General features: G+C 38.2%; 1 protein-coding gene across 1 annotated transcript; it reads left to right on the plus strand.

Annotated features, from left to right (window-relative positions):
* The first annotated feature begins 20,602 nt into the window (after positions 1-20,602).
* cdh10a (cadherin 10, type 2a (T2-cadherin)) lies at positions 20,603-40,480 on the plus strand. Its single transcript, XM_026362939.1, has 11 exons — positions 20,603-20,812; positions 27,899-28,193; positions 30,056-30,175; positions 31,341-31,508; positions 31,657-31,838; positions 32,437-32,690; positions 33,698-33,834; positions 33,957-34,078; positions 35,086-35,194; positions 35,569-35,820; positions 39,292-40,480. Exons 1-11 carry the CDS (start codon positions 20,603-20,605, stop codon positions 39,780-39,782), a joined length of 2,340 nt encoding a protein of 779 aa, XP_026218724.1. The 3' UTR covers positions 39,783-40,480.
* Positions 40,481-72,089: the final 31,609 nt, after the last annotated feature.

The following is a 72,089-nucleotide window of genomic DNA, read 5'->3' on the forward strand; positions in this document are numbered from 1 at the left end:
CTATCAATACAGATTTATCTGTTTCAGGGTAAAGAATCTAAATAATGAGTCACCTTCACCTAACATTATCATAATGTCATACAGCCGAGTGGTTTTGTAAAGTGTCTAGTGGTACCGGAACTCTTTGTCCTTCCAACATCAAATTTTCCAAATTTTCTGCTGCTTACGGACTGCTTTGAACTTGTGAAATGCACTTATTATTGAATATTTATGTACAAATAAAAGTATGTTCTGCTTTGTGTTGAACAATCTAGTAAAACAGAGGTATAAAAAGGACACACCCAGTGCAACATAGTGTAATGGAATGCATACATATTACACATGAATGTGCACACGTGGGAACTATTGTACTCTAAAAGTGAGTAAACCTACTTCATTGAGACTGTGTTGTTTGTTGAACAGGAGCAAAGATCCCCCAACAAGCAGCGAAGTATATTTCTAAACTCCATCTGCAAAATGTTCCATTTACCCAGTCTCCATGTCCTATATAATAGACACTCAGCAGCTCACTCCATAATGGTCACTAAATTGAGGTTTCAGACATTTCCCTGTGTTGCATGATCACTAACAAGCTTGATTCCACATGACCGTCATTTTCACATCTACTGTGTCACACTGAATAGTGAGACAGTAAGCAACATACTTGGCATACGACAGACATGTATTTACAGATATAATGTTTCACTGTGGAAACTATACCACATGTACGCTAGATATTCAGAACACACAATACAAGCAAACAGGACCATCCCTTATTTAATCAAAATGATCAGATAAAGGCAACAGCTTTAATTAGTTTGGGATCAAATGACACATATTTGCAACCATTTAGTCAGTTTTCACTTTTTTTTTTTTTTATTTGTTCAATCCGAACATGAAGTGCTGACACCCCAGTTAATTAAACCTAGGTGAAACGTATCTGTATCAGATGTCTAATGATACGTTTTCTATTTGTGCCCAATTTTGCCACCAGTGGCTCTTTTTTGGCACTCTTTTTCACATCAAATGTAAATAACTGTCAGTCTGCTTTTTTGCCCCTCACTTTTTCTGATGTGTTACATTTCTCCCTTTTTAATCAGGGTTCTCGAGGGTTTCCTTTTAACTCCACATTATAATGAAATGAATACATTTTCGAAAATAACTTCCCCAGACTGTGCATCATTATGATGAACTGTGCTAACACACCAGGCACAATATCACCACCAAATTGCCCTTGAGAATTAACTGCTCTGTAATAGAACTAAAAATGAAAAAAAGTAAGTTGTATAACACAGACTTATACCCCTTATATCAAGAATACCTACTTGAGGAATACCCCCGAGCCAAGAAAGAATATGGTGGATCAGTTACAGTAAATCCATCCAGCAGCCGCTGTCAGTGCAGGTCCCGTTGGGCCATGTAGAAGCCAATGATAGATATGCACACCTTTAAAGCATCTGGGTACTTCCTGTCCATCATAAATTCACCCGCAATGACAAAATACTATTTCTTTCTGAGAACATTAGCGTATAAACACGAGTAGTTGAGTCAGAAAAATGAAGACTCTGCCTAATGAGATGGTATGTTGATGAAAAGATATCAGTATCAGCAAATATGTATTTGAATTCTATTAAAAATGCAAATTTGCAGTGCTACAGTAACTGTATAGTGAATCAATGGGTTGGAGCAATATGCTGAGTCAATGTTATTGTTCACATTTAGTTCCTAATTCAATTCTTTTTTCTTGAACACATCCATTAACGCCATTGCTTGGTGCCATCAGTATTCTTTGAACTTTTGTTTGAACAATTGTTCATGGGAACAATTTGTTTTTATTAAAATTCTTGCATTTCCACGTCAAATGTATTATCTTATGGCTTCAATCTCTTTGAAAATAATAGGGAAAAACAACAACAACAACAAAAACTGTTCAGTGTTTCCCCGGTTTGGCATATTTTAAAACTTTTATGAGCAATGGTCATAAATCTAACAGCAGTATAGCAGATTGAATATATTTTTACACCTGAGCAGTCACTCGAATGATCCTTTTTACTTTGCTAGATAACAGCCAGCTACCAGAAGTAACAGTACACCATACCAGAAATCCAAAGTTGTCTCCAGCGTTGTCAGGAAAGCCACTATGTGAGAACAATCCTGTTCGATACGTCATGATTTGATTTCTCTGAGTATGGCAAGTTTCAAAGAGAAAGACTAAGACTGTTGGCAGCCTGGAGCGGAGAAATGTGAAACCTCCTCCTTAATGGGGGAGGAAAGATCGACAGTTACTGTGTCACCACTTGTCAGAAAGAGGAGTGGAGGTATAGTGTGGAGCTTGAGTTGTTCTGAAAGTAGTTTTACATGGTTCCTTCTTCCAGCTGTTGGAGGAATGCTTGGGGAAAGCGGAGGTTTGATAAAGGATGTAGACTGTTGGCCACAGCAGCTGATAAAGTGAGAGAACTGAGCTGCGGTGGGGTGTCAAACCAAAATTAATTATTACTCAGCAGCACTTACAGTACAAATTATGAACCACAACTTTTTTTTTTTTTTTTTTTACTTTGGTTCCTTTTTTAGGTGAGGAGCCTTTGTCACAGTGTCCTAAAACTGACAAAAATCTGCCTATTTTGTGAATTCAGTTACAATTTCAGTCATTTTTCAAGACTTTCAGATTTCCAACATTTCCTGGTTTCAGATGATCAAACGTGAGCATATGTTGTTTTTCTTTGTCATAACAAAGATGTATCTCTGGGTTTAAGAATTTAAGTTGGTGGAAACCAGCCTTCTGAAGATGCCTCTTTGGGCTTTTTAAACAAACAAGGTGCATTTTCTAGTTTCCGACATCTTAGATTAAGTAATAATTTAATTACTAGTCACAGGCCTACAGAGTAGTTAGTCTTACAGCATCTAAAAAAAAATGTGTGGTTACATGTGCAGAGCCTGTATGAAATTGTGAACCAGTAACTCAACAGCATGATAATCTGTTTAAATATGAACACGTATCTGTTCATGGGCTCCGTTTTACACTTTTTTTTGTATTATGTCCAGATGCAGCAAGTTCTCTATGCAATCCGGTCAAATATGCATGCAGAACAATTTGCCGCACCCCAAGCAGAAATTGCTGAACAAAAGGAAGCTCTTTTCTTTTTTTGTAATGGAATTTTGTATCTTGTAAGTTTAAAGGCAATGCATATTTCACAATTTATTTATAATGTATTTTTATATTTGCAGTGCTCGTGAAGGAAAAAAAAAATACAGTTCAGATAGCCTAAGGGAATGTGACTGGGAGTGCTTTATATTATAAAATCAAAAAACATTTTTTCATTGGTGAAATTTCTGTAGTACTCTACAATGAAAACATCTTAAATTATTGTAGTTATTGTAGTGCTAGATAACTCTCACTGGCAACACACCCAAATTGTCACAGGAAGGGTCACAATCAAAATGCACCCTAGCCCTGCATCTACAAATACTGTGTTTTTGAAAAGATAATTTGTTTTTTTTCTGTCAACATTTAAGTTCTAAAGATAATATATCTACATAAAGTCAAGCTTCATGAGGTGTATTTGTGCACAATGTAACAACATAAACTAGCAAATCATCTGTTTTTATTCAATACATCACTTTTATCTTTCAAATATGATGAGAAATTTACCACAGGATCTAAATGCAAATTGACAATACATAGATAATTGGTTATGGAACCAATAAAAAATTGGTTACAGAATTGGTCCCAGTTATAGGGGCAATTCTGAAACAACGGTTTTTAAGTGGTGGATGTGTTAGTGTTTTTTTGTTTTGAAGGTACTGCATTCAATACTAGTGTCAGAGTTACTACTGAAGAGGTACTTGTTCTCTTGTTCTGCCACTCTTTTTAAGTACCTGTTGTCAAGTGCTATAGTTAACGATAGGGTCAGATGTGAGCCTCTTATTAAAAGAACTTCCTTCAAGCATGGTTTAATTTTTTTTCCCACACACGTCTGCTTTGTGGATTGTGATACTAAGATCACTGATTGTTCCAGTAATGCTTTCCTTGGTTGCATTGTTAAATTTTGCTTTTCGGAAGCATGCTCCAATTCTTTCAGTATGATGTTAAACTTTGAACTAGTCCATGGAAACTCTTCACTGCAGCATTGTTTGTTAGAGGTATAAAGGTATATTAATATAGATAGATAGATAGATAGATAGATAGATAGATAGATAGATAGATAGATAGATAGATAGATTACTATTAGTGCAACTGCACAAATAGGTGGCATAGATTCATTTGCACAAAAGAAGCATCTTCAATTTTCCTCTTCTCAGAAATTTGTCTTAATAAGGACGACTCTTGTAGGCACCAATGCCTTGTATTTGATAGCTCTTTTTTACCAGGTACCACAGATGTTCACAAGTAAATTGCATCTTATCAAGTGATATGTAACAATGTACAAAAACACAATCTTTTACCAGTGCAAGCAACCTTCATTGCTGTGTGGTCATTAATCAGCAGTTGTGTTGATAATAGTGCGACTTGCCTATGCGTGTTTTCTTATCGAGCCTATCCTGACAAAGGTCAAGGTTGCCAAAGAAGAGAAATGGAGTTTTTGAGTGGCTGCATATAAGATCGTCCTCATCCAAATGCCTTGAGCTATTACTCTGGTGCCCTTGAGTAATGTTACAACAGGTTATGAAGCTTTATTCTTTAGTTAAAATGCTTATGTCCTTCAGACAATGTGCCTGTGAATACAGCTTTGTAAAAATTGGGGTTTACTTTGTAAATAATTACTTGTACATTTAGATCGACAAACATGAATAAGGCCAAATACAGAATAGATTTTACACAAATGTGTGTGTGACAAATGAACAAACACAAATGTACATGTCCATATTTCAGCCGAAAATTCCTTGGTGGCGAAATAAGATACGCTATTGCTTCTTTGAACTCTATGCATTTCTTTGTTTTCCACACAAAATGCCAAACAAATAAGCGAATAAGCGAACAATCCATAATCATTTCATTTCATGCCTTGTAACCTCTGCAAATTGTGCAACGGCGCCACTGTTTCCATGTGATCCTCAAGGGGAAAAACATGTCATTAAAAATAAATAAAAACAAGCTGGATGGACAATAATGTCAGGTTCTTTTCAGAATGTCATCGTGGATGTGTAGTGACTGAATGTGTATGTGAATGTGCAGCCCCTCGTATTACTGTGTGTGATTGTTGGGTAATTGTCAGTTGTGGAGAATTAAAGAATTAATTAGACAATTAATGACCTGGAGAGAAAAAAATGTCTGTGGTATGTCAATGTCAAAGTCTGGCTTTAGACAAAAGGAAACAGCTACATGGATGATGTCAAACCCACAGAGTGACACGCGCTGACTTTTGTAACACAAAAAATAATTGTTTGCCAAAAAAATAGATGAATGGTGTTATTTATAATAACCTCCCACTACATATGCCAGTGAAGCTTGTCCATGCTTACAGTACAAGTTTCCAAAAAAAGAAGTTACATAACCTAAAATCCACTAGATGAATAATATTAGAGGGAAGAAAATCCAATGTTCTCCATTTTAGACATGAAGAAGCTAATAAAAACACATATAATCTCTCTGTCATAAATATGATTTAACTGTCCTTTCAGATTCCAGGTTGAGACAACAATTACTGCAAATTAACTATGTTTAAGGTATCATTGAGGTTAGAGCACTAAATACTTTAAAGCTGGAGAAACATTTATATTCATATTTACTTACAAACATTAACTGCAGGTCTGTGGAAGTACACCGACTTCTCCATAGATGTCTGACTCATAATGCACATACTAAATACTGTGAAATGAGGAATTATCTAATATGAATCTAATGTATTTATAAAATGTATAAAACTATTCATAGAATAATGATAATGGACTATGACTTGGGTGTACAATCAAACTGAGGATCAATGTAATAAATTAATGTGTATTATAGAATTGAAGAATTGCACAGTGTTAAATTTTTGGTGAAATGAGATGAAGAGCTATTGAACTTCACACAATCTAGAGCTTATTCAAGACTGCGCTGTCTCTTCTCCCCAGTCACATGCTCCTCTAGTCCTTCTTGTAGATCCTAGTGGATTTCCGAACTAGATGGGATATGCAATAAATCCATTTAGCGTGTCCTGGGCATTTGCCACCATCTTTTACTCATTTGGGCACTCAGAATATCCACCACAAGAAGAAGTCCCAATCAGAACTTTTTGAGCTATCTCACCTGGTTGATCCAAAGCAAAGGCGAATCAGTTTTACTCTGTGCCTTTTAAGTGTGACTTTATTTTTGTACATGAATGTATTTTATTTGTTCTGTGGTTTTAGTTGCTCTCATATCACATAATTAGTACTTGATTCCTATTATATTAGATACACTGTACAGTGAAAGTTTTGGACATAACAGGCTTTGCGATGCTTACATGGTTTGATTTAACATGAGTGAAATAATTTACAGTAGTACAAATTAGATGTCATAATCAATTGAAACCCATAATGTGGAAAGTGCCAAAATTGGCAATGCCATTTCCCACTGTAACTCAATTTAACAGTTACATTTAGGGCACGGGGAATAATTGGTCAAAACAAGGTAAAATTAGCTAAAAATGTTTTCAACTCATTGAACCACAAATGTTGTTCTAATGCTTATTCTGGAGTTCAAAATACCAACTGAAAACACATTTACTGGCACATTGGAGCGCCCCTGTACTCCAGTAAACATATATGATATACGCATGAACTGTAGGGCGATCCCTACATTATGCTGAAGGTTACCATATGCCTAACAGCTCTTGGCATGTTATTCATGGTTGAGGAGTGTGGGAGAGAGGAAGGCATCCATGGCGACGCCTCCAGGGAACATAAAGGTGTCAGTTTGTAACAGTGACTCAAAAGTGCCATGTACAGATGCTCACATAATGCATTGCAACATTAGTCACCCTATGTACCACTAAATGATTGGTGATAAAGACCTTTAGGGACACTTGGGGCTCTCCGCTGGGATAGTTGCTGTATTTTTTTCTGTGTCTCCAGTTAGCCTGCATGTTTACTACAATCGCTACCATTAAATTACATAGGCATACGTAAATTCCATGTTTTCTGAGCCACATGCTGCCAACCAATCCAACTACATTACAAGTGAATGTAAAAGTACATACTGTCATTTATTTCATCGTTATCTTTTACCAGATTGAGTTTTATATGTGGTCATGCTTTCTAAAAATTGCCTTTCTTTTATGAATGCAATTGCAGAATTGGGGTGGGTCTTAAAGGAAAAACATATTGCCCCGGGATTACGACAACAATATTTGTTGTATAAAATGTGGTACACAGGAGAGTTATGTAACAAGTTTTAATTTTGATGTTGTTTAGATCACCAGAGATGACATGTCTGCAAATTGCTGCTCTTCATACTGAGTAGCAACGTGAATAAACAGCAGCTCAGTCATATAAAAAAAAAAAAAAACATGACACAAAGACATGGAGGCAATTTTACTTGTAGTCTAAATAGGGCCTGGGTCGTTAGGCTGTATTTTCAAGAATCACTGGTCTGCACGTTGCAGCTCTGACTGCAGTCAAGTGGTGTGTGCTGTAACAGAAGCACAGTTGGAAACGGAGAGGAGAAATACATTAAAGTAGGTGTTGTAAAAGCTTATATCAGTCATGACCAATCAAATCGCCTCTTTTCTAGGCTTTTAAAAGCTGTAGTTAGGACTCTAACAATGTGAGTCAATTTTGGTGGAGAGTGCTTTGCCACAAAGGCGTCTTACAAGATGAAAATACTGCTCATGGTGGGAGGTGTAAAATCACAAGAATGATGACAGAGCACATTAAATTAAATTTCTTTGGCAAAGCATAACACATTTGTTTACCATTGATCCCAAGATAGCCACTACCCAATGCACAGAACAATTCAATATTGAATTAGGAGCCACGATAGACTATATCTGGGGAGACTTTACATACAGTTTGGCTGGAGGAAGGTGGGCATCCGTCAGCATTCGTCACCATTCACTCGCACCTATTTAGGACGCAACAGCCTCCTTTGTCCACACTAGGTATCATGACGCACATTCACATTGCCAAGCCAAAATTAACCAACACAAACACACGGTAGACTGAGCACCTTTGAGAATGACAGAGCAAGTTTGAGCACTTTTAGGCACTATGAGGCTATGAAGATATCAACATGCTGGAATAGAAAATGAGGTTAAACTGTGGACGACAATCATGATTCCTAACTAAAACATATCTATTATTGTAGCCATGTCAGTAATAGTTCTGTTACTTGGTTTAAAACAAACTGTGATCTATTTTACTAACCCTAACTATCTTGATTTTGTGGCTTAACCTTTTGGCCATTGCTAGCACTAGTCAAATCCCCATTAGCGACTTTCCAACCTGTTTGGCCTGTTGACTTGTAAAATTCTAGAGAGTTATTTCTTCTCACAAAGGTGCACAACATACATACTAGTTGGCAGCTGGTCGTAGTCTTTACTGTGTGTTTCACTGGCACATTTTGGCCTTTGTCGTTGCTAGTTATATGATGTCAGCTTGTTGTCTCTTGCTTTTATGTGTGTTGGAGGTTGAAGGACTGACCTTGCACACTGTGGTGCAAAGTATGTTGTTTGGCAAAAGATGCCGCAGTAGCCTGAAGAACACAGTGTGGGATATATTTGTAGTTACAGGTATGTAACCACATTTCTCTATAATTATTGTACTTGTCTTTGTTTTTTTTTTTCTTTTTTTCTTGTGATATGCCAACGTTACACATGAGAAGTGATACAAAAAAGCAGAGCCGACTGCCAGTGAATTGTTTCTTCATTTGATTGTGTTATCTTTATCCATGTTCTTCTCAGAAACACAAGTGACTGAAAATGCATTAAAACAAAGATTTTAGTCAAACAGACTCTCAGCATAGTTTTTTAGCTAGGGAAATAAATGAATTTTTTTTCCCCAGCTGAGCTGAGCTGCACTACGAAATCCAGTAAATGCCCATGAGGAGGGAGTGGACTGTGAAATTTTTATGATAGTGGCAATTTAGGTAATAAAAGCAGATGTATTGCCTGCTGAGCACTTCCATAAGTAAGTGTTCACAGACTGAGTGAAGTGTCATCACTTTGGCTGGGACAGGAGCATCCTCAGGGCTTTTCTTGTGAAGCCATCATCCAGCACCTTCTTCCTACACACCACCTGACTCCACATAAATATCACTGTACATTAATGGGGATTTGTGCCCACCAGTGATGAAAGTTTAAGCCAAAAGTAACATGTAACACTTTCTGTGAACTAAAAATCAATCAGTGGGAGTAGTAAGTTGCAATAAATAGTATATTTACTCCACATCTGTCGAGTTAATGCCTGCAAACACATCTGTAACTGATCTGATCAGTATCTCGATTTAGTGACTTAGATCACGCACGCCTGAAATGTGTCCATTGGCTATTTGATATTAGAAAGTTTTGGCCACCGTGTGACATTTTGCTGAGTTATGTTTGTTGTTTTCAATTGCAATTCCTGGGGTATGGTTACTGTCACTCAGATTGTGGACACTTTTCTGACAAATGTGGCTTGATGAGTGGTAGGAGTTACGCGCAAATTTATCACGGCACCAAACAGAAAAGTCGTTGGCTGTTGTGTAGCTAACAACTACACAATAAATACCAACAAGACACTGTAGATTCTTATAAAGACAACAGGGTAAAGAACTTGATCGTCCACAAGGAGGGAGAAAGTGTTCAAACTTGTCTATTTCCCCATTTATTTCTAGTACATCAAAGTCTTGCTCCCAAATATCCATGAGAATGTACATGAACAACGCTTGTGCCAGTATAACACTCATGCCACTCATATCACCATTCAAACTGTTCACAATGTTTCGCAGATCTACTGGCACAAGAGTCATTCCATCAAAACACAGAACAAAAACAAATTCTAAATACCTTTGGTTAGTCCCAGCACTGAGAAGGTTACAGATTCAGTCACTTAAGTCCATATGTTAGGTAATGTGTCCATGAGATGTCAAAGTGTCCTTTAGCAAAAACCTGAACCTTTAAAGTACCCTCTCAGACGGTATTAGTTGCTCCGGGAGAGAGCTTCAGCTGCGGTAAATGTATGAAATATATGTAAATGAAACTCATTGTGAGTTAGACTCTGACCAATTCATCCTTTCTGTGATTGTCATTATGAAGCATCATTTCCAGAGACCTGTAAAAGTACTGACTGAAGCCTTTTACCTTTGGTGTTGACACTGATACAGGCATCACTTTATAATTGCAGATCAAGATGAGATATGCTTGATTCCTAAGCCAAATATAACGTGCAAGCCGTGCTCAATTATTGTGAACATGCGACTCACTACTTTGGATCATAACTGTTCATCCAGACTGCTGAGAAAATCTGTTTGGAACCAATGAGGAACCACTATACTGGTATTGTGCAGGAATTGTGTGCTCCACAGTTTACAACCAGTTAAGTTGTTCTGACATTTACAATAAAATGATCCAACACATGACCAACACCCCCAAAAAACTCCAAAATGATGGAGGATGAAACATTTGGCGTGATTGTTAAATTACTGTTGAGCTTTTTACTTAGCAGTTGTCTGGGGGTTGTCTGGTCTAACATATTACATATGTTAGACCAATCTAACCTGTATTTTACACTCAGATCCAGCCTTGAGAAAGCTATTTTTTCTGCTGACAGCCAACTCCAAAAAACCACAATGCACAGCTGCACACCTGGGAGCTACGTATTCCTGGAATACTGAATCAACTTGTACAAATTTTCTTTACAGCTTGGGGAATTTAGCAAAGTGAATCACTATCTTTGAAAACCATGTGACCTACAAAACCTATGGCAGCTTAGTTCACTGTGTAAAAGGCCAGACTATTGGACCACGGTCATTCCCCAATTACATCATCCATTTAAGCATGACCGACTTTACTGTTTTAATGGAATCTTAATTGTTATTGAAAGCTACTTGCAAATTGTTCCAGTTTTACTATGATAAGAATTTTCTTCGGTAACTGTGAAACATTTACTAAAGCAACAGTGCACTTTTGATAATTGATGTTAAGATTGAAAGAATGCCTGAGAAAAGTTTTGGGAGTGAAAACGGATGATAATGAAAACCACAAGTATGTTAAAGAGAAATGCTCAAACCTTTGCTGTAATATATAAAAATAAATAAATAAACAAAAGAAATGTTGAAGTGTTCAGTTTTGATTTTCTAAATACTGAACTATAAATCAAGATAATTATCTGCAATTAATAATTAATGAAAATTATCTTTAGCCGCAGCCCTAAATTAAAATAAAAGTGCTTATTGAAGTCGCTTTGATTAATAAATTGTGGGCTCTAAAAATAGGAGATTTTATATTTTAACAGCTATAATGATTTCCTTTCAGTGCCAAATATCACATTGATACCTGAAAGTATACAAAAGAAAAACAGTGGACTTTATGTAGAGGAAATGAAAATGTGTAGCATTGAAGATGTTATTGCATTTTCAAAGCGTGCTACATAACAAAATGTGTGATCAGGATGGAATCATGGCACTGGTTCTGAAGGGAGAGTGGATAATTTAGTGTGGTGTAGGCACAGTGAGCTTCATGTGCCTGCACAGCGTGCTAGTTTGTAAAAGATCTTCATGTGGACATCAGGTTTTAAGTTGATTTAAGTTCTCAGTGCTCTGCCAATGTGATGTTGTCATTGCCATACATAGAGCTATATCAATAACCTATCGCCAGCTGCAGTTGTTATGCTGGCACGGCAAACAGTGGGTAGGCATCCGCATTTGAGCGTTCCTTTGGGAAGGCACGGGAAATCAGAGAGCTAATCAGCAGCAGCTAGGACTGTGGAGGTGAACACAAGTGCAACAAGCTAGTGATGCTGATGGGAGCTGACAGTGAGAATTGGGAGAGGATCAAGAGACACCCTTACTTAAGGAAGCCGTTTCCTCAGCCTGGAAAACTTTGATTTAATGTAATTGAGTACACATCATGGGACTAAGAAAAAGCAAAGGGAATTTGGAAATTGTCTGGCTGGAACGGCCGTGAAATTAAGATGAGAAGATTGTAATTTCTGTCTGTGCGTTGGTGTATAAGGTGGAGGGGAACTTTGGCTCTGAAAACAAGCGTCTATATTTCCTGAAACTGTTGGGTACAATGCTCGTTCGTGTTCTCTGATGTTTGCACAAAGTTGTTTGGGCTGCGTAACAACAGCGTAATTAACGTCCCAAGGGTGTAAATAGCAAGTAAATTAATACTAATTCTATGCAGAGAAGTACAAGATAGCCTGTTTTTCTTCCAGTGGCTTGTTAGGAAGGAACACCACACTCCCAGAGACGTGTGTGCGCATCCATCCTGTACACAAAACACACATTAGTATAAGTAAATATGACACACCTCTCCTCCCTCAGTCATACGGACAAGTACAGTACACATCAAATGCACACATGGGCAAAGGCACACACATATTTCTTAATCTCCCCGCACCATAAACACAACGAGGCAGTGAATTATGGAGTGTGAGGACTTGGCTTGGTATCAGAGGAAGGCTACAGCGCCGCTTGTTCGGATGTTAATTAGTTTGGCCTGTTTGCATTTTTATTTATCTGGTGCAGGGAGTTTGAGCTGGTAATCTATTCACAGTGATATCAGGAGATAAAACTTGAGCTCAGATGAGGTTGGCCAGCGAAACTGCTGCTTTTCTTAAATTATTCATCAACAGTTCAGCTCTGAGCGGCGTCCCATGCATTTCAAAGTCACTTCATCCAACCATTTATCTGCTCAACGTACATGCTGGGGACAGCTATCGGCTTCTAATGACGTATCACGCTGCCCGCCCCTCTCTGTCTCCCCTCAACATCAAACACCTCCATGAGGTGCCGTCCCCAGTTGAATTCAAATGCCGTATCTCCTTCAGTAGCAAATACTGTATGGGGATGTACTCATACGCATCCAACAGGAGGCATGTAATGAGAAGGGGATGACGGAGCGCCTGTAGTGCATGTGCACCTGCCGCAAACTGCCGGCCAAGTCAGCAGGAAGAGAGACGAAAATCGAACCCCCTGCACCCCTCGGCGCGGGGCTGATTTACAAGTTATGGGCTTTTTCTCCTTCATTCCACTGTCATTGAAAGAAGATTAGATGGGGCCGATTGCCTTAGACATCAAACATCATACAGTCCATCCATCAGAGCAGTCACTTGCTACGCAGCCTCTTATGTAGAGAGCTTTCTGCATGCATTCACAGGGAGAAAAAAGGAAAACACTGTGTGCCTTCCCAGAGTTCAGCCTCTTCTTCACCCTCTAACCTCCCCCGCTTCTCCATTCCACAGTCAACTGATGCTCACTGGGATGTAAGGGCACTATTTTCTCCCTCGTCTCCCCCCCCCCCACTACCCTCCCCCATTTCCCTCCCTTTGCTTTTCTTGCCGTTTTTCTCTCTCCCTTTTCTTTATCGCTAACTTGTGAATGGCAGCCAATCAGGGGCAGAGTCGCCTCAGCTTCAGCCTCTGTGACATCCACCGCCAGAAGTGATGCACTGCTAGAGAAAGAGAGAGGAGGGGATAGAGACAGAGCAGGAGAGGAGGGAGGGAGAAAGAGAGAGAGAGACGCACACACACACACACACACACATAAAGAAGAGACGACAGAAAGAAAGTGTAGAGGAGGAAAGGGGAGAGAAGCCAGAGAGCGGGGAGGAGAAATGGAGCGAGGGAGGGCAGAGAGAAAGAGAGAAGCATAGAGCGAGGGAGAGAAGTAGGCAGGAAACCCTCTCTCTCTCTCTTTCTCTCTCTATTTCGCACACACACACACACACACACACACACACACACTCCCATACACATTCGCACCAGCTGTGCTGTTGTCAGTCTTGGAATGTAAGCACAGCCGTGAGGAGTCAGATTCTCTGCCACTAAGCACTGCTCAGGAGTAGGAACACAGTACCGTGCACTCAGTGACACAGATGGATGCTAAGCCGTGAAAATCAAAGGTAAGAGCTTTTTTTTTTTTTTTTCGTCTTCCTGATTCATGTTAAAGGACACATTTATATTTTGTCTATCTCCAGATTCCAGGAGACGGTCTGCTCCTTGCACTGTGACAAAGCCAGACTAATGCAGCAGTGTGGATATCTCATGTAAAGTGTTGCAACTTCAAAGGGGCTGATAACAGTTAAATCGACTGAACTATGGGATGATAAGAGTGATTGTTCAGTACTCGGATCTCTTTTTTTTCCTTCTTCTAATCGACTCCTGTACAAGGAGCATTGAAATGAGAGAAGCTGCATGGAGTAGAAACAGAGATTCTTAGTATTTTTATCTTTAACAAATTTAACTTTAAAGAGAAGATCTCTTGCAAAGCAAACGAATACTATTTATTATACTAACTAGTGTCAATGTATTCCTTTTAAATTCTATAATGTTCTGCACCTGACACTTGTCACATACTGCATTTGCAACTTCAATGTGAGCTTTATTGCTTGGACTCACACTGAGCTTTAATTGAGGCTGACATTAACTTTGGTACTCACTGCTACATCCAAATGCTGCTCTCACTGCATAACATACTCAAATCCATATGCCAAGTGAGATATGTGCCTACATATGTGAAAGTCTCTACGTGTGTGTGTGTGTGTGTCTGCATGTTGTCTCCTGTTCAAATGCCCATGCCAATATCTGACGTGCTATGGGCAGATTTGATGGAGAAGCACTGTAGCATTCATATCTCTAAAAACGCATGGACGTTTTTATCATGGGGACCGATTGTGTGCATATCCTCCACAGCACAAACTTAATCCACCACTTACTCCCCTTTTTCACTCTTCCTTGCTGCCTATTCCTCTGTGCCGCTGCTACCCAGGCAGCTTTACAGTCACCAAAGTGATATACGAGGGTATTGTAGTGTGCATCGGGTCACCCATATAACGCCATTATTGTTTAGTGCAAATTAGCCACTAACATGCTCCCTGAATTATTGTCAGATATGGAGTGACCTTTCACTGTTGAAACGAAAAGAGGTGGAAATCCATCCTCCCACACAGGCACAGAGGCTCTCACGAGCATTCATACAGCTAGTTTTAAATGACTAAACATGAATATTTATTAGAAAAAACACTATATACAATGTGTTTGTGCGACAATACTAAACTCTGAGAAGGAAATCGGGATATTTTCTCGACAAAATAATGGAACTCAAATGGAAATGTCAGTCAGTTTTAATTAAACAATATTTCATTTCTTTCTTTATCTTTTCGTAAACACTGGTTCTCCTAACCTGGTTAGCCTTCCTTTCATAGTGGATAAAACTATAGCAAGACAGGTGAATTATCATCTTGTTGTAATACACATAGCCTCATAAAAGCAACTTAACACAAATAAGGTTATTTGCGTAACCTTTTCAAGAAAAAAAAAAAAAAAAAGTCCACCTCTTCTTTGGAGAAGCTTTTCAATAAGCAAGTGTGCACTGTATCACAAAATTGCTTAGGGGATTTCAAAACATGAGTAAAGCTTGCTGAGGTCTGCCAAAGACTGCAGCCACTGTAGGCACACTTACAAAGGTCTAGGGCTCCACCAAGTGGTGGTTCGCGCTGGTGCTGCATCTTGGTGCATCAACGCCCCTCATGCTAGATTTACACCCTGTCTAAACTGGTCTATCAATACCAGCAAGCAATCACTAGAGCTACTCAAAGTGACAATCACACAGCAGTAGTTTCTAGTCTAGCTCGCATATGTGTTTAATGTTTGTCACAGCAAAAACACTGAATTTACCAGTTGAAAATCATCTTATTGGGGGAAAAAAGAACAATGCAGGTGCAAATGATCAACAAGACTAATCATGACACCTGTTTGATGACTTGCAACTTTTCACCGCCTTATCTGCATCTTAGCGATTTCCTCCCCCAATAACTGTACCTCCATGTGTTTATTAATTGCTCACGCACACCAAAATGACTTGTTGAATCTCTTAGTGACATGCGAGACATAAAACTGAAGCTTAAATGTAAATGGCTTGTGAAGGCAGCAGACTCAGTGTTTGAATGGCAGCAGTTTCACTTTGGTTAGCATTACATAATTGCAGCATACAACAAAACTGAACCAATACCTGTGGAATATCATTACAAGGGAATTAACATTGTGTCATCTTAGAATAATTGTATTAATTGTAAGGGGACCTCAAAGCACCTGAGATTTTCTACTGCATGATCAAACTACTACATAGCCCGTGTCAAATATGGTTGCAACAGTGAATAGAAGGTCTAGAAGAGCCAGACCACCAACAGCAGAAATTAAAGGTTAGCTCTTAGTCTCAAGATGCATAGCAGGATATTCATTTTCCAACATAACAATGATACACAAATACACTGCACAAATGCTAGCTAACAAATATTGAGTTTTTAATTAAGGAAAACGTCATAATTGTGACATGGTCTGCCTACTTTTTATTATACACTCACATTATTTGGTACACCTGCACAATCAAATGCGATCCAGCAGCTCTGCTGCAAGTCCTACTTTTACAAGGTTTTAAAATTTCAGCTTTTGTTGAAACTGCCAGAAAGGTGATAATTCTACTATTTGTTTATTATTGAGGTCATAGTGTGTGAAGTCGTACTAAAGAGCATTATATAAGAGGCGTTTCTAACCCCATTCACATAAATGACTGGGCCAAAACATTAGAAACATCTCCTGATATTATCCACTTCAGTGTCACTCCACCACCTACTATGACCTCAATTATAAACATAGGAATGCATTACATTGTACAGGTGTACCTTATAATGTGCCCAGTGAGTGTAAAGCAGGATGTAGAGCAACCAAACCCCTGAAGCAGAGAGCAGCTGAAAAGAAAAAGGGCAGAATATCTCTCCACAGATTTGTGAAGATCAGCCACTCCCAGGAGAATTGAAATGGTCCTCAAATGTGAAGGCAAACAAAGAACTGATTTAAGAAATAAATATTAACGACTGACTCTTTCTGGGCAACTAGCAACTGGTGTATTCAGTTTAGTTGTATACTGTAAGTGTGAATGGATTTAAGTGTGTGTTCACTTCTATGGTAATACAGAGTAAAACATACAAATCTTTAGTTTCACAGTTTTTTAAAATCCCTGCTAAAGCCTTCATAGATGCTGTTTTGTTATCACCATCAGAGTAAATGGCATCTGTTTGATTTGTATTTGATTACTTTTATTTTAACATTTGCATATCCACCCCTACTGAGGAGGTTCTGGGTGAAAGTATTATGTTACAGAGTTGTATGTTGACAGTAATTTGGGCACCAAAGGTTTCGACAACATAGAGGACAGATGGTCAATTTGGGTGTTTATTACATCCTCCCATGTATAGACTGTAATCAATTTATTATGCATGCAAGACCTCTTAAAAGGTTTACCAACCGTGCCTCTGCTGCACACCGCACCTATAATTACTGTCCTACTAAACTCTAAGAAGTGCTTAGTTGCAGGGCTGCAGTTTAGCGTTTGTGTGGAAACGTGCATGCTCAGTGTTGGGGTTGTATACAGATTTATACAGACTAATGTACAAGGCTGCGCTTTTCTAGTTCAGCATATCCTGACGAACTGCTACTTCATATCTGATCAAAGATATTCTTATTCAGCAAAACAGGAATGTATAATTTTGCAGATTAGAGAAATAGAGCACAGCAGAAGCCCCTGCCAAACTGTGTCTTAGCCAAATTTAAGAATAACAACCCTAGACAACACTTTAACCGCATATTTAACAATTTTGTCCCTTCACAGCTCTGGTTTTAATGCCAAGCCATAGAAATTAATCTAATCATAAACAACTTTTTTAATAACCCTGACTATTTAATAGGCTAAGTAGGCTAAGTTGAGATAATTCAGCTTGAGTCTATAGGATCTGGCATGGATTCAGCATGCTCACTCATCCTTTAATGAAGTGTTTGGAAGAATTCTGAAAGAACACAACGGCCTAATCCTTAATAGGCACACCACATCAAAGATTAATATCCAGAATGCTATTAAAACTCAAGGACAGGCTGGAATGATAATTAGAAAATGCAATCACAAGCATCAGACTAGATTAACTGCAAGGCGGCGTTTCCTGATTTTGGAAATGCACGTCACATTCATGCCACATTATGGGTATGGACAAGAAATTTAATTAAAAAGTACATTAAAATAAAATAAAAAAAACTATATTAATGCTGATCAGCAATTTGCAACTTTCTCATCTGAGAGATGAGAAACAACATCTCTGGATCAATCTGTTTATAGATTCTTGAAAGGTTTGGGTCACTGTAGCTGATCCAAAGAGATATTTCACAGTTCTGAGTGCTTTGCTTCTTTTTCAATTCCCATTGGGGATATTCATTTGATCAACTCCGTCAAAACGGTTTTCTGAAGAGGGCGAGGCGTTATTTAGAAATTATTGCTGATTAAACAGATTCAATTGAGTTAAACCGAGTGACTAAGAATGAGCAGAATGAGCAATGTTTTATGTTGAAATCTCATTAGCTCAGTTATTTGATTTTCTATTCAAGGGATTACATTCATTTATATTCCGCACTTGACTTTTATCAATGGAACCATAATACTAATTTGTTCATAGACAGTAACAGGCCTTTTGTTCATTTGAATACCTCCACTGACATTGGAGTCCTTATTTAAGAGCTCTGAACAAAAGCAGGGTAACTGATAAACTAGCATGTGCCTTAACACAGCACTCCCTGAGGTACTGAGTGAATGCTTGTCAGGATGACTCTGGTGCTCCAGCCTTTTCACGGAGACCCTACTAAATGGTCTCTTTTAGAAAGAGAGGAAAGATTTATTAGGATTAACTTCTAAAAGACCATAAAATATGCATGAATACCCAAATTACCTATCACGGCCAGTCTTGCCTTAGCGAAGTAATAGGAGAAGAGTCCCAATAACACAAAATACCTTATCACAGTCACAAAACCTGACAGATAGCTGGGAGTAATTTTCGTGCTTTTGAAAATTTAAGATTTCCTCCCTTCTGAGAACATGATACCTTGAGGAATAAAAATCTATGGAATTGACTATCACTAATGGATGCAAAGATTAACTCAAGTTCAAATTTGGGTGAGAATGTGTAGGGAGGATGAACAGAAAAGACACTTCCCTTTAGCAAGACAACTTAGTAGTGGAGGTTTCTCTGTACTGGAGCTTTGCAGTTTCACTCAATGAGCATGAAGCTGAACATAAAAATAAAAACTGAGTTTCAGTCGAGCATTTTACTGTGGTGCCTTTTGCTCGTGTCAGAAAGCATTCTGCTCCCAGAGTTGCCTGTATTAAGCTATTCAAACATGCTCACCGGCTTTGAAGCACTGTTTGCATATCATCAGTAATGCAACTTATAATTAGAGAAGTGCGGCTCACTGCTTTACTCCCCAAATACTGGGAAAGGAGATGTAAGTGCTTTTGATTGTGAACTCCAGCGGATTCACTTAATGTCATGTCATTTGCATGCAGGTTATACATAGAAAAGTATCTGCTTCTAAAAAAATTAAAATAAAAACAGCACATTCCCATATAGGCAATACAGTGAAGTTGTGGCAAGTAAGACAGTGAATCAATACTCATATAAGTATTATATTATAATAAAAGAAAAGCCCAACAATATTAAATTCAAACGCACACAAGAGTTAGTAAAAAACAGAGTTGCTGTTACTTAACTTGACATTTAGTAAATTGTTAATGCATCATGATACAGTTTTTTTTTTTTTTTTTGGTGACACATTTATATTGCACTGGCTTGAATTTCTTGTGCAATCTGTCTTATTTTTTTTATAAATATCACTCTGCTATTTTTGAGTTACAAGTTTCCAGTTACTCTTGCTGCATTAGTTTTGCCTGCCCTCATATCTCTAAGAGTTTATTATTGAAATTTTGCAAACAGTATTCCCAAATAGGTTACAGAGTTTAGCATGTTATTCATCAATTTGTATTTGTTTTTAATCTTATGATGATGATAATGATGATAATCTACAATCTACGACTGATGTTAAATTCAGTCATTGGATTTAGGCTGAGGAATTTCAAAATTGCATAATAAGCCCTGAGCATTTCGTTTTGGTTATAATGTGTGTGCAACTATTTTGTCTGTTTAATACTTCACAAATATCATGTATCCAGTCTTGCTTTAGTTTGTTGGTTTGACCTGCCAAGGGATCACAGAGGAAAACTTGCTTTATGGCAACATTTGTGTTCAATATTGACCCTTTAAAATAATAATAAAAAAGACTAAATAAAGAAAAATACATTTAAACAAAATGCTGCTGTTCTATTACAGCACAAACCTAAAACATCATATCACTTAGCAGTCAGTTCGTGTGTGTATAAGTGCTGCCCTCCTGCAGCCTGCATGCTATTTAAGTGGTTCTGCTACTCTGCTGGGATGTAAAGCCTATTGTCAAAGTGATAAAAAAAAAAAAAAGTATCGTGAAAGTGCTTCCTGACTAAAGTTTCCTTTTTTCACAGGGATCTAAAGGACATCAAAGAGAGGAATACAATGCCTGTTCTGATGACACTGCCTTCCAGTGTTCATCCTATCAGAAGCTTATTACCATAATTCAGACATTACTCAGGACATTTACCAGCTGATTGGATACCATGATAACCAATCAGGTTCTGCTCCTCTTGATGCTCTCTATCCCGTGGCCCAGCATCGCCCTGCCTTTCACACCTGGGAATATTGGGAATCTGTTTGGAATGACAGAGAGTGATGGGAGGATTCTTCAGCGGTCCAAACGTGGATGGATGTGGAATCAATTCTTTCTGCTCGAGGAATACGCAGGAAATGACCATCAATATGTCGGCAAGGTAATGTGTCCAAATACACTGTCTGCAGATTAATTATAGAAGGTTTAGCTTGTTGAAGTAGTGTTTGATGTAATTGGCTGAAGACAAATGGGGCTGCCAGAATTCTGGCTGTTACAGAGGCAGTTTAGTGGAGCTATCGGATACACAGCAAGTGCACACAAACTGCTCGCTTAGCCTTGAGTCTTCCTCTTTTTGAATAGCAGTAGATTTATTTAATAATATTATTCAGTGAAAACTTACAGATACATTTATATTGTGTATATTTATTGTTGGTCAGATTCCATCAGGGTAATGTAAAGTCATTCTCATAAGAAAAGCATCATAACTGCTCAAACTAGTCAATAATACCAGAGGTGCATTAGGCATAAGTCAGTTGAGCTGAAACTTCCTATTGGCAAGACTTCTTCAACACCAGAGCCATAAAAGAAATAGACTTTTCTCCATTCCAAAGTGATCCCTTGACAAGACTTTATAGAGAGTATAAATCATGACATACAAAAAGAAACTGGAAAAAAAGAAGACAGTGGCACCTAGTGCTCTGCAAATTTAAATCACACTGGCACTGTTCATACTTTCTGAGAAATATTTAAGGTGTTGCGTAGGGCCAGAAAACAGTCTCACTCAGAACAGTGGCTCGGAGACTAAATTAAAAACCTACAGCTCTTGCAAGACACTTTTCTCCCAAGAATCACAAAAAAATTGCGACTTTTGGGACAATGCTCCTCCTCCCCACCCACCCAGATCAGAGAGGTTCTTGTCAGCACACCCGTGCTAGCACTAGAAAGACAGGTGTGATGGGGAAAGCTGCAGTTATCAACTCGAGGGAGGGAAATGAGGTGACTGTCGACAGCCAATTTTCTCAGAGGAAGCTGGCTTTCATCACACACCTCATTCTCTGGAGTAAACAAGTGTCTTGTGCAAGGTTGAGTAGGGGGGTATATGACAACTTCTTTTGCAGAAACCATCATTCTGATATGATGAAGAGAAAGGAAAAGCAAAAATAAATGGAATAGGAGAAGAAGAGAAGAAGAGAAGAAGAAGAAAACGCGTCAATCAAGAAGGCCAATGAAATTCACCTTGTGTTATGTGATGAAGCAGCAAAGCCAATGCTAACTATACAGTAAATGGGGCCATCGGTTGATATGTCACTGACTGGTGTGATGTGGCTTTCTTCTTGACTCTTTGATGCTTTCTGGCACCTAACTTCTGTGGCATGACAGCAATCCCATCCACCAGTGCTCCTCTTTTCCTGTGTCCAATATCATTCACTATTAAACTGTCAGAAAAACATGAGGCTCTAATAAATTACAGAGGAGGGAAAAATAGGACGGGCACATACTCCCGTTCTGCTTTAGAGAACAAGCTGTAGCGATCCGTATCACTAATTCAATCAGTTTAACTTTGGAGTCTAAAGCTCCTTTCCCACATGCTCTGGAACCCTGACCTTCTTTAGGCATTACCCGGGTGATCTGAATGTAAGAAATGTCCAAGTAAGTTGTCCTAGGCATTAAACAGACTTTATCCTGATAGCCCCCCAGTACAAAGTCTGTGCAATATCTGTGTGAGCCCATGGGCAAATATAGCAGGTAATTGTTCCCTTTCAGTCAATGCAGTCATCAAAACAGCAGAACATATAAGAAATATTTACCATGCTTTCTGGTGTTGTATCACACTTCTCTCCTTCAGGCAACCAAAGGCTATATACATACCACATCGTTTCTAATCATGAAAGTGGACTTTGATGTGCTTTCCATGGTTTTACTAACTGTGTCACGTCATGCCTCCTGCACGCTCTACCCAGGGACCACCTCTCTCCAAAATCAAACAGACTATTTCCCCGAGTGAGAACGAAGTCTGACACATACAGTACAAACTCCTGTTGAGTTCTGCATGTGTGAACAAGCAACTCAGGACAATATTTGGATTTGATTCTCCAGACATTTTTCGAAGTGCATATGTGAAAACAGCTTTAGATAGAGAGAAAGTGGTAAAGGAAAGAGCAAACACATAGAACAAGTTGAAGGACAGATAACTAGATGAATAGAAGCACATAAAATGGCTTGAAGTAGAAAACATGAAGACTTGACAGGAAGAGCAAAATAGTCAATTAATCAAACTAAAGCAGAGATGGCAGGTATTCTTTAGGTTCAGCTTCAATAACGTTATATAAAGATTCATGGTAGATAATAAAGCAAGTTGTAGAATGGCTAGAAAGAGAACAATTTATGACAAAGATTAACATTACGGTAGAAAGTGGTGAAGACAAAGTCCATTTTCTATAACAAAAAAGAGATAAACCTTTTTTTATTTTTTATCAGAAACCTTATTTACTCTGAGGTTTTGCTTTAAATGTTCAAGTTTGTAGGTCATCATTGAGACAGAAAATAAAGGTAGAAGTGAAAGTGGTGGATCCACATGACTGAATTTCTCTGATGAGAACAAACGAGTGCTCCTGCTCTACCCATTATGGTTTATCAGCAGCGGAAAGCTTTAAGAAGCTGGAAGCTCATCTTTGCCACTAAGCACCAGCTCAGATAATGGTCCGGCAGTAGTTTGCCTGGGTTCAACCTGGTCATTTGTGCAGCAAAGGCAATCCAAGAGAGCGACTTCCCAGGATGATGACACTGGATAATTGTTTCCAAAATCTTAAGAGAGGTAGCTCAAAGTACAAGTTCCGCCACCACAACGAAGGATTAGGACTTCTGCACTCCTCATTGGTGCTCAACCCTCTGAATCCCCCACTCTACCTGACTTAGCCCATTGTGAGTTCTGGCTATTCCAACAAACAAGGACAACATGAATGTAAAATTATATGAGTTATTTCGTTAAGTCCTGTTAAAGCACAGCCAACCAACAAAAAAGGAAAGTATGAAAAGTATCTGCTGCTTTCATAATTAGTAAACAATGTTATTTTTCATACGAAAGGCCAAACCTTACTGATTCCAGCATCATTAATATTACATTGCCCTGCTTTTTTCTTGTAGACAAGATAATTACTGGATTAATTGCGTGATAATTGGTTGAAGGTTATCTGAAATAAAAGTCACTGTCAGCTGCAACCGTAATAGATATAATGACATAAAGTAAGACACAGTGAGGGGTCAATGGACCGATAGAAAGAAGAAAAGGAAAAAAGCTACCGAATGATAGACAACAAGATAGATAGAACATTGGGACAGAGAAACAGAATAACAAAGTCATACACACAGATTGAAAGACACACAGGCAATGAAAGAGCGAGAGAGAAACGTAAGAAGCAGAACCGAGACCAAATGCAAAAAGCACTTTCCTGCCCAGCATAAAGCTATCAAAGGCTTGATGGTTGTCCTCATAAAGATCATTTAATGGCCTTTGCACAGCACTGTGGGAGACCTTGTTTATTTCACATTCAATCAAACCTCTCCAATCAACCCACACACTCACTAACTGTCACTTGAGGTTGATTTCGTGATTACGGCAATCAAATCAGATGTAAAGAACAGTCACATTCTTGTATAACTCGTTTCTTAACTGAAAAGGAAGTGCACTACTGTTGCTGCACTATATAATAAAAGTGGCTCGCATTGCTTACCGGGGTATTCTGAAGACACGCTGCTTTGAGGCTTACATACCGAGCAGTGCTGAGTGACACCTCAGAATGATAAGAAAATAACTGCATTAGTAAAAGTACGGCTTTACAGGGCTTACTATGGTTCAATGGCAATTGTCAACACAGAAAAAAAAGCGTACTATATTTTATGATGGTAAATATACTATGCAGTGGCTGTGCGTGTATCGAGCATAACACCCTCAAATCTCATTTTAACTGACTTTCACGGGGCCATTAATGTGTGTGAGCGCTTACTGTGTGCAGCTGTGGTGCCCTACTTCTTAAGCGGGGCTGTGAAGTGTGAACACTTGCAATGCTCAGCAATACAAGAACAAACTATGGATTCTGAAGCATTTCAGTAATGTGTTTGAAGTGAACAAAATCCTATTAAATTCCTGCTACACTGTATTGTCTCGTGCCTTGTAAACAAAATGTGCTGCCCTAAATTTGAATATTCAAGGTAGCTCACTTTGTTGTGTTAATACTTTGTCAATACGTATCCTTGCGATTTTGCACGGCCTTGTTTCCTAATTTTCTGCATTGATTTTCTAGACCTTGTATGAAGTATGGAAAAATACAAGCACACTGCAGATACTGTAAACTGTAAAATTAACCTGCCTAACACGTTTGAGTACTGTACTCCAACAGTAAAAAAAAAAAAAGCCTATGTCTTAAGAGAAAGAGAGGGAGGAAGAGCAATTATTCTGTATCCGTGCTACACTCTATTTTGCTATCTCCTCTATGCAGCACAGAGCAATGCTTACCAGAGACCTGACAAGAATTGCCAATGATTTTGCTGCTTTACTGACAATTCCTCAGTGTTTGTGCAAGGCGATTTAACTCATCAAGGCTCTCTTCTGTGCTTCTGTTGTAAGGCCTTGAAAAGGCTGTGTTTGTGTTGCAAGGCCTTGAAAGGAGAGCCACCGAATCTCTGCAAATATAATGTGGTGGAGCTAACATTTGATTTTGTTAAGGTTGTGCAAAAACACTTTGCGCCACACTTTATGTATCAATGAAATTTCTTGTAGCTGTTCTAGACGCACAATGTTCACTCTGCATGTTAGATGTAGAGTTTAGACTTCAATATTTGAAAAGCGGCCTCTAGTTTATGCTCTACTTGGTTTCTACAATTTAAATCTACACTGAATACATTTAGTGTTAGTTACTTGTGCACAGCACCTCCTCAGTTGCACTACCACTGAGTAAGAAATTCATGGACAAAGGGATAAGACATGTTTACCCTATATGGTTAGAAAACCAATTCATATAGCCAGCACGCATCCAATAATAGGTCCATGCGCTAAGGGCTTATATGCTCCCAGAAAAAAGAAAGGAAATAAAAAATGCATACCACTAGGTTCTACAAAGATTGTAAAACTCCTATTATCCTGTAGACAGCTTGGGTGCATAGGGTACAGCCTCCTTTGAAGACTCATTGTGTGTTGTTTTCGCTTCTCAGGTACCTTTTTTTGCAGGATTAACAACCAAGACTGTGAAATATGGTAATAATCAAATGAAAACTCCTGGAGAATAATATCAAAAGATTTGGAAAAAAAAGTAATTTGTGTGGCTTGACATGGTCTGAAATTGTACTGGCCTAATTATTACACTGTAAGCACAGAAGTGGGTTTGAATAGTCACAGGTCTGGATATCAGTAATGAAATATATTTCTGTGTCGGAAAGAGAAGCTTTGCTTAGCGAACGTGTGCTAATGTTTCCTACAGACGATAAAACACTAGAGAAAGGATTTGATTTGAAAGTAGAGGAAAGGTGGCTGCACTATACACTTTTTTCATGAGTGTAATTGTGCATACAAAATATATGAAGACAGTTTCAATGCAAACACTCTGTCCCAAAATTAGTCTGTCATTCATAATCAATGGCAGGAGCAGCTTTCACCACCGTCATGAAGCTTTGGTTCACTGGTGTGCAGCTCAGGAGAGAACTCCTATTTCCAAACAATGAACAGAGTGTCCCAGAACACAAATATGTGACTATTCGAGCTGACTGATATTCCTTTTTAAAAGACTTTGGATAATGGATTCATCTGCATGAAAATATTTCAAACACAATGCCAAGTACTGTGCATATTGTTGATTTGAACTTGACGGCATCTTGTTTTCACGTGTCCCCATTTTTTAATTCTGCCTGAGCATAGCGAGTACTCTGGCAGTACATTTCTGATTTCCATCCAAAGTTGTACTGTTGACATCACCCTTCCAAGTGCAGGGAAAAAAATAATTAGTTTCTTCACAGCATGCAGACATTAATATTAATAAGTTACTGACGTACATTCTGTGTCCCTAACTACTTGTCATTTAAAATGTGAACCCATGAGACAGTGCTCTAAATATATCTGCTGACAGATCCAGTACAGTAATGAGCTTGAATCAAGTGTCTGTCACAATGTGCCACCATTACTCCTCCATGACACTTGGAGCTGCTTCAAGGTGATGGATAGGTCAGAGGTGACTAATTTTAGCAATTGTTGCTGTAGGTCAGGGTTTCACCATTTTTCAAAGGCACAATTAGGAAGAAAAATCTTAGACTAATTTGATCTGGAGTAATGGAGTTTGTCACACTTGACACTGGGTGCCAAGGCCTCAGATTTATCTTGGGTTTACACATTATCTCAGTGATCACTGAAGTGCCAAAAAGTTTTTATACTCCCAGTCTTTGATGTAAAGGTAGCTGAAGTCACATTGAGCCAAACTGTATAATTAATGGATCAATTCCCAAGACACTAGCAAGTAGCGTTTACTTACTTTTGCTTGTGATTCTCAAAATTATAAATTTTACTCAGGGCTTTCCCTTAAAGTATACAACACTCTAAATCCTCAGAGAACCAAGTCATTAGGAGAAAAAAAATAATAATAAAAAAGAGAAAATGGCCTAAACTGCAGAGATGTGTGTAGACGGTAGGGAGTTAAGAAGAAAAAATGTTAACTTTAATGTAAATGGAAGCCTGTACTAGGGAGAAAAATGGGGATTTGGAAACCAAAACATTTAGCAACAAAATTGGGAGATATGGAGAAAGATCTCTCAGTAATGTGTAAAAGTTAAAAGACACATGGGAGCATTGCTGTATCGGAGAAACCATTAACAAGCATTATGTATTTATTGTCTTCTACTGTATGTATGAATACTGTTCAACTTCTGTCAAAACAATTTCAAAGAGACTTGTTGTTGATGTTACCTCAGGAACAAAGGCAAGAATTTGTTATTTTGAAATGGTGTTCAAAGCAATGATTAGGTAATGATTTGTAGTAAATATTGTGGATGATTTTGTTTATTGGCTTTCATTCCACAGAATACCTTTAAACACTTTAAGCCATTGGTTGCACAAAATTAATGTGTCTGACAGAAAGCTGTAGTTATGTTTTCGTGCATGCCTGAAGTGAATGACAGAAGAGTGTGCAGCGCCTCTAATTATAAGCCCATACAATGTCACTTTATTTTTACAAGTTTGACTCTAATGGGTCTCTCTTATTTTCAGTTGCACTCCAACATGGACAAAGGTGATGGGACTGTGAAGTATGTCTTGACTGGAGACGGTGCAGGCACATTGTTCTTGATTGATGAGAAATCTGGGGATATTCATGCCACCAAGAGGCTGGACAGGGAAGAGAAAGCTATGTACACACTCCACGCCAAAGTTCTGGATAGAAGCACGAATGCAGAGCTGGAGCCGGACACTGAATTCAATATAAAAATTCACGACATCAATGACAATGAACCAAAGTTTGCGAGGGAAATCTACTTTGCCAGTGTCCCTGAAATGTCTGAAGTTGGTAAGTTGTTGTTTACTGGGCTATTTTGGCAAATTGAAAAATGTGAAGATTTGAATTTGGTCACTGCTTACTAATAACTGGAATATTTGTTGGGCAAAAATACTATATAAAGTAACAGTTTTTTGTATTAGTTGTTATTTTTTTCTAGAGACCAAAGGACTAAAAAAAATAAGGGTTAGGGGAATAATCTTTGTTTTTTTTTTTTATTTAATTAGTTGTTCAATTAAATTGTTATTAGCATTTTGTACGAGTTGAATTTCATTGAACAATATCCATCAATCAACTGGGTCGAATGCGATGCTGTTAATCGCTGTTTTTCGTGATTGTTATTTGTTAGATTTAACTCATTAGACATTCACAACAATTAATGTCATTTGCCATGTTTAATAGGCAGAAATATTGAAAGTTTAGATTGTCAAAGTCCTTTGAATTAAGGATTTGCTTCATTGACCTCTACTTCATTCATTTCAAGCAATATAAATCAACCAACTGCAATAAATATAAACAAAGCTTATAAAATAATGCGAGTCAATTCTCAATTATGAAACCACAAATTAATACATGGAAGCAATCAGGGGTAAATCAAAACCCAATTGCCTATATGACAAATAACAATGCCCTATTTGGAATTCATAATGCACTGTTCTTAGCTTCCCAACTGCATGGATACTCGCAAAGGTGGGTCAGGGTCACCACTACTTATCTCAAGACTAATAAACTGCCTTATATGTTCAGATTGAACACAGTGGTTAATCAAGCAAGCCAGCCATGAAAAATCAGCAACTCCCTTTTATGCTATCAGTGCTGGGACTAAGTGGGACAGATGTTCAAGGGTTCATTAGTATGCACGGAGAGTGTCAGACCCAAACAGGACACAGCAGAGGTCTCCTGAATGCCAAGGACAGTATTTGCAATGTGCATGTTATTGAAACGCTTGGTGGATTATGTAGGACTTAATATGGCAGTGACTTCAATGATAGGCTCTCTGAGAGGAACCAAGCACTTCATAACCTTAAACATGTATGTCTAACATCAATTGGACTTATTCAGTACTGTGATGACCAAGAGAATAGCACCGTGTTTGGCATCACTGTTTATTTGCACTGCATAATGTGCAATTGATGTTTGTTAGGGTCCCTGTGATTGTTTTATTTTAGTCTTGATAATATCATGAATTTCATCCTAATTGTTTTACAATATCAAGTTGATGGATTAAATCTCAGCTGTAAATCAGAATATGTTTATGAGAAAAAATATCAAACATAAATGTACGATACGAACGTAGCAGTGATCCTTACTTTCTATTATTATTTCAAATAAAAATTCATATTAAAAGCAATGGTTCAGGTAATTTCAGACTTGATGGGCACACCAAGAAATTCTAAATCTTCACTTAAATTATTGATGAAGCGGAACCTCTCAGTCTCAGATATTTAAAAAAGATCCAACAACTAGAACAATGGGGTTTATTCACTTTGGTTTCACAGTTTTGGAAGTAGCAACCTTATTGTTTCTTTCAAAAGACAAGAAATCACTTCTAATGGTATGTCCTTGATTGATTTTACTGAGACATCACTGCCTCTTTGTAGCCGACCAATTTGACTCACACATGTGCCATGTTGTTTGACATGAAAATTGCAGATTAGACACGGTTTACTAGTAAAATACAAGCTAAATCAGACAACTGCTCTTATTAAAGCTGTCAGTATGACTCAGTACATCAATGAAAAGTGCTGGTAAAGTAACGACAAATTATGTAGGAGAGGAGCATAAAAAAATGCTGCAACAGTGGTGTGATTTGTGTCTCAATGCATGTAGTATAGCTGATTTGGCTATAAAATTGACTTTGCATGTTTTTGCAGGTACGTCTGTTGTCACTGTAACTGCCACTGATGCTGATGATCAAACATATGGGAACAGCGCCAAGCTTGTGTATAGCATTCTGCAGGGACAACCTTATTTCTCTGTGGACTCTGAAAATGGTAAGTCAAACCCTGCAGAAGCTCTTGTAAGCAGTTTCTTGCATTACGTAAGCGTGCAGTCTATAAACAGATACCTATTACTCAATGTTTCTAAAAAAAAACTAGCTGAGTAATGATCTGCTTCAGATTTCTATTAATCTTAGAAAACTTGAGCTGTTAAAATTACCTTAGAAGGACACGTTGATCAAATGATGAATTTCAGCCTAAACAGATAAGAGTTGCACCTTTTCAAGAAGATTAGTACTCTTTGTTATTTGTAGATTTGTGTAAGAAGACACTAAATTAGATGATCAATGTCAGTTTTATCTATAAGGATTCACTAAAGACTCCACATTTCATTGTCACTATTAGCTGGAATTGGTCAAAAGAAAAAAAAAAGTCAAGCCTAATGCTCTCAAAGGTGCATCCCACCAACAAAAAATGTGCATGTCAAGGCACCCACAGCTCTTGAACAGGTTTAGGTAAAATTATAGTTTTTGGTTAGGTAGTAAAGGCAAACGTGACTTAAAGTAATAGACTGGCTGTGTTTATATCAATTACATTTGACCAAAAACACAGCTGTTCCCTAATGTTAACTTAACTTCTTGTTTAATCCTAAAATGCAGCATTCAAGATACACTGCATGTTGTATGGCCACGATCAATGAGGACCACCTGCTTTAACACATAATGCAGTACAGTATATAAATGTATTACTTCTGACACTAGAAAAAACCTACAAGGGAGTTGAATAATGCGAGCAGCAATTACATTTCATCTCTAAACATAACTGACAAACCACATTAGAAGTATGTTCCTGGTACTTTTCTTTCCCAGGTGTTTGAAACCTTCCCTAAGGAACAATAGGTCAATCCACAATAGGGGTAAAACCCTGGGAAGACTAAACAAGTTAGCCAACTAATGTATCAAAAGCACAGCAGTCAATCTGTGTTTATGCCATTACACACAACAGCAGTGCAGCAGGTTTTTACAAATGCCAGGTGTAACATGTTATGCTGTGACCAATTGTCAACATTCATCGCTGCATGTTATGCGCCAATAGTTCCCACACCAAAGTTTCTGGTCACTGGGAAATGTCTATGTTGTGGTACAGGCATAGAAGCATAGAGACGTAGACATATTTAAGTGCAGTTTTCTTTTTTTGTCCTTCTTTTAAATCTCCTCAGGCACAATCAAGACAGCTCTGCCTGGTATGGATAGAGAAGTGAAGGAAAACTACCAGGTTGTGATCCAGGCTAAAGACATGGCCGGACAGATGGGCGGCCTTTCAGGAACCACTACAGTCAGCATCACCCTATCCGATGTGAACGACAGCCCACCACGATTTGCTAATCGTAAAAAGACTTCTTCATACGTTGCATTAATTTGTAGGGTAGATTTGTAGGCTAAGTGACCTCGCGTCACAGACCTTTGAGTTAAAGACGTATCTCAGACGTACTCATGTCACAACAACACTAATGTTTAATTTACTGTCATGTATAGATTCCTTTCGTGTGACTGCTGTGGAGTCTACAGAGATTGGAGGTGCCATTGGTCATATTAAGGCTGATGATCCAGATGTTGGGCGTAATGCTGAGATGGAATACAGCATTGTCGGTGGCCACGACACATTCAACATTATCACCGACCAAACCACACAAGAGGGAGTCATTGTAATTAAGAAGGTAACAATTGCATGTGTTGCTTGTAGTGCTTGCATGTGTTTTTATATAATTGCTCAGTGTAAAAACTTAAAAGTAAATGGCCAGATTTTACAAAACTCCTTTTAATACTTATTTAAAGGAAGCATAATGCTATAACTTTGCAGAGTTGGTGCAGAGTTTCTCTTGACTCTTCAAGTTTTACCCTATGTTTTAATCTAAATTGAATTTGAGCTGTCTTTTTATCTCGTCCTAATATGTATGTTTCGCTTCAATGGGAAGACAGAATGGTACAGTTTGAGATTAGAAACAGCCCCTTGATAATGTGCATTCATGTAAGAAAGACGACACAATTTATTTTTGAACTGCTGTGTAAAATCAGATACCCTAAGCCTGTGAAATTAATAAAATAATACACTCCTTTGCTAGAAACTCTTTAGTTTTCCCCTAAGATCTCGCAGATCAGTACTCCTCACTTGGATTTGTAACTTAGAATTTCAAGTGTGAATTAGATAAAGGCAGACAAATGAAATGCAATGAATTGCCTATCAAAATCCTGGAGGCTGACAGTTTTTTTATGGAAAAGTCTACAGCTTGACTTCTGATGCTCTTTCATCTCCAGGCACTGGATTATGAAAGTAAAAGGGACTACGAGTTCAGAGTGGAGGTTAAAAACACCTACTTAGATGCAAGGTTCATCCATGGTTTGCAATTCAAAGACTACGCCACAGTCAGGGTAACAGTGGAGGATGTGGATGAGCCCCCTGTTTTCACCAGGAACCCTTACATCATCGAGGTGCATGAGGACACAGCTGCTGGCAGCTTTGTTGGTGTGGTGTCAGCCAGGGACCCTGATGCTGACAACAAGCCAGTCAAGTAAGCTCCGAGAGAAGTGTTTAAAGTGCCAGATTGTTAGAGCCAAATGTCAAATCCATCCTCTACCTCTCCACATGAAATGTATTCTCCTTGGGAATTAAGCACTTGGTCAAATTTGAAATTAATCAATGACCTGTTAAGTAAAGATTTCCTCTACCAAGTGGGTGTAACACTTTTTGGTAAATTGAATGCTTCAAAACTCATTGTTGCAGCTTTAATTATACTAGGATGAAATCAATAAGAAAACAAGCAACACATAGTGGAAATACAAAGTCACCTCTTATCAGTTTTCTAGAGTGAGAACAAAAATGTGCCCACTTGGCTAAATCTAATCCATCAGCCAACCCATGTGTCAGTGCGGAGGGGGAAGAAAAGGATATTATTCATGGTTCCCTCCTGGTGATTTCCCAGTGGAAAGATGGCGGCGGCCCTGTGAAGCGAATACAGACACTGTTTATTTCCCAGAATTATGTAAGCCCTCTGTGGCACTGCTCAAAGTCAAAGTGAAAGAGCCTAATTTGCTGTATCGATTCACACAGGTCAGTGCCGCCTTTCCACACATATGGCGCCTGCCCGTCTTTGACACAGAGAAACGCCACTCTCAGCCCATGCCACATGGCATATTGTGTTGCATATTCAAATTTCAGAGCAATATGAAAGTTGACTATGACAAATGAGCAGGCGCTATGAAACGATGCATCATCTTTTGACAATGAAGAGAATAGAATGCATTTTCTTTTTTTGAAAACAACAGGCAACGTACTGTGTAAAACATTTTTATAAAGTTAGGAAGTACTTTATCGTGTGCATCTTTTGAGCATGAATTTGTTAGAACAGAAAAGATCCTACAGTAAATGCACTTTATTGCATGAACACTGTCCAGGACTGCCCCTGGTTATGAACTAATGTATAACTGTTCCATGGAGTGACAGCACATAATGTGCTCTACTGTATGTTTACAGATCTTATGCAGTTATAGTAATAAAATAATTGTGTTCTTCTTTCAGATACTCCATTGATAGGCACACAGACCTAGAGAGGCTATTCAACATTGATTCTGTGAACGGCACCATCACAACACTCAAAGCACTGGACAGAGAAATGTCTAAATGGCACAACATCTCAGTGGTGGCTACTGAAATAAGTAAGTAACTGACATTTCAATTTTTATTAAGATTTTGTATTTTATGTTGAAACTAGTCATCTATGACCTGGAAAAAGTAAAGTTGATTCAAATTTTTCTTTTTTTTTCTTTATTTATTTCAGACAATCCACGCCAGACAACTCGCGTGCCTGTGTTCATCAAGGTGTTGGACGTCAACGACAACGCCCCTGAGTTTGCAATGTCCTACGACACTTTTGTCTGCGAGAATGTCAAGGCAGGACAGGTGTTTAAAACTCTGTGTTCATACTGTAATGATCTTTGTGAAGTGATACTGCATGATCAATGCAAATCATGCAAATCAAAGTTAATGGCTGAGTACAAGCCAAAGAGATATAAAGGATCAAAATATCAATCACTATATACAGATTAGTGACATAATAAAGGAAAAAACTGGATAAATAAGGGTAGAAACATGGTGAATATAGATACTTCCACACAGGTGCACTGCATGGTACAACTGAGTAATTAACATCCAATCATACTGTGTAGCATGTATAAAAACTCTGAGCAGTCCTCGTTAATTTGGATATCATCTTGCAATTACAAGATTGCAAGAGGAAAAGAGCTAAGTGACATTGAAAGAGGTTTCATTGTCAAGGCACAGATGGCAGGAGCTTTAGTCACAAGACTCCTCAGCTGGTTAATGTTTCAAAGTAACGTTCAATTAGACTTATGGGAAAGAAATTGGTAAAAAGGTATCGGAACTGTGGTCAACAGTGCAAGATAAGTCATCACTCACCATATATTTGTCAATGTGTGGTGTACACCGAGAGAGCAGCATGCAGTACAGTACAATAGAAGAATCATCTACTTTTTTTTACTCCCTGGCATTTATGGAACTGTTTTTATTCACAATGTCCATGGTTCATACTGAGGGATCTGACTTTTACACTATATGTACGGGCAGATATGCATGCATACTTTTGGAGATGCAGCAAATTACTAAATTATAAAAACATGCATCTCTAATTGCCAATTAATTTAGTATGTATCTGATTGGCCTCAGTTTATTTGCATTGAATATTTTTCCAACACTGCTGTCCCAGGGTGTAGACTTGCTTTGTAAGGCAATACATTATAATGCACACAAATCATTTGGCGTAATCAAAATAGTGCAGAAAACCACTTTGCTTCCCATTACGTCTTTTGGATTGGATGTTTTCAGGAAATAATTACACGTTTTCATGCGTTTTCTTATACACTGTCCTCTATTTGTTCTCTTCTTTGCAGCTGATTCAGACCATAAGTGCTGTTGACACAGATGAACCGCTTGTTGGACACAAGTTTGTCTTTAGTATAAGTCCCACCAACCCAAACTTCACCATAGTGGACAGGGAAGGTACTGGAATTTTACTATAATCCCCAAATAAATCTATAAATGGTAAAATAAAACTTGAGTTTTGACATGTTTTATTGTCCCCCACTGTGTGCCTCTACTCATGATGATGTCTAGAATTGTAAAATATATAAATATTAGAAAATGTATATGAAAAGTCCCAATAGCCTCCTTTGTTTGCTTTTACAATGAATACTACAATCATTACTCATTAAGCTTCAGTTTGTCTAGAAACTAAGGTGCCAATAAATCTAAATGGCACTGCCAAATTATTACGAGCTGCCACAGCAGGCAAAGAATGAAATAAAGATTGCTTTCCTGAGAGAACATCTAACTCAAGCATGTAATCAAGCTTTGCGATTTGCATCTTTCCTCAGATAACACTGCCAATATAGTGACACGGAGGGGAGGTTTCAGCCGGCGTGAGATGAACATGTACTTCCTGCCCGTTGTGATCTCAGACAATGACTACCCCATTCAAAGCAGCACCAGTACACTGATTGTACGCGTGTGTGCTTGCGACAGCCGTGGAAACATGCAGTCATGTAACCCTGAGGTCCTGCCCTTCTCAGATGGCCTCACAACTGGAGCTCTGGTGGCCATACTGCTGTGTGTCATTATTCTCCTCAGTAAGTCCTCTCGTGCATGAGTATGTGCATGTGTGACCAGGTAGAGTCGAACCCCTTTTGCTCTCCCTGTGATGTTTACTCATTTATTTAACCCTGGTTGAACCCACTAAAATCTAAATTCTTCCAGTGGAGTCACAGAATTAAATTCTATACAGCATACAGCACCATTTCTGCTTAGACTCTCAAATGATCTTGGCTGTGTATTGCCTCACTTACAGACACAGCCATTTTAAATAAATGAAAAATATAGCCTGTGTATTTAGTTATATTAGTGGTGAGTGGTAAGTGGCTTAGGAACTAATGATGGCGCCATGTAGAATGGATAGAGCTTGAATTGGCACGCTGACTGCGAAAGATATACCGTCAGGAAACAAAAGAAGGGTAGTGGGTGGGACCCAGCTGAAAACCAGCTGGCACAGAGTTTCTGAGACTGTACTTGCTGTTGAAGTCTACAGTGAAAACTGTCTCACATTTATAAAATGCATAGTTACAATTAAAACAACGGGCCTGAATGTTCCCATAAAACTAAACAGAAGCGCGCATTTATATCAGCAAATGGCTGTCCATTTTACCAGCTGACATGCCAGTTGTTACTATTTCAACTGTACCTAGGTGGCTACTTAATGCTGCCTCCCTGAGTTGGTTGAAAACAGTTTTAAAGCATCAACTTGCCAAACAATGTTTCTAGTATCACCTTTCAGAGATGGGATTTAGCAAATGGTTGATTTTATCAACTCTGAAGTTGGTGCAGCATCTTGTAATGTCAAACACGGCACTCTGTGACAGAGACTTTTTCAAAAAAAGAAATTCATCCTCTGACTTGAAGATGCACAAACATTGGTAAGCACTATGTCAGCACTACATCAATCTCTTTTGCCACCATGCCTGTAGTGAAAAGCAGCTGTTCCTTTAGCATTATAGCTGTGTTGTTGGAAAAAAATTAAAAGAAAAAGAAAAAGAATTATAAAAAAAAAAGGAGCCAACCAAAACAATCTGACAAGCATATAGTGGTTTTAAAGCAAGTGTTTTCTGTTTTTTAATGCTGGTATATCTGTGCTAGATGCCATATGAAACACAAAAAGGCAAAAAATAAGCACTCCAGACAGACCTTTCTTTCATATGCTTCATGCTGCAGCCAATTCAGAGTCAATAACAAGGCCCAGAGTGAGCTTCTTGCTCAAGTACATGCTGCTGAGTGCCCATAAAATTGGAAAAAAAAAGAAAAAAGAAGAAAAAATAGTGACTCTCTGTGCCATTATAAAGTTTACTATTACAAAATAGGACATTGATTGAAAACTTTGTCTCCCTGCTGTCAGCTATCAATGAAATGTTACTGAAAATGTGCATTTCTGCTGGCAGTCCCTGTTGTGCTTAGCTTAGAATCTCAACATGTTAAACAGCTCTGAATATTGGCACTGATCTCCTAATTCATTTTGATTTTTATATACAAAGTCCAGAATCAACTCATTTTGATTTGATTTTTGATTATTTGGTTGCATGAGACAGTAAATACTGTACCAATATTATATAAAGATTACTGACTGTAATTAATCCTCAGGGACATTTACATATTTTCAACTTTCAGCTAAATTGTAATCACATTTTATTTCTGTCTACAAATGCAATGATGTCTATATATTTTTGGGTCTACCAGTGTCAAAAAAAAAAAAAAAAAAACTGCACCAGTGAAATCTGCCTGAAAAAGGCATCACCATGTGCATATTTAAAGGAAAAAATCTGCTCCATATTACAACCATACACGTGCAACTACAACTATAGCAGAAGCTTAGTTGTAGTTGCACAACTAAGCAACTATAGCAGAAGCTTCTGTTAAGCACAGTAACCCACTTTAATTATCACTTTGAGCACAGACAGGACAGAAACTGAAATTTTGATTAGAATTGATTCACCCAATATAGATCAAATCACCTAACAAATCTCAGCATACAGCTACAGGTGGATTTAGCATATATTAGGTGACTGTTGCTAATTAAAGCAGATCTAATTTATAACTTGTTGCTTTGCATACTTAGCTATATTCTGCAGTTCTCCCTTACAATAACAGTTGTAAGCTGCATCCATCAGGCTATTAATACATTAAAACAAATCAGCCTTTGTATTTCCCTGGTAAAGTATGTTGCATGTTACATCCTGAGATGCTAAAACACCACTTCAGCCTCCTTTGTAATTCAATACAGTATGTAGCAGGGCATGTGGTTTTACCAAGCAAAAAGCAGAAATGTTTAGTGTTTATGTTCAAAGGCATATCAAGAGGTAATGAGTTTCAAATGTCATTGAACTTGCCTGGCCAAGCATAGTGCTTGATGGGAACATTTCGGACTTACCAGACATTGTAAATGTCAAGTCCTTGAAGGACATTGAAGGGAAATCAATAAAAAAAGTCAACAACATTGCCGTAATGAATATGAGCATAAATGGTTGTATTGATGGGCACTGTCTTCATACTTATGAGCCTCTAACCCTTTCCATATGTTGAATTTGAACCCCTTCCTGTCACAAGTTCTTATTTTGATTCATTATTTGATCTGTTCCCTGTGAAAACTACTTGAAGCAAATTGGTATTCATCAGCTTATCTTATGTACTTTAAATTTTCCAATTCTGAATTTTGGTGGTGGGCAGATCTTTCCTTCCCCACATATGGAGTACACTGAAGGTTAAACTTTATTCTCTCCACTTGAGCAAAATATCATGACATCTGCTCATTATCAGATGCTTTTCACGCTCAAAACCCCCTGACAGACTGTCTCATTCACCTCTGCTTGACTCCAACAGGCAGGCGCTGAGCTGGAACGGCTCTCCCTATCTGGTCCTCATCATTGCAGCCCTCTGTGCTGTCTAAAAACATGGCAGTGGTCAGTCACAACTGTTCATAAAGAACCTTTTAAATAGCTAGCCCCACCCCTACCCAAGCCATGTTGAAGGCATTGTAATTAACACCCAGGTGGGAGGCAAGTAGACTACTACTTTACCTGCTGGTAGGACAAAAAGGGAAATGAAGGAGAAGGAGAGGAGCACAGGTGAGGCAGGATTTGCTCTTTTCCCATAAGTGAAACTGCTTCCTCCTTGCTCCTGAAGAATTAAGAGGTAATATAAAAATCTTGCTGCCACACAGTGCCACTCTGTGGAAACATGCTCACTCTGCAAAGACGGATCGTCTTGCGGTTGAAAAAGACTAACGGAGGTGAGATAGGAGGTTGTGTGCTGGCAAGAATTAGGAAACGAATCCTCCAACCACGGTGCATTTCATCCAGCGAATGTGCCGTTCAAGAAAAACGAAAGAAAAAGGGGTTTTTCAGTGAATCTTTAATAATAGGAGGCGAATGCCTAAGGCAATGTTGGTGATTTATCACTTGCAGCAAATGTGTCTCCCTCCTGTGCTTTAATGCTTGACACACGTTAGTAGACACACATCTAATGCTGAGCTTTTGCTCTCTATTGTTTTTGCGTAGTGATCGTGGTGCTGTTTGCTGCCCTGAGGAGGCAGAGGAAGAAGGAGCCTCTGATCATCTCCAAAGAGGATGTCAGAGACAACGTTGTCAGCTACAACGATGAAGGGGGTGGAGAGGAGGACACTCAAGCCTTTGATATTGGCACATTGCGCAACCCAGAGGTGATGGATGCTAACAAGCTACGCAGGGACATCATACCCGAAATGCTGTTTCCCTTTCGGAGGACATCACCTATAAAGGATAACACGGATGTCAGAGACTTCATTAACGGGAGGCTGCAGGAGAACGATTCAGACCCCACAGCACCCCCCTATGACTCCCTGGCCACGTATGCTTATGAGGGCAGTGGGTCACTGGCAGAATCCCTCAGCTCTCTGGAGTCTGCTGCCACCGAGGGGGACCAGGATTACGATTACCTAAGCAACTGGGGACCCCAATTCAAAAAGCTGGCAGAGATGTACATAGGGAGGAGCGTTGACAGAGAGGCCTAGACAGCCTGTCCTTTTTAATCAAGCCAATTTCTTCTGTCTGTTTATCTTGTTAACTAGCCAGACAGCTACTTGTCTAGTTAGTTAGCCAGCTCGATGACCGTCTGTCTACCTATCTGTCTAGTTCGCTAGCTAGCTCGCTAGTCAACTAGTTGTCCATTGGATTCTCAAACACACGTGTGCATGCACACACGCACAAACACGCACGCACACACAGCTGCCCTAGCGAGCACGCTGTGTGCATGGAAATTAAGACTTGAACTGAGTGGAATCTTCTCATCAATGGAGATCCAGTATAATTCTCCAACTTCTACTGTTTTTGGTCATAATCAGTAAAGATGCCTTTGAATTTTAGGATTTTTGTGAACTATGGTGTGGACTGTGTGTTTTGTAATTGACCTGAGCGATAGTAGTATTGTATACTATCAATGTTTAATGGCACTGGACTTGGGTTTGGGTGGGGTAGGAAAGGAGTTCAGTGGCTTTTCCAGCCAACTCCATTAAATACTGTAAATGTACAAAGTGTTTTTAATGATGGACATCCTATATACTATTTGCTATCTTTGTTTGACAAGCAATGTTCATGTGAATGGTTGGTGCAGTTTATTTGTCAAACTGTGAATTCATTTCATCATATAGGTGTAATATGTACTGAAAAGTGTATGTTGTAGGAAAACTGTCATACACTGAACTCATGCTGTTTGAATGCTGACTCATATTGTTTTATATATATATTTTTATACTTATTTTTTTAATAAAATTATGAAGAAAAAAACTGTTGTTATGGTTGCATAAATCAGCTCTACACTGATATAGTAAAGTATTCTCTATATTTCATGCAGTTCGCATCTTGCAGTTCCACACACTACGCTACGCTTAGTGAAGTCAAATACACATTTATAAGCATGTGTATTTGTTTTTTGTTTTTTTTTATAAATGTAAATGAATGCATGTCACTAAGAGGGATAACATCACACTGTATGATGTGTCATGTTATCCGTCTAAAGGCAACTTCATACTTTCTGCATCAGTGTACCTGCAATGATAAAAGTGGTGGAAATTTCATTGTCATCATAATCCAGCAGGTTTTGATGAACTTTCTACAGACATATGCATGCAGCTCAAAATTTGTGTCCAGATGCAATTCCCCAATGCAACGACTGCACATGTGGCAGAAAAGTAACCAATGTAACCATCTCCTTGTTAATAACCCTGTTACTGTGAAGTTGTGTCACAGTGTGTCTAGTGAAAAACAACAAAGAGGTTGCTGTTGCTGCTGTTCAGAGTTGTTTTGTATTGTGCATGTATTGAAAGTGTCCACATCCCCAGTTATAGCATAAATATAAGCACGTGGCCACCTGTAGTGCAAGTATAGATCTGTCAGAGGACTACGAAAGATATGCACTGGCCTTAACACTTTCTGGTGACTTGGGGTACTTTCCTGAATAAGCCCTTATAATTTGGTATGTCTGAGGTTTGCCAACAAAAATGATGTGATTACTTACTCAGCTGCCATCAAAATAGTAATTATTCATCATCAAATGAACCCAGGATGCCGCGGTTACTTGGCACTGTAACTATTCAGCAACCTTTTTTTAAATTTTAGTAGAACAATACTATACTCAGCTATTTAGAGGTTTTACTAAAATAGCATGCCATCATCACAAAATATTTTAAAATTGATTTACAGTGTTATTTGTACACAAATACATCTACTCTACTAGCTCAGACTCAGATATGCTTGACATCTCACTGACTTCATGGAACAAAGGAAAAAAAGAAAGAACTACTACAGGTATGTGGAATCAAGGATATTTGATTTAGTTTACATGTGAGGTACAAGGCAAGCAAAACTATCTAAGCCAAGGAGAAAGAAATATATAGTTTTTATATGGTTTGATTTTTTCGTAGACTCAAAAATTCTCTTTAAGAATAAGGGTTTTACCTATTTAGACATTACTAATCATACAAGTGTGACACTGATATTTGTAGTAGACAATATCTTCTATTTGTGTGTATCAGGAAGCATGGCAAGGTATCCTGCATGCAGAACAAAAGTAGTCATCAGAAGAAAATGTCATTTCCCAACTTACAATACACCAAACTCCATGTGGTTAATTACACACTCATCTACAAATGTTTTGTTATTCAACACAGATTTGCGGATTAGTGGGCGGCTGCAGAGATGACAATAACTCAGATCAAATCTCAGCTAATAACAGCTGGCAGCTCACCGTTGCAGTGCTACATGAAGCTTCTGTCCTGCATTTTAATGTATGACTCCAACAGTCTCCATACTGCATCATACTGGAGGAATTATCTGCATAGTTAGAATTTTGTTAAATTGCAGCTATGCAAATTTTTGGTTTTCCTGTGATTTTCCTTCTGAATTGACACATTTCAGAACTTTCTTAGAAATGAGACAGTTTTGCAAAACCTTATGACACACAATTATTCTGTACAGGTAGTTGTTTAAAAAAAAAAGAGGGACATGTACAATCTAATACACACCAATATAACAGATAAGCACCTCTGTGACAGACACAACAAACCATCTTGTATATTACACAGCTTGACTTTAAGTTAGTGTTGCGCTGCACATTATAAGGCGCCAGCCTTATAAGAAGCATCTCGTAAATAACACAATACAACATCTAAACAAACCAAAACACAAAACACAGCACTTTCAAGATATAAAAGCATTGCCAGCACAAGGGAGCAAGGGCCGTGCCTCCCTCCACTGTGATTATTCTGAAAATGAAAAACCAGAAGGAAAGGCAGGACCTAATTCTGCAAAACCTTTTGAGTCTCTCGAGTTCAAGCCCTGTCTACACTGCAGCACCTCCAGGTCACACAGCTCTTATTGACTGTCCTGCTTTTTTCTATCTACCAGAGCTTGTTAAAGTCCACAGTGTAGACCTGCTGAATACAGTAGATATCTTAGGTTTTTAGTAGGTTAGTAGTTTCTTATTATTGACCATCTTTTAGCTATTAATAATAATGTAACACATGATAATTTACTTATGTAACATCAAGTAAATTAATAACTGATATGGGCTATTTGAGAATTAGCAGAAAGTCAGTTTATGTTAAGACTGATGCCTGGTTCCGACTATACATTAATTTTGGCTGATACAACAGTCACTGCTAAATTGGATGACAAAAGATATGACTACACGTAAACACCTGACACATCCCAGAGACCAGCTTGATACACTATTTGTGTATCTATACAAGTGTCCTCTGCACTATAGAGGACATGGTAATAGATGATTTGCTAATTTATGGTTAATGTCGTATTGCGTTTTTGAGCTGTCGTCTCTTGAGGGCACATCAAAAAAGCAGGAGTGTTGATGTCATACAGGTATCTCCACAAAACTTTCCCCCCACACACTCATGCACTTAACAGCAAAACGACTGATCCCCTTTTACCTTGTTTACAGTCGTGTGCAAAGCAGATCTCTGCACTCCTGCTGATCAGTTGTGGAAAAAATTATTTGACATGCTAGTCTTTGTGTCGAGAAGCCATGAGATGCCCTAGATGTGGTGTTGGTTGTTGTCCACCACGACAAACAAGATAAACTAATGAATTGTCTGTTATGTCACCTACTTCTGCCAATTACACACGAAAGATTATGAAACTTGACTGTGATTGATTTTGCAGTGACACGTGCCCAGTGCCCAAGTACTGTAAATGTTCTTCCACCAATTTATTAACAATGTATCCTCAATTGCGTTTAATCCTCCATTATGTTTCATGTCTTGCCACTAATTTGACCACAGTTACCCATATTCATTCAGGCACTGGAAGGGGGCTTCTATTCTCCTCAGAGTCTTTACTGAGTCTCTGGGCACAAAGTAAAAATGCTCTTTGTTCACGCTACTCACGTGCAACTCCATGATTGGAACTTAAGTAGTACCTCATTTAGTATAAAAAAAAAAAAAACATTTGCTTGTCACATGGAATAATACATGACAGATAACTCCTGATGCTAAACCAAGTGTGGACTACTGCAGATTTAATAGTTTCAGTGAGGTCCATAAAAGAAGATAAGACCTGCCGATATGCTTTCAGATGGACAAGTATCCAGAAGTGACACCAGTCTGGTACTTGTGTTGTAGATGTCATGCTCCTACATGCCACTTCCATTGATTTCTAACAGTTGAGCACTTTTTGTTTTGGTCATAGAAAATTAAAAGCAGATGCATCCCTGACCACCAGTTCAGCTCCAACCTCCTCAGGCTCTACTCCAGCATGTTTGTGTACAGCTGCTCTAAGATTATCACACGCAGACTGCAGACAGCAGGTGGATGCCTTAAGTTCAAGACTTTAATTTTTTGGATGTTTTTGTGCCCCCCGTAAGGCTCATAAGAAAAGGCCTTATGTCACAATTCATAATGCATGATGTTTTTTTATAGGTCTATTGTGGCAGGAAAAGACTAAAATATGCAAAGTACTGCAATCAATAATGCAGGTGAAATATTGGTATGCAGACAAGATGTGACAGCACTGGCAGACCACCGGAGGCTTTTTTTGTCTTGTCCTCTGTCTTGTCTGTTTAAAATAGTCCTTCCTAGCACAACACTTTCCCGAAAACAAGTAACAATCGTATACCCAAATTCTCACATTGAGCTTAATGTGTCTTAAAATACAACCAAAAGGGCATTATTTTTTAACACATATCGATTACATAATTGTCCACTGGGCTACTTCTGAAGCCTCAGTTGCCCCTCGTGAGTGCAGAATTGATTTTTCTATTACCAATTGAAACCCACGTGTGGTAATATACAGAAGGTAGTCTTTAGAAACATGCTGTAACATAAAACCTGCTTAAAAATGAATCATAAAGAGAATTGTTATTTAAAGCTACTGCTGGGAACTTGCTATAATAACGATAGACAAACACACAAAGACAAGTAAAAACACTAAGTAAACTCTACTCTCTAATGTTAGGTTCTATTTTTTAGACCCATTTTTAAAAAGAATTGTGAATATGTTTAGTCTAAGTTGGGCATAGCTTGGCCAGTTGTAGGCAGGTTGTGCACCATAGGACTGAATGTCACATTTTTATGAGCCAGACAAGTCACAGCATGGCCAGCCGTGGGATGCTGAAGAGAGAACAACACTGTGAAGCTTTCTGAAGCATGACATATGATGACACATGCCTTGTTTCATACACCTTGTCTACTAAGGCATATAGCACGAGCATGTATTTGTCAAAATTTAAACGTGGAGGGTAATTCATCAAACTCAAAAAATACAATTCAGACTGAGAAGGTCAGTTGTACCATTTTGGACCACCTGACTGAAATGATTAATGTTGCTGGTCATTTCAAACAAACAATCAAACAGACAGAAGATAGCATGTCACTTGCAGAGTGATGAGAAACTAAAACCACATTTCCAAAACTCCCTTGGAGAAGAAACTGAAATATAAAAGGTGTCCAAAAACATTTCAGAACAAAAACAACATACAGTGGTAAGAGAAACTAAGTGAACCTTTTGGAATTTCATGATTTTCTTTATCTAAGTCAAGAGTATTAACAAATATGTGCCAAAAATAATAACACAAAAAAAAATGTCATCTTTATTTACAACAATGACAAAAACCTCATAGTGCTAGTAGAAAAAGTATGTGAAGCCTTGGAATAATGACCTCAAAGAAGCTAACTGGAGTCAGGTGCTAGCATACCTGGAGTCCACTCAAACTTGCACCGTACAATAACAATTAGCTTATGTGAACAATGCCTGACTAATAGCACAACGAACACTCATCAATGAGGTAAAGAAGCAACACCAAGTGACAGCCAAAGATTTAAAGGGATCTGCCAAGTATGGTGGAGGAAACATCATAATTTGGGCCTGCTTTGTTGCATCAGGGCCTGACCAGCTTGTAGTTAATGGGGGAGAGATGAATTTCCCAAGTCAAAATAAAATATTTTTTAGAATAATGAGAGAATATCTGTTTGACAGCTGAAACTTTGTAGAATCTGGGTGATGCAACAGGATAATGAACGAAAACATCAAAGCAAGTGCACAACAGAATGGCTTCAGAGAAATTAGGTTTTCATGATTGTTCTCAATAAAGATATAAACGATCAGAATTTGTTTTGTGTTATTATTTTAGTCACTTTATATTTGTTAATAAGGTTTACATACTTTTCTTGCCACTGTAACTATAAGTAAAACAACATTTATAGCAGTAAGGATTAAATATTATTCAAATCTTATGGCAAGAAGGAGCCTATTCATTTGAAAAACTCAATATTAAACTCCTTTGAGATGCACCATCTCATTTCCAATTTGAATTTATTTTCTGCATATGTTGACAGAAATGTAAAGTTATGATTATAGCTCATGTCGGTAAATGAAAAACATGCAATTTAAATGCATAGAGCAATAAATTTGAGCAATATTTTCCTGTGCATAGACTGATGACAAACTTGCAGCATTGCATACATGCACTTGAAATGAGTAAAGGGCTGATGGACAGGATCTTACAGAAAGAGCAGCATGCTGGCTTTGAAATGAACATTCTCATCATTTTTGTGTTTGCTAAGAGGATGTTATACTTTGTTTGCAAAGACATTAGATTTTTCATATGAAATTCTGTTACATCTCTGACATTTCTGCAGTGATCGTGGTTTAGGAGCCACTCTTCCAGTTTTAGTGTGATTTCAGAGCCACTGGCTAGTGGTTATGGATGTGGCTTGAACATTTAAAAAAACAAAACAAACAACAACAACAACAAAAATAAATAAATAAATAAACAAGGGAGCTTTTTTTCCCTTAGGAAAGAAATTACTTCTGAGCACAAAGGGAATACATCAGTGGCATGGCGTGCTGCCTAGTTTGTTATAATTACAAGCAAAAGCAGTTCTGAATGGGCATCTTAATGACAAAACAAATTGTTGCATATTTCAAACCCATCTGGATAATTTTCTTGGGGGAAATGTAATTGCTCTTGAAAAATTGTGAATGCTGTCTTTGTTGTTGTGGGTGTACATGCACACACAGGAACACACATGGAGCACCTGAGAAGATGCATAAAGCCACTTCTTACTCTGCCAAAGGACTGATCTGATCTGTCAAGATGAATACAGCGCACATGGCTGTCTTCTTTCCTCAGGTTTCCACCTGCATATTACAAGGAGCTGCGGTACTTGGCTGCAATGTGCTTGTGTAAATAGCTGTAATTCAACGTTATGACTAGTTAATACTGGTAAACTGGTAAATCATGTCATTATCACTTGGTATGTTCACTGATCTAATGCCATATTTGGATTTTGATACCTGTACATGTCAAAAGCAGATTTACTTAATTAGTATTTGGCTCCATCTCCTGGAAGACGCAAAGCACAGCATGAAGATGATTTGTGCTCTGATTATCGCCATCTTTGTTTCATCACACATTATAAAAATTATAATTACATAAATATTTGATGGAAAAGAAAGCATTTAGAAACCACTACTAACTTTTATAATAGTACTATTGTACAGATGTGACATACAGCAGCCTTATGCAGTGGAAATGCTTTTCTATACAGTAATCACTTAATGGAACACTAATCTATTCAGTATGGAAATTATACAGTATTAACACCTCAGTTTAACACCTACAGTGTTTAATAAAGACGCATTACGCACGGACTGCTGGGTCTGATATTCTTAGATGATCATCAGCAGAGGGCAGCAGAGATCTTTGAAAAGACAGCTGAAGTTTGTATGTTATGCTTTTCTTCCTTGAAACAACCAATGACACATCCAAAATTATGAATGAATTCAAATAAATAGCAGGTTTAATATAACTGCTTTCATCATAACAGAAAGACATCAACATTACATACAAACATTTTCAGAAAAAAACTTAAAGTAGCACTGAATAATTTTCATAAATCAATGAATGCAAAACTAAGACTAAATAAATGTCATCAAAGATGTATTTAAAAGTGTGTTCCCATAAATAATGTTACAGGTATAACAGTATCAGTGCAAAAGGATGCACATAAAGTTATTCTACATTTACAGTTAATAACAGACAATAACAATAATTTTAGACAAAGCCCTGCTAGCTACACCCTGTTTTCATCTTTATGTTTAGCCAAGCCAGGGGGGGCCCAGTCCTGCTCTTTGAGGGCCACTGTGCTGCTTGTTTTTTTCCGACTCTGCCTGCCCTACCCACTACTAACTACCTGCTTCAGGTGAGTTCAGCATATCAGAAGCTATATGTGCAGTAAAGGCTGAAAAACCAACAGGCCAGTGGCCCTCGAGGTGCAGGATTGACACCTCTAAGTTAAGCTAACTGTCTCTGCAGCTACAGTATATATTTACTGTGAAGTGGCATTGATCTTATATTACGGTTGGCAAGAAAGTGAATCAGCATATTTATATCCTAAAATGATTGTCCGCTGTTTGTTAGGCGTCAGATAAGTGATGCACATGCAGGTATACAGGTGACAAAAAGTGATTCTGTATATTTTAGAATCAACATATTCATAGGAGCATTTCTCCAGTTGTGTAGCTGCCAGTGATCTAACCTACACCTCCATAAATTCACGCTCCATTAAGGGAATGCTTCAGTTAAACAATGATAAAGCATTGCCCATACAGCATGATGAGCTGAAATTACTGCAACAGCTCCAGAAGCCTTCTCATTAAATGTCTTGTATGAGTTGCATCATTGAGCGTTTATGATCATGGACATTTTATATCATGTAACACAGATGAAATGCTGCTGAAACCATACACCTTTTTTGTAGGGATGATTACATTTCCTGAGGTAGACTTGCCCTTGCTTTCACCCTGCTCACAATGAATGTAAACAAAAGAACTCACTTCCATCACACAGTACCTGCATGAAAACTTTCAAATATGCCAGCTTTCCTCTAACCTCTCTTTATGTGCATACAAACCAAGCCCTACTATCTCATATTTAACTCTTTCCAATGAAGTAACCTTCAATTTCGTTCCTTTCAGACCATTGCCCCTGAAATTTGTAATCAAACAGATTTGTGAAAAACAGTAGTTATGCACAAAAAACACACCATATTAGGAACAGTCATTTGTTATTTTTTTCCTACTATGTACATTTTGCAGTGCCAGCATTTGACAGATTACAAAATGTTCATGCAACCCTGTTCAGATAATCTCTGCGACTGCAGCCTCTGGCTTTTGTGTATTGAGTGTGTTCCAGAGGTCAACTCTGATCTCATCTTTTATTTTCTACGTTCGTTAAGCTCCATTCTGCTAAGCGTGTCCAAATAGGGTAATTCTGTGTTCAATTAAGCAGGGCAGACACAGGACATTCAACACAATGTCAATGAGATGCCACTAAGAGTGAGCTATCAATTTGATAGACAGTCAGAGAGGTGGATAATAAGCTGTTGTATGTCCCCTGATTCCGCACCACCAAGGCCATCCCTACAATTGAATTACACCGATGCCTTGGTAAGTCACAGATGATAGGGCCTCATGCATTGCAAAAAGCCACCTTGCAGTGACTGACTGTGTTGCATAATTGTATGGTTGTCTGTAGCTATCATGGCACTGTCTTCCTAGCAGCCATGGTCATGAAGCCAGTATAAAGAGACCTGCTAGGCCACACAAAGCACTGCAGTTGTCCTTAGGCAAGTGGCCAATGAGAGAGAGAGGGAAAGAGAGAAGTAGAGTAGGGAATTAGGGGGATGGGGTGATACTGCTATGCACAGCGAGCCAAATATCTCTGGGCCACAAGCCAAGTGGCCAGTCACAAGGACGGCATGCCAAGAGAATGCCATCCGGCCAGGTTGCACAGCCAGATAAAAAGCTCCGCGGGTTGCCTGTAGCTCAACACAAATATCCCATAGTCTCCGCTCCTTTTACCAACTAGTGTCTTTGCATAGCGCATCTCAACACAATGCATGTACTACGATCACTCAAAACAAAATGCAAGAAAGGAAAAGAAATAAAGGAAGAAGTGAACATTTTTATAATCTTTAGACAACAATGTTCATGTGTGCGAATTCAAGTTTACCTCAAGGAAACAGAAAGAAAAAGTTTCAAAGCTTTGATTTTGTTTAGACACAAAGCCTGAAGTTGATGCTCTGACATTTCTGTTGTAAGGCTTAGACAGTAATCATCCCATTCGAACAAAAGTTCCTATGGGGATTCAGTATCTACCTACTGCCTCTGTGAAGATACAGTAGAGTGACTAACAAGAAACTTTCTGTATTTTTGAAGGTTGATAAGTCAGTAGGCTAACATATCAAATCTGGTTTTGCTGCTTCAAGTTTTGCATGACCATTAGAAGAAACATTTTATCCAGCGACATTGACTGTTGGAAGAAGCTGGTTTACAAACTAAATTAAACTTCTGAGAAGAGACAATAGATTGAAAAAAGAAATCACTAGAAAAAAAAAAGTCACTGGAGACAAACCATGACAGACAGGATGTGGATATAACACTGACATCAAAAGGAATGAATAAGTTCCACAATTCGTGTCGGAAGTCAACCATGTAAATAAATATCAATATGCTGTCTGTACATATACAACACAGATGGTGACAGCTGTTGCTTCAAAATGCATTTATATTATATTACTAAATAAATATATAAATATTAGAAAAAGAAGACTAAAAATAGATCTAAAAATATCACATGAAATATCAGTGTGAAAACTATAAAATGCGTCTAGTTTTTGTTGTTGACCCAAAAAGAGTAAAGCTGACAAAAGGCTGGAGTTCGACTGAACTTACGTTTTCATCTCAACATTAAGAGCCTTTTTAAACCTACAGTTTGTTTGCTCTGGTTCGAATCAGTCAACCACCTTGTAACCCTGTTCCCCTTCGTTCAGTTTCCCTTCAGACATAGAAAAATCCAAGCAAACCAAATTGCTCATTGATGAAATGAATGGAAGGCAGTAAAAGGCTTTACCTAATGAAAACGTCACGACATAGTTATGCATTATTATATAAAGGTTATTGGCCGTTGAACACAATGATTGACGGCAAAATCTACGTACTCTCCTTATTTAATGAGTGACTGTTATCATTGTTTGTTCTGCTGCAAAATCTCTAACCTTTTAGCACCACTGATGTAAAAGGCTGTGTCTGTATTCAGGATATTGAGGATCAGCACATTTATAAAAGCACTTTTTCCTTTTGGCGTTCAAGTGAGAAAACTGTGGCAAATGAGCTCCGGGATGATGTCAAGAAAGCAGCTTGAGGATGGCAGGGGAGCAGCAGGAGAGTGTTAAGATAAAATGGGGAATGGCAAAAAAGTCACAAAAGCAAGACAGCAGGGTGTTAGAATACGGAAAAGACCAGAGGAACTCACCTTAGTTTGGAGGTGCAAAACATCCATTTGCTTCTCAAGGGACTGGTCTCTTTATGAAGTCATGGTATATGTATGCAAAGTAAGAACAACACATCTTCCAACTCTAAGAGGATTATGTAAAGGATGTATGACAAGAAACAGGTAAGGGCAGAGTAGCATCCTGGAAAGTAAGCCGGTGGCTGTTTGCATTAGCCTGTTCAATTTTAAGTCTTGTCTTTACCTTTTACAGAGGCGAAAAATATGATACGATATTCAGGTGAATATCTTATTTGGGCAGGAAATCTACATCAAGCCTCCTCTGTCCAATAGGAATGTATTAGGATTTGCTTGACTGCCAAGAAATACTGTGCAAGTTAAGAGTGAATATGTTTTATCACTTGGAGAATCATCTAAATATTTTTATATGTTTACAATACTGGGAACCCCACCTCTATTTTGAGGGCAACGGCCAAGAGATAAAATTGTTTCATGTTGGTTTTGACATGCAAATATCACTTTAAAGTAACAACTAATGTCCAGTAAAAAAGTAGAACAAGTAATAAATATGCAGTTTAATCGTACAATACATGTATTGCTTGTATTTTGTGAATTCAGTGTAGAACCCAGATAAATCCTCTAGATCCTTGTTTAAAAGTTCTACTTGTAAAACGTGACTTTGACTTGGTTTTGATTCATGGGACTGGCAGTCGTTTTCTCTAAGGGGTTACAATCACTGAGCTCTGCAACTACAGTCAGTTTGTGAACCATTAATCTGGCTTTACATGTACCCCCATGAGTAAAGCAACTCTTTGCCACCGTGACTGGTCAGGAATCATCTGAGCTGAGAAATGAAATACCATCGATCTAGGTAACAATTATCTCTTGAAGGCAGCTCAAACATCATGGCAGCCCATTGAATTCAAATAAAGATTTCTATTCCCTTTCCAATTTGTTTTTTTTTTTTGTTCTTTTTTTATGTTTGCCAGTCAGGAAGAGACAAAAATAGCTCACTGCATTAAGCTGTTGCTACTGTTTATTATATTAAAATAGGCACATGGGTAAAATCTGTTCAGAGAATCCGTATATTTTATTGCTAAGTGCATCTGCGACAGCCATTATTAAGAAAACATATGAAGCCCATCATTCAATATGTCCAAAACATATGGAGGTTGATGTTTGTTTTGTACGTTTGTTGTTGAGGTTTGTTGGATAAAGAAATAAAGAAAGAAATATTCCAACCCTTTTACACTAATTACGGTGAGCAGTATTTAGCCAGACACGGGCAGATTTCACCTTCACAAATTATGTGCACAAATGCGACCTCCGCGGGTCCAATAAAGGGCACCGATGGTAGAGGACACTTGTCTGCTGTTTCATTGGAATCTCTCCTGCTGATGATGGGTGCCAGCTTGGCTAGGTCTCATCAGTACAACTCATATGTTTCATATTTATAACCTGATCTCCTTTTTACCCTAAGAGCCTGCAATGCATTATTTATGCTGCCAAGACGATATATTGAATTTTGCTCTGACACTTCAATAAGATCCTGTCTGTCTAACTTAGACAGACTCTTAACATTTGTTTAGGGATATCAAACTTCCTTCATTTGTATTTGTATTTGTTTAAGATTTTTGTCAATTACAGAATGACAGCTTTTGCCATTTCACAGTGTGTTTTAACATTTATGTCCCAAGCCTGTATTTTCTCATTGTCACGTTTAACATTAAAATTCATGTTTTATTTTTTATTAACATAATAACTTGTTGTCTGTATTGGTATCGGCCAAGTTCTATCTTTAGGGCTCAGCTCAGTCAGAGAGGCAGAAAGGTTGGAGAGAAGTAATATGACCTTAATGTGTCAGGCCCAAAGACCTCTCCTGGCTCAGCGCCTGTCAATATTACATCAGAATCAGCACTTTTGAAACACCACAGTGCCTCTCCATCTAAATCTGTGCAGCAGGAGGTGAAGAGCTATCCTCGTTTACAGTTTATGGGCGGCAGGTTGTATTTATGCCTGATGTGACTCTGTTTCAAGTGTTGCTTTCAAGAATTGTGTGCATTTTAGCCAGACACGATAAGGCCATGTCAATATAAGATTTATTGGAAACAGGATATAAAAGGTGGTGCAGCAAATAAGGCAGATGATCCAGCATGGCACACACTATAAATCATGTCCCAGTTATCTCTAGCCAATCAAATTGGTTGTTAGATATTAAACTGCAAGTCTAATTTCTGGACCTGTGCTATTCTGTAAATATTTAAGGTTTGACCTTGGTTAAGTTTCAGCCATTTTCCTTTAATACATATATTATCTCCTAAAGTAATCAGAACATGAACAATCTGGTCACCTTTGCATTCACAGTGATGAGATGTAACCAGGCTGCAGTGGTGTATTTATTCCAAGACCAAGTGACACACCTGGACAGATTATGAATGCTAATGTTCTCATGGCCAAGGTCTCAGTAATACAGTTTTCTTGTTCCTATCAATCATATAATATCTTGTTTTTGCACGTACAAAATGTCCTAGATGAAAATCTAGCAATATTTATGCGTGGACAAAATGGGTGATGATTTATAGAGTGCCGTCGACAATATTGCTTGGGATCAACCTGAAAGATAAGAGTGCATTTGATTTTGAGTTTTAAAGCACCTTGACCAACTGAACAAGTCTTAAAGTCTTAGAAATTGGAGAAGGAGAATCAAAACTATTTGTCTTTCAACACATTTAAAGAGGCCTTAGATGGAAAATCAGAATCTCCTTAAAATAACTGTATATATACACTGAATACACAAAACACACTGAAAATACCACTGATTGACTTCACTCACAATCAAACAGCCTCTCATTTGGGAGTACTTTGCTATATTTGACATCAAAAACATCGACTGGTTCAGTGAGTTCACTGAGCTGAGTTCAGCTGCTAGAGAGTGGGCAAAATTGTATTCTAAACTTATTAAAATATAATATTACAATAAATGGACACTAGTATTTGTAAATATATGCAATATACATATATATATATATACACAAAAAAACACACACACACACACATATATTTATCCTGTTTTTCACGGTTGTATCTCAAAAACTGGAATGTTTACTAAGGTTTATTAAAAGACAGGTAAGGCTGTGCTGGAATCAAACAATGTGTCTGAGACAAAGATGCCTGCGGCAGCATCACCCCCCCTCCCCACTAAGTACTAAAACAAATAACATCTGCTTCTGTTAACACCACCTTCACTGCAGCTGTGTTGATTCCTCATAATCCCCAAAGAATTTAAGCCCACACTGGCAATGCTTCCACAACTGTCAGAACTGTTTCATCAACGAAAAAGGCATTTGTTTGCACTCGGCCCATCGTTTTTATTACAACAGACATCTGAAACACTTTATAGTATACAGAGTATAAAATTTTCCCCATACAGCAGCTGCTTGGCAGGACTTAGAATAATTACAGTGAGAGACTATGGCCCAATCTGTATTTTAGCTACCAAGTGTCAACCAACATGTTGGAACATAAATGTTTTAAAGTTGAAGTCAAACATTTTTCGTGTTAGTGACAGATCTACAACTTGATTTATTGAAATAAGCAATAATAATAACAGCAAATTGCTCTGGAAGTATAATGTAGCTGGTGCAGTCACATAGGTTTTGGCCACCGGTGTTTTTAACTGTAACCATGACGTATACAAAAGACAAGTTTGTATGCTAATTATATTTTTTGAAGCAAAAAGTTTACCTAACAAAATAAATTACCAATATGAAAAGGTTATCACTACCAGAACGTAATATCTAGCTCAGCTTCATGCTTTAACTAAGCAATTGAAAAACTTACATTTTATTCCCTTTGAGAGATTTAGAGGTCAACTCACTCTTATGCTTGGGTTCACTGTCTTGCTGAATAACTCAGTTAAGCTTCAACTTCAACTCTCATACTGATGACCTGACGTTTTCCTTCAGCAATCCTCTGTAGAGAGCAGAATTCCCTCAATCTTTGTAAGCTGCCACGCCGTTGAAGCACCAAAGCATCACCACAACATTGATGGGGCACCTCCATGCTTGATAAAGCATAAATATGTTATTTTTGTTCAATTCTGTGTTTGGCATACAAGAAAGGTAACAAGACCCGTGTTTTGCAAACAGTTCAACTTTTGATCATATCACATAGCATTCGCCAAAAAGGTTTTTAAAAGGTTCTTAAAGGTCTTCTGGATAGTTCACCTGAGTGTTGATCGAGCATTGAAGTTGTGAAAGTTAACCCTTTAGTGAGGTGAGAGACGCCTGCTGGTCTTTGGACTTCCATCTTTTGTGACTTCATGGCTTACTCAACACCATGCTCTTGTACTAATTTTGGACTTTTCACCGACAGGTCTGGTTGGTATTACAGCAACCCTTTTATTTAAAAACAAGAGAATAATCATTTAAAATTTGTATTTTGCGTTTGCTCGGGAAGCCTTTGTTTTACATTAGATTTTGTTTGAGATCTCAAATCGTTTCTATGAGGTCTAAAGTACATTGTAAGGGGGTCCACTATTTTTGTTACAGCACTCTGTATTCTGTGTCTACCGCTGTGAGTAGGAAGTGCATACTGTAAGTACAATATCAGACTCCATCAGGAAACCCCCAGTTGTTCTTAAGTTCAATCTTGGTTCACTTATCTGAGCCACTGAGGTTACTCGACTCTGACCTCCATTTCTGCAATCTCTAAAGCATGTGGATATTTCCCCTGCCACCATCTTCCTGCAATAGAATTTATTGTCATCCATGTTCAACAGTGAAATAATTTAATGTGTGTGAATCCTGGCAAAGCTAATCTCTGATAAACTCACCTCTACCATACATTCCTGTTAAGTGTGAAATACCCTGGGCATCAGATATAACCTCCACAGGCAGTTCTGCGGCATTCAACCTGAGAATATCACGAAGCCATGTTTAATAAGGAAGGTGGAAAATATTACGGTGTGTGGCATCTCACTGAGTATTTGCCTCACATTTTACATAGCAAGCAGTGAGATCCCACAGCACTCTGTAAATTGGACAATCAGTAATGGTATTTGATGACATTAAGAGTGAAGATGAAAGAAAGGACACTTCAGTTATCAACATGATAATGGGGCTGCAGCATTGCACTTTGTGTCCAATGAAATGGGACTCAGTTAATTATCCTTGCCATTAATTAGGCCTTCCTATCAAGGAGAAGGGGGGTAATCTTCATTGACAATATACCATATTATACTGCAATACTTGCCCCAAGAAATGCAGAGTTTAGAGTTCATTGTTGATATTTAAATAATGTCCCTCAAAGCACAGTGGCATGTTACAGGTGTGTGCAACCAAACAAAGCCAATAAAAATCCCCATTTCCATGCTGTTTTTATATGTAAACTTAAACCTGGCTCCTAAAAATTCTGTAGAATAGTGTTTATTGTTAAGGGGGTTCATACAAAATAATACAGGAACTAATGGATGCATGCACTTAAACATTAGTTAGTGATTTTGTTAGTGATTTTCAGTAACAGAGGCTCTCCAGTTCACTTAAAGGCATCAGTACCTTATTGAGCTACCACTGACACTGCTCAAAGAAATACTGTGTCAAAGTCAATGCTGACTGCTCACTCATGATCCATCCAAAAACATAATTTCCTGTACAGCAACATATGAACTGCTCTTGCCTCGATGTATTTCTGATGGAGTGTCTGCTCAAGGCTTGTTTATGGTCAATATGTGATTTTAAAAGTAAGTTTGCGACCTGTACTAGTAAAACATTTTTGCCTCTGCCACCATTAATCAACAGTGTCGCCAGATCAAAAAGGACTGAAATCATAAAGTGTACTGTGCTGGAGTATTTTACTACCAATAGTCCCACCTATCCATTTGTCTAACCACTTGATAACGGTCTACCTTGAAATGACATGCTATTTGCTGAGGTGGCATGATTCGTTGACACTTTGTCTTGTCGGTCGCACATTTAACCTTTTAGTTTATAGATCCAATGACTCTCCTGCTGAGTTGTCCCTGGTTTGATAGCCATAATCAGTTCACCTGAGTTGTGACCCTAAAACCATCAAAACGCATTTTAGAATAAATTATATAAAAAATTATATAAAATTGTATCTGCAGGCAGCTATTTGAATTTTTAGTTATGATGCATACAGATTTCATGTGCATTTGAAGTCGGGTCTATATGTCTATACACAAGTGGGTTAATAGATAATGGTGTTGATACATGATGGATACAACCTGGGAACGTCGACTGGTGGTACCAGCACCACACAGTCGACACCAAGGAAAATGAAATGACTAAATGTAAATGTAAATGTAAACAAGATGTGGAAATCTTGCTGTAGAAAATGCTCAGTAATGTGTTTGAAATCAGGTTATTACTAGGAGTCAACCAAGTTATATTGCCCCTTTGATTTGGCCGGAACATTTACTAAATTGAAAAAGAAAATGCAAATTATAGGCTTTGTCAGATAAACCAACATGAACATAGAATCACCATTTGAGTTGAGTAAATTCCCAGCATAATGCGACTGATGCTTCAAATTGAAACGTGCATTATTCCCATGTTAAGTTTCTTATAGTTGTACAACGTGAGATAACATTCTGTTGGGAGTGCCTATGTGATGGACAGACATGGCAATTATAATAATGAAAGGCTCCTAGAGGAGATCAGTTCCTCTATTCTGAAACCACTGGCGTGCAGATCCACGATCCCAAGTGGGCTTCCAAACATAGGAGAATAATTTGTTTTTATTATCAGCTGCCAAAATGGGGTACTAAAGGTGTGTGCTTCAAAGACTCCCTTAATGTCTTTATTTTATGAGATAACATCACTGGCACACAGCCTAGTGCAGAAAAATGCAAATGAAATCAAAGATAAGTACTGAAGTTACTTTAGTTTGTGCATCGCAGAATGATACATGGCATTATAAATTTTCTGAGAAGGTTCAACTTAGAAGTTAAACCAAATTAGCATCAGAGTTGCTTCAAACTGTTTTAAATTTAACAGCATTATAAGTATACTAATTTAAACTTAAAGCGGCCCCGAGACACATCACAGATGTTTTTTCTTTTTTTCCTAATCTGTTCTACAACAAGACGTTCTAGCACCCCCAGGTCACATGGTATCTTAATTTGGACACATGACAGAATAATATTATTACTGAGGAAGATGGGAGCAGCCACAGGCCAAAAAAAAAAAAAAGCTGAACATTTTCCACTGTAAGTCAAGTGTATGATCTTTATTCTGGTTAAATGATTGCTCAAAGGCTGTCAGTTATTTCATTCATGGTTGCATTTGTGTAAACTTACAATACTCTTAATGGTTTTGTAATATTTAATGTAATTGACTTCTATAGGAAAGATGTTTTTGGTAGGCCAACCCGGGAGGTAGCATCAATCTGGTTGATCATCAACTTTTTCCACTGACTTGTGAAATAACGCAGAGAACAACATTTCTGATAAGTAATAAGTAAAACAAATATTGTTAGGCAAACTGCTCATGCATCACCACTACAAAGGTAACTTGGAGGTGCCTGTATTATTTTACAAGCCTTCATTTTACATGCTACTATATGATATAGTAGCATGTTTACCTCTTTTACAAATATTTTTCTCTTATGGTGACTGGATGCAGAAGTGTAGGTTTTGGCTCTGAATAATATGGAATACGGAATATGAACAAATGCTACAGGATCACTAAATGATTTGTAATTTGCAATTTGCAATGTCAAGCATGAGCAGAAGTGTTAAAAACAACACATTAGATTCAGTTAAATGTCACACTGGGTTGAACTGCAGTAAATCAAATAAAATCTGAAATATTACAAAATAGTTAAATGTGTGCAAATACACACTAGTAATGTGTTGATATGATGTTTGGATTAAGAGCAGTAGAAAAAAAACAGTATGTCACAGTACTTGCCCTTTAATAAAGTGGGACTGAGTTTCAGTAAATCTCTAAAATTAAGAACAGGATTTGTTCGTGACCTTTTAAATGTCCCTCAAAGGATGTGGGCTGCACTGTTCATATTAACGACCATACAATTAAATAAAAAACAGATGCACAAAATAATAACCAGCAGTCAAAGTGTTGGATGAAGCAAACACTAAAAAAAAAAAAAAGAACAGGGAATCATTTTCGTACCTGACAGAGAGCAATGAGCATGCATCGTTTGAAACACAAGCATTACCATTTCTCATGATAATAATTAATTGGATGTTTATTTGAAGGTGATCTCAACTCTCTGGCTCCCTAGTTGATCAACTGCCTTAATTTGTTCTATGGAGACTGGGTATTGGGCTACGTGAGTTGCCAGTTAATATATTCCAATGAACCACAATAAAAATTGAATAAAAAAATAGAGTTGTCTAGTTGGTTTCAATTAAATTAAACATTTCGTTGGCCACATACACAAAAAGAATGTTCCTCAAAAAGACACTGGAGCCCAAATCGCTCGCAATGTTCAGGCCGGCCCCTTGCAGGGTAGCTTGTTGCCATCATGAGAGGAAAACTGTAGAGCACTTTGGATGAAAGTGCTACATAAATGCAGCCATTTGCTGTTTGACATTTTGCAGTCGAACCACGCATCCGGTATTTCTTGAAAAGTTGTTCATGCTGGCAATGAAGTGTGGCAGTTCAAATGTGGTCAATGCCCTCCTTCCACAACAGACTCATACTGACACTTCCCCTCTCCACAGATATTACAGACGGAACTACAGGAAACTATACTGGAAACTGTATGCCCTTTTTTACCCACTTATAATACATTGCTTTCTATATGTATATATTATATGTATAAGCAGACTTTCAACGCTAAAGGACTGTGACCTCTCTTCACTGATCATTCAGATGCCTCAGTTTGAAACAACAATAATGATGATGGTAATTTTACAGATAAAAACTGAAATGAATTCAGTTCATATGAAAACAGCCTCATTCAAAAGCCTGTGACCTTTTCATTTTAGAACAGTCTCTCTAATTACTGAACCTTCCAGCAGCACCACCCCATCTGCCACGGGTCCCTCTAACAGACTAGTCTCATGCCCCAAACTTTTTGCAGCTGCAGACAGTTCACATGGCTTCACATTATCTTCTGGGTATGAATATATCCGTGGGGCAGCATACCAGTGTTTCCTACTGGCGCGGGTCAGCCAGTTCTAGCGTGGTTGTGCTACTGCTGCTCTTGTCAAAATCACTGAAATGTGGAATACATTAACAACTGTTGACCCCTCTGTCAGTTCAGCTGCTACATTTTATGCACTAAATGGTGGTGAATGAATGCACCCTACCACATTTTCTCCCATTCTGCACTATTTCAGTCCCTTTGTAAGAACTGTGTGTCAAAGGGGTGAAATAGCCGAACGTGTCCTAGATGTTCTGTACACAGTGTAGCCTTACACCCACACGTTACCTGAACAACATCTGCCACTGTTTATAAAATAAATGTCACATTTGGCGCCTAAAATGCTCCCGATTCTCCAACGGTGTAAGATCATTTGCACTTTCCCAACAACAGGTGTATAGCCACTGCATATGGCATCTGCCAACACCTGAACATCACAATTTCTGGAGTTGCTGACATTAATGATAAATTATCTAAAGAAGGAAGGAGTGAGTACCACAAATGAGGAAATTAGGGAAACCTGAAATGTGTTTTTGCAAAATGAAGAGAATTGATTAAGGCAGTGGGTGGCTAAATATACAGCACACGTTCAGTCAAACTTTACCCTGCCTTGGATTTGTTTTGGTCTTTCTTCACCTCTCATTTCTAACAAGCTATTTTGAAATACAATAGAAACAAAAGGATGACAGACGAGGATGTGAAGCAGGGGGGCTGAGAATGTGGATAAACAGGCTTTTGTGAAAGCATCAGTAATTGTGTGCAATGTTTTACTAGGATTTTTTTTATTAATTAGGTTTCCATTTTGATAATCTGGATCCATGTTTCTTCCTTTGTTGTCATTTCAAAGAATGCACAAGTAAATGGGACCATGAGTCATCTCATTTGTGGGCTGGGGTTACTGGTAGCATCCTAATGATGCATGATTGGCAAAAAAAGTTTTGGTTATAGTGGATTAATTTCCAAGCAAACACAGTTAATGCTTTTATTTGTCATAGTAATAAACATTTTAGGTTGAAAACACCATCAATGTAATTTTAAACTGCTATTTTTTAATAGAAGGCTTTGCTCAGCCGACAGATCTTTAAGATATATGGTGAACAGTGTTTAACTTGCACAATGTTGAGGCTTAATTGATAAAACTCCATTATCTCAGCTACAGAGTAGCAGCGTGGAAGTAAACTTCTTTTCTGATAGTAAAGACCAATTTTTCAGTAAGTGCAGAGGGGCAAAAAAAAAAAAAAAAGATATATCTAAGTTCAGTCAAGAACTAGCCATCTGTAACAGTTCACTTTCCTGCAGAAAATGATAAGTTAGGTTTGCAGGTTATTTATATAAAAAGGTCACGTTCTGAGTGCGTTTGTTTCAGGGATGAAGAATGTGCACGCTCGTTGCAGAGCAACCAACTGAGTGCAAAACCTGTACATTCATACATCTAACGCTGATGGACGGCAGTGTGAAGCCGCTTCCTATTTTCTTTTTCCTATTTTCTGTCTTCTCCTGGATCAGTGTTTTTTTTTTTTGTTTGTTTTTTTTATTTTACATTTCCCACAATAACTGACATCAGGATATAAATTAACTTGAGACTGCAATTTACACATTTACACTTGCATTTACCATAAGTCAGAGTACAATGTACAGGCTCCAAAAGGTCATCCGATGAACGAAAACTTTTGTCTTTAATACTCAGTGTCCCCTATATGTTCCATCAACTTTGTCTAACTTGTCCGCCAGTGCCATTGATTGAGGAGGACATTTGAGGAAAGGGCATCTTTAATTGTACACAAAATAAAGCTCTCTGGACTATTTTCCCCCTAGCCCACTGTTGGAAAGGGAGGGATTAATTAAGTACATCTACAACAGGCAGGGTTGACTGTGTCTAAGCAGTCAGTGATTATCTGTGATGAGTCTTGAGACCCAGGAGGGGTAACTGCTGCATAGCTGTGCAGCTTACAACATGCTGGCAACTTTATTTTAAGACCTACTGTGTTGTTAGTTTAAAAAAAAAAAGCATGATGGTGGGTCACATGTTAGCTGCGATGAGAGCCTAAATAGTGCCTCCGTGCTTCTGAGACTGAGCAGGTGTTCATACTCAAACTAAAAGTATGCTTTCTTTAGATGAGCAGGAATCACACTTCCACGCCATTATGCTTCAACACCATCAGCTTTTAGGTGCATTTCCACCACCTCGTTGATTGGAATGTGCTGTATTTTGTTTTTTTGTGTTTGTATGTTTAATATTCACCAGTGTCATCATGGTTCCCATTCGGGTCGGTCTGGCATCTGGTTCTCGTTGGGAACTAGATTTCGAGGTTATGAACCAAACCACTTTTAGTCCAAAAGACTAAAGGTAGAATGCGAGATTAGTGTGACTTACTTTTTTTTGTTCTTTGCAGGCAGCTCACATTTTACAAAAATTGTACTATAGAAGATTTAATGTGCATTTTTGGATTTAATATTTGCAACAATTATGACATAACTAAAATGTATGCTGTTATCAACTATAATAATAAAACCATAAATGTATTGATTATTATTATAGGCAATACCATTTTATGCCAAGTTCTCTATTGGTGTTTTATAGTATTTCATTATTTAATTTACAAGTTGTGAAATTTTTCTGTCATTTGATTTCATACTGACTCACCAGCTTTGTTGCTCAGTCATGACAGCCACCGCTGAATGCTGGCGCAAATGTCTATCCCGCATGATTCATAACAAATTATTGCATTCCAACAGCTTTGATTCTCCAGGTGTCTGTCAATCTGCATTTGCTCAACAATATTTCATTCCTCTCATGGTGCCACAACAATATGGCCTTGAAACTGTTACCTCGCAGTCAAAACACACACACAGCAATTCACATCTCTGCATAAACTAATGTTGTTTGACAAGCTGTATGATAAGATTCGCTTTATTTCATTTTCATACTTTTTTTTTTTCCTCTTTGTAATCTCAGAACATTATGCCAGTGGCAATATCACAATATTTCACCTTGAGAGAGGCATTCTGAAAAAGACAAAAATGAAATTTCACAAGATGAACGATTTTGGCCTGCAAACCATCTCAAAGTCACATACCTTAACATGAAAAAATGAGGATGGGACCCTATCAGTGGAGGATGACTTATTGCTGCAAGGCAGCCTATAGACAATCTGTCCTGTGGTATAATATGTGTGTAAATGATAATGTTAAAGGTTATTGTCATGCTTCGCTGGTAACTCAAAATACATTGCCTCTCTGGAAGCTGGCTGATCATTAACTCAAGGTGTCAGGAGACATGCATTTGCACACTGGCATTCTCCAAAGCCAAAAAGGTATGTAATGTTTCCCCCCTCTGAGAAAAGGCACAAAAAAGATGTTCCAGTTGTCTGATGTACATGATAGCAGCGCTGAACAAACCTCTTTAATGTTTTAGGATTTTGGTTTAACCTTGAGAAGACAGACTGTTTTTACTTCCCTTTCTTTAACTACTTCCTACAATTGTATCTTAATATCATTGATCTGATTCAATTGTAGACGTTATTAATTGTACAGTATGTGGAACAAAACAATGGTTATGAATGCATAATACTGTATATGCTGGAACAACACTGATATCTACCCAGACATGGAAGTAGGTGTCAAAATCAGAGACGATAAGAGAATATGGCAGAAGGGACTAGGGACTTGTAATTACAGAATGCAATGTAGCTTTGAGCTTGACCTTACAGGGGTGATGAATGGTGAAAGCCCTATCCATGACAAACAAGCAAAGAGTCATCAATGTTTGTGGGCAGCTGCATGGTATGAGGTAATTAATCATGCAACATGGGCTCAGTCCTGATTTTAATTAACAGTAAAACACATGTTCTTCACAGTCTTTAGGGGGGAGGAAAAGGACTGGTCTGAGCTGAACTGTCTCTGCTTTTGCAATATTTATGACCTGACCACTGCAGCTTTTTAACTGCAATCTGTTACACCTGACTGAGGCCTGTCTACACAATTATGACATGAAAATCACGAAGGCCACCCCAGTGTCCACTATTTCCACATATAATGATCAGCGTATTTATTTAAGGAAGCGACTTTGTATGAAAACACACATGACTATGATTTAGTTTTGTTTTTTATATGGGGAAAAAACATACACACACACACACACACATACATATATATATATATATATATATATATATATATATATATATATATACATATATAGTCAAATGAGGTGGAAAAGTGTTAATAATTAGTGCCCTACAATATAGGAATGAGCATTTGTTTTGATATGGCCTGTGCAGCTGTTCTGATGGCACATGATTTATCCTGCAGCAGAACTCTTTCTGCAAAAAGATTGCGGGCTGTTTAGCACATTGATTTATTACTGTGGAGCTTCAGTCGATGGTGCACTTTTGAAAGAGAACTACATTACGGTGGGTCAACTCATCACACCTATATAATCATTCATGTCATAGTATTCCGGCACAGACAGAGAGTATTCCTGGAAGCATTGGAATGCCTCCCAGCTATGTTGTAGGTTAAGTTACCAAGTCAGAGGGATAATTGTATCAAGAATGAAGGTGTTTCACATTGATACGATGACACCTGTCTCAAATACAGGCAGCTCGGCAGCTGGAGGAACAGAAGGCCCTGATATGAAGAGAAAGTAGATGCTCTTCGGTTGGCTGACCCCAAAGCTTGAGCCAAATTATTTACAATCAAAGCTCCATGTCATATCTGTTTAACATTCAGGATAGGAGTTATATACTGCAATGGTGCTGAATGTCAATTGGACAGATTCTGTTCTGAGGGTGAGCGCAACGAGCTAAATGCTGGCAAAAGTTGTGAGCGATACGAAGAGTAATAGAAGGCAGCAGATGTAGCACTTTCACTGGGCACCGAGATGCCAAAATGAAATGTCTTGACTTTTGTTGTCTAGATGCACCAAATGTTATTTTATCAAATCATCCGGCAGTGATACTGCATGTGAGCTTGTCAACCTTGAAGTGTCTTCTTCCTCCTTCGGTGTCATGTTATTTGCTTAATTCGCGTTTGTGACTCATGCATACATTCCCATCTAGTTGATACACTGGGAAAACTGGCAACTGAAAGAGAGGAAAGTAAAGAGAAGAGAAAAAGAGAGAGAGGGTAGACAGAGAGAGATAATGCTCCCCTAAGCTAAACAAGTCAGGCAGCACAGAGGAGAGTCCCATGATAACACCAAGAGTGACAACCTCAGGGCTTTAAGCTGCTATTCTACATTCCTGTGACTTAAATCAGACAAAGAGACGACAGCGAGCACAGCGAGAATTATCCAAATAATTTACTTATTTCTGGGTTTGATTTTGATAACTTCACCATGTCAGATGGAGGAGAAAAAACTGCACATTCATTTTTAGCTACGGCAATAACATAAAATTATGGCTCTATTGTAACAAATCAAGTCTGACATATTACTGACTGATTGTTAAATCAACTTGACTTCGATTTATTTTGAACAAATCAACATCAATTCTTAAAGTGATCACAGGAAAATTCATCTAAGTCATGCTTATCTCAAATGTGCTACTCCAAGGCCACTGCTTGCTTGTGAATCTTGAAGATATGAGACATGAGTAACTCAGGGGGTTCTAAGGACCCATGTGTGGCCTCAATGGACCTAGATGTTAATGACTTAACTGCTCCTCAGTTTAAATGCAAAGCATTAGATTAGAGGCCAATTGTCTTCAAGAACAAGTTCAAACAGTACGAAATTCTTCTAGTGAGGTATTTGTAATGAATATACTTTCAACAGGATTATGTCATGATATCTTTAAACATAATAATGACTTGTTAACAACTGACATAAATGGGAAGTCAGAAACGAATATGCTCTAAGAATCAAATGAAAAAATACAGCATGTTGCTTTTGTTAGAGAAACCCAACCACACAGGACTGTGTTTTGGCAGCATACAGCCCAACACACATCCTTGCAACTTGCTTTTCCATTAATAAATGTTGTGCTTCACTCATTAATCAAGTTGCAACAGGACGTAATGCAAGCAGTGATTATGAATCCTAAATTTGCAGTTTAGTTTGCATAGTAATATAAATTACAGGAGACAAAGTTGAAATGGATCATGATGAATCTAAAATCAATTCTGGACTTCTGGAGACTTTGAAATCAAAAGTGAATATAATCAGAAGGTGAGCGCCAACATCGTGCCCTGGTGTTCTTTTAGGGATACATATATCACAAATGACTGTATATTACAGAGTCAACAATATAACAGTAGCATCAAATCAGTAACAACTTGATTGGAATCAGAATCATCAAAGTTTAAGCCCCACAGTTACGAGGTCTACGGTGCCACATGATTTGCATAACTATTGTTGATTTTTGAAAATAATTACCTTTGTAATGAGTGCACCGAACCATTAAATGTAGTATCTTGAGGCATGTCGTTCCCAAGATGCTGGAATACAGTCTTGCATCAGCATTATAAGGACACTGCCACTTCTTGTGAACTTGTGAACAGCTTGATCCGTAGTGTTGCTTTGCTGCAGTGGGCTAACTGTTTTGGATTTTGCCATTACCCTATTCGAAACTCTGCCATTAGTACTAACCACAATTCATTCTGTGGAACATATGAAAGGGGTTGTTACAGCTCATTAGCATAATATGGGCACTCATCATGCATCAATCGGCACCCATTAACGCCCCTCATGCCTCCCGCCAGTCCGAGCTACCGCTTTTACCCCCCCCAACCCCTAACAGTAAAGTGACCAATTGTAAGGATGAATACGGCTGCTCTGTTCGAAACTGGGACGTTATGGCAGATGGCTGAGATGAGGACAAGTGCATGACCCGGCATACTGATGAAACTAAACCAATATAAGCACTAGAAAGATATTAGAGAGAAACATAGTTAAGGATGAAACGAATACTGTAAATGTATGGCGAGGTCTGTCCAGTAACAACAAGGCATAAAGCTTAACAAGCACTGGTTTTGTTCTGCGTTATTCGATTAGCCAGATTAAATTTGTTCATCTCTGTCTGCGGCCTCATATCATCATATCAGTTACGTTACCATCGCATCTGGCCCAACACTGGCATCAGGACACTGGGAGAGACACCACTGCACAGATGATTTTCAATAGTGCAGTTTAAGGGCTTGAGTAGGATCTAATTTCATGCTAGTATGCTCATTAAATTCTTGTATAAACAACTGTAATTTCGAAAGTGATATTGTCCTTTACATAGCTTGGGGAAACAATGAACACCCTGTCAGACCTGCATCCTCATTCAATATCGCATCTATTCAGGCTCTATTCTATTTAATAGTTTTTCAGTGAAATGTATTTTTATGCTTTAGTCTATTTAGTTTTTTTGTATAATTTAGGTTTTAATTGATTCTTTTCTTACCTTCCTCAAAATGTACTGTTAAAAACTCATTTGAATTATTTGTTTGCTTAATACTTTTGATGATAACCGTGATCTCGAAGAGGCAGAACCCTCTCACAAGAACCTAATGTTCTTTGATACAGTCATGCTGACAGCTTGTTTCTGCTACTGGCTTGAGAAACAGCAGGATGTCAGCAGCAGTTCTCTGTCAGTGTCTTTACCGGATCAGTTCAGCCACCGTACTGACGTGAACTTAGAAGCATTTTGACAGAGCGCGCAGCCCACTACACAGTCACGTAGTGAACTTCAGTGTCACTCTTTTCATTTAAAGCAACTGGTCCTCATCCTAAAATCAAAGGAGACCTTTCTATCCTTAGGCCCCACTCTTACAGAGAAAGACTTTCTGAGCCGTATCATTATTTTTACTCTCTCTCCGTCTACTCTGGACAGTTGGTTTGCACATAGACAACTCGTGCTTCTTCTGCTGTATGAGACACCTGATATGTAAAAAATCTAAGGTGGCTGAGAATTAAAAATAATAATGTTAAACAAGTACACCAATAACTATAATACTGATTATGCAGGTGATTATTACAACAAACTTAGCTAAGAGCTTTCACATTAGGTCACAATTACTCTGTGTAAACACAGGAAGCCGAACTCAGAACAGGAAGTGGCACATGTTACTGTGGCCCCTTTTAAGCGGTGTGACAACTTTGCTTATATGACAACATGCTCTGCTGTCACTTTCATTGTTTGAACAGAAAGGAGCTATGAGTAAGCACCATCACTGGTTAGACCATATAGCAAAGGGACTGAAAGTTATTCCATTTCTGTAGAGATAAACAACCAAAAACAATCTATTGAAAACTATTTTATTGAAAACTGTCCACGGTTTGTTTTGGAGGTTATATTCTGGTCAGGGCTGTTTAAAAAAATATTTCTAGACAGCACTTTGTCCTGAACCTTACTTACTGCAAAGAGCAGTGTGTCCATCTACATCAGTGAGTCATGATGAAGCACCCTTAGGCAAGAAACTGAGCTATTTTTTGCTCACTCATATTAGACACACTGGACGAGGATATCAGCTTAATGCCTGGAAATGCAAGTGTGCGCACCCCAAAAATGTTTAACTAGAACACCAGTCATTAGCCTCGGCAAAAAAATATATAAATAAATTATAAAGCACAACTTAAACAAAGAAAAACAGAAGAACTGAAATTGTGCATACTGAACAAAGATCTAAGATAAGAAATACATTAATTCCAGGAGCTGGCTCTTACATTAGGAAGTTTATGATTTTAGATCAGCTTCTATACATGTGTTTGCATAACTCAAGTGAAATAACCATAAAGGTGGGTTTTGAATTCACTTTGATCTTTAGTGCTTCAGTGTTCAAACTGGGAGCACTTTCATAATTAACACCTCAGATTCACCTATATTTTATCATGGGAGTAAGAGCAGAGAGTAAAATTGCTTAAGTAGTCAGTTTCAGTTTTAGAATCAAAATGCGTTATGTTCATTTGTCATAATATTGCTAATAATATTTGAACGAGCGAGAGCGCTTCAGGAACCTCGCTGGAGGCCAGAGCAGGCTGCACAGCGAATAGAGTAAAACACTGCCCACGATATTAAGGCACTGTTGTTGAATACTAATAGTAACCATAATGAGGAAATTGAAACTCATGATAAGTTGACTGTTAAGTGAAGGGACTGGCTAACGGTGAGCCACTTAGCGGTTCGTTAGCGTGACCTTGGGTAAGCAGGATAATGAGAAACCTGGAAATAACTGGCAAGAAAATTCCTAGAAGATTAATTATCAAAACAAGAAAAAAGGCCTAGTGTTTTACACACAGTACACACATCTCCCCCACCATGGTCCATCCATCCAACTAATTTACTGTAAGCTGCTGTATCATCTCTGAGGACAACAATCTATGCACAATAATGCAATAACAGTGCTTTGTTTTGAAATATAATTGCTCTATAGATAGCCCAGAACACAACTGAATGTAATTACACCCTAAAGACCCGCGTTCACTCGCTACCACTGTGCGAGCTTCCTTTGAATGAGGAGATCTGGCACATCTGAGCATATTTTCAGCATAGAGATTACTGCACCCATGACACCTCTGCAAGGCCAGCATTTATGAGGTGGCAGGGGTGAAGCCTTTCGAGCTGCTGTGTGGATCGGTCTCTGAGGCGTGCAGTTGGGGGGGATATCTATCTCAGATCTGTCCTATCAGCACATCACAAACAGACAGCAACACCAGTGTGTGACAATCACAGCTGGAAAATGAAAAGTGCTGTGAGGCAAGCAAACTCCATTAATACATACAGTGGCGTGGAGCACTCGATGGACACAGATGTCAAAACATTGATTCAGGCAGCCACTTTTTTAATTTCTTTATTTTTTATGTCATCACTTAGAGACTCCACATTGCTGTTATTAAACAAAAAGTATCTCATTAAAGTAACTGACTGCAAATGACAAAAGTAGGGATTCAAAAGTCTCCAAAAAAATTTAGCATCATTTCCAGGCGTGTATCAGAAGTTTTGCTTCCAGTTTGGAGTCATTTTGCATATTTATTTCCCCACCAACATAACTGTGCAATGTAGTAAAAGTCAATGCCAGGTGACAATCATTAAGGCCTGAGGTCGAAACTGTGGAATTGTCTTGAAGCACATTGGATGCATTGTCAAAAATGCATTTGATATTTTAAAATTCCGTATTTAGTAAATAAATACGGAATTTTAAAATATCCTTAATTATAGCTCTCTAATAAATGCACTGGTGCTAGTTTTTGCCTTTTATAAGGTGTCTAATGTCTGCTGTCTGGGCACTGATTGAGATTTGACAGTTCACTCCCCTGCTGCTTTCCAGATGCAGTTGACTTAACTGTTTTGAAACAAGACATTGTGTCTTAACATTTAGCCAGTAGCTGAAATCCCTGGGCAAACTATAAAGTGTTTTTACACACCAGGTATGAAAGTAGTTGGTGGTACCCGAGTTGCAGCAGGTGTCTCTTTACTGTGGCTTCCACTGGAATCAAGATGCTTTCAACTGGATTTCATCTGGTTGTTAGTGAACTGTATCAGGGGGTATCTGCATAAAACTAAGCTTTTCTGAACTTTTCCCTGTAGCGTAGCTAGTCTCCTACTGAATACATCTCACTCTGCAGGAGGAATACGCCACCACAGCCAGTTTTTAATAGACAACAAAAGGATGGATGTTGCTGGCTCTGTATATACTGTATGAACGCCTTGTCTGTCACAATTTCTTTGTAAATTACTTATATACGAATATATTTTGGTGTAGTGCTTTAGTTAAATAAAGAAGCATTATCTTGTAATTTTCGACGTCCGAAAATCAAACCGCAATAAACTTAATAGATAAAATTAGCACATTTCATTTGGGGGTGGGGGACAGTTTTCTGTTATTGCTGCGGTTTTTGTTGCCAGGCAATAAATTTGACACAGTGTCCTTCTGCTCCAGCTGGCTGGCTGCCCAGAGGGCCACCGTGTCTTCTGTGATTAGTCAAAAGTGAGAAATGCAATTAAAATGGCAGGTAGCTGCTTCTTCTTGTTAAGACAACTGAAAAGAGATGTGTGGTGTCACAAGCTCTGGCGCATCCACTGCTGCAGAGTTTCTGTCTCCTGAGAGGACGAGCAGTACTTCTGGAGGACTTAACTGTGTTTATCCCCTACTGGGGCTGTAATTTCCTTGTTATTTAATCTGCTAGTCAACTGAAAAGTTTAAACTCAGAAACAATCAGGTTCTCCAGAGTTCACGGAGTAAAGAGATGAGATGGCACAATTTAAGCCTAATAAGTTGGTGCTAGTGCTCCATGTTCACGCAGTATGGTTAATGTCTTGGGTTGTCAATTTCTGAAACTATTTCATCCCTCTCCTCAGCTCAAGTGAAATGCGGCAACAACATTTGCATACCATTGTGAGCACGTCAGCATTATCGATTTCCTTTCAACCACCAAATTAAAATTGTTGAACGCGACCCTATTTTTAAGTCATTTTTCAAGCAAAAAAAAAAAAAAAGAAAGTTAAAGAAAACAGATTGATGTATTCACATTCTGTCCAAAAGTTAGATGAGCAAATCAATACCTCTCTCGTTGTTGCCAGTTAAATATAAACTTACCAAAAAGACTGGAAACAGAGTAAACAGCCAGCTGACCTTAACCAAAGACTGGTCTGACACAGGGTTTTTAAGGTTTATCAATTTACTTTTTTTGTTCAATTGACTTATATGTAGAAATCTGATTAGGACTAAAGGAAGTTTTCCCTTTTCCATGGCTGCCTAGTGCTCGCTTAAAGGGAATTTGACGGTTTTTCTATAGCTTTCTGTAAGGTCTTTACCTTATTATATAAAGTGCTTTGAAATAATTCCTGATGTGATTTGGCATTATAAAAAAAAAAGAAAATCTGATTTCAAAACCATTTAATGTCATGTTCCTAAAACAACTCAGAGTCATCATCATCAGCTGCAGAACTCACACATGGTAGATGAA

Source organism: Anabas testudineus, chromosome 2 (genome assembly GCF_900324465.2).
Source record: "Anabas testudineus chromosome 2, fAnaTes1.2, whole genome shotgun sequence".
NCBI classification, from domain to species: Eukaryota; Metazoa; Chordata; class Actinopteri; order Anabantiformes; family Anabantidae; genus Anabas; species Anabas testudineus.

Excerpts from the sequence above, each read along its gene's own strand:
- cdh10a (XM_026362939.1), top strand. The coding sequence starts at position 20,603 with ATGATAACCAATCAGGTTCTGCTCCTCTTGATGCTCTCTATCCCGTGG. Across the intron at positions 34,079-35,085 it reads AGAATGTCAAGGCAGGACAG|CTGATTCAGACCATAAGTGC; the intron begins GTGTTTAAAACT and ends TCTTCTTTGCAG. Across the intron at positions 35,821-39,291 it reads GTGTGTCATTATTCTCCTCA|TGATCGTGGTGCTGTTTGCT; the intron begins GTAAGTCCTCTC and ends GTTTTTGCGTAG.